Consider the following 72,089-nt stretch of genomic DNA (forward strand, 5'->3'; position numbering starts at 1 on the left):
TAATGCTTACATACAAGGCTCTGAATGGTCTCACTCCAAAGTATTTGGCAGATCTTTTAACAATGTACACGCCACCTCGCAATTTGCGATCGTCTCAGCATGGTCTCTTAGTTGTTCCTAAAACACGGCTGCGATCTAGGGGGGACAGGGCATTCTCAACGTATGCTCCAAAACTGTGGAATGCTCTCCCAGATGACATTATGCTAATTCTTTAGCTGTTTTTAAAACCTCTCTCAAAACATTCTTTTTCAGGAATGCTTTTATTTGATTATTTTTTTTGTTGTATTTTCATTTATGTAAGCTTTATGTACAGCAACTTTTAAAAGCACAATATCAAATACATGTATTATTATTATTATTATTATTTTTATTATTACTTTCTATAGTTAACCACTTAAAATGGGAAACCTCCACATGTGTAAAACGACTAAACCCTGAAACTAACCTTATCAATTTATTCTGAGATCTAACTTATCCAACCAACCACGAGACAAATCAGACATCCAAGTAAACATGATGCAAGTAATTTTATAATCTGTTAATCAAGAAAACGAACATGTCTGGCAAGAAATTTTGTTCTAGCATTAACCTTACCCAGTCTCTTACCTTGCAAAGCTCTATACCTAAATTCACTTGTATCCTACCAGCATCCTTGTCTGAAATTAATAAACCAGAATCACAAATTACAATCACAAACCGCTTATATGTCATTTATGTATAAAAGAAACAAAAGAGGGCCTAAAACACTTCTCTGAGGCACTCCATTTTTAACCAAAGTTTCCTCAGAAAGAACCCCATCGATTTCTACCCTCAGAACTCTCCCGTTTAAATAAGAATTCGACCAGGCTATCACTTTACTTGAAAAACTATGACACTTTTTGAATGATTTACTGTGTCAAACGCTTTCTGGAGATCTAAAAGTACCATACCACACATTTTACTTCATCTATCTGCCTCCTTGTAAAATCTGTTAAATAAAGTAAAGAAGTGTCAAATAAGTTTTCCTAAAACCTGACTGAAAATCATAAAGTAAACTACTCTTACTTAAATACTCATACATCTGTTTATACACAATTCTTTCTAAAATTTTAGGCCACACTAAGAATGGAGATTGGACGATAGTTTCCAGGATCACATCTGTTACCTTTGTGGATTTGTTTGTGGATTGATGTGTGTATGTGTGGAAAATTGGATAATTTTAAAATTATTAGACAACAAATGCACTGTCTTTTTTTTTTTACCATTTTAGTAGTCACTGAAAAAAGTCCTTATTGCGTATTATTATTATTATCCATCCATCCATCCATCCATCCATCCATCCATCCATCCATCTTCTTCCGGAAGTTCTTCAGACTTCCCTCTCCCTAGACACTTCCTCCAGCTCTTCCGGGGGGACAACGAGGCGTTCCCAGGCCAGCCGGGAGACATAGTCTCTCCAGCGTATCCTAGGTCTTCCCCGGGGTCTCCTCCCAGTGGGACGCGCCCGGAACACCTTCCCGGGAAGGCGTCCAGGAGGCATCCGGAACAGATGCCCGAGCCACCTCAGCTGAGCCCTCTCAATGTGAAGGAGCAGCGGCTCTACTCTGAGCTCCTCCCGAGTGACCGAGCTTCTCACCCTATCTCTAAGGGATCGCCCAGCCACCCTGCGGAGAAAGCTCATTTCAGCCGCCTGTATCCGGGATCTTGTCCTTTCGGTCATGACCCAAAGCTCATGACCATAGGTGAGAGTAGGAACGTAGATTGACTGGTAAATCGAGAGCTTCGCCTTGCGGCTCAGCTCTTTCTTCACCACGGCAGACCGGTACATCGACCGCATTACTGCAGAAGATGCACCGATCCGTCTGTCAATCTCCCGTTCCATCCTTCCCTCACTCGTGAACAAAACCCCAAGATACTTAAACTCCTCCACTTGAGACAGGAACTCTCCACCAACCTGAAGTGGGCAAACCACCCTTTTCCGACTGAGGACCATGGCCTCGGATTTGGAGGTGCTGATTCTCATCCCAGCCGCTTCACACTCGGCTGCAAACCAAAAAAAATTATTATTATTATTATTAACCCAAACTAAAATAATATTTTAAACACAATTAACACTATTGTTCACTTTTTTTTAACAGACTATGTTGTTTAGTATTGTAAATAAAAAAAGGTGGAAGGGGAGGTTAATCTTTTTGAGTAAAATGTATGAGGGTTCTGTTTCACACCAGTTCTGTTTCAGTTAATTATGATCATCTGTTTTAGTCACTTCACTGTTTGATTTTGTTTGTTTGTGGTTTATGGCGTGTTGCTTTTGCTGCTACAATCCTGTATTTTCTTGTTGGATTTTTCATTAAAAACTGCATTGTGCGCTTGATAAGCAGCAACATGTAACCAATTGAATCTGGACCGAAAAATAATGCATACCCAATATGTCGCAAGGTGTTCATTATTTTTCTATTATTCATTGGGCCTTTGTCTGTTTCCTAATTAATTGTCAACTGGCTAAAGATGACACAATTAAATCTCAAATACAGAATGTAATACAGTGGGAAAATATGAGCAACAATGGATATTCAACACACATTAGCTTCAAAAATGTTTATTTTGATCAAATGTATGGCACATCTTCAAATATTCCAAAAATATCATGACAAATAATGGCAAAAATAAATACATGTATTTTTTAGTTAAATAAATAAATAAATAATACTAAATCATACATAAACTCATCTGAAATCTCATTTACGTTTAATGGGTAAGAAAAATAAAAACAAGAACATAATGTCACATGAAATGACTAATTAAAAGAGTGTGTAGTTCTCACAGAGATCAGGAGATCAATCCAATGACTATGTTCTCATTTAGCAATTTATGAGACATGGTCATCTGCTCATCTGCTCAGATTGTATGACACAGTAAAGTATTTCACAGTGAATGAAATAATACATTTCTTTCTGAGACCATAAAGAATACAGCCATTTAAGGGAGTTCCTTAATGGCTAAATTAATCAATAATAAATAAAATGCCAAGTGAAATGTAAAATAAATAACCTAATTAATAAATAAATAAAAATACAAAATCTGAAGAAAACAAATACCAGTGCCTCCATGTCCTGACTGACGGTGCAACATGATTACAGCAACAACTAATTTGACTGTTTACCTTGAAACACATATCAACTGTAATTTTATTTATTTATTTTTTTTGCTTGTTGCTGTATCATGTTGCATCTGTTTTTGTGTAAAGCCCAAAGTATACTTTGATTTTAACATGCTAGGGTAAAATGCTGTACGTGCATAGCCCATTTTTTTTTTATCTATGCATACTCTATAGAGCAGTGGTTTTCAATCCTGTTCCTCAGGACCCACTGCTCTGCACATTTTGCATGTCTCCCTTATCTGACACACTCATTTGAGTTCATGGAGCTCTTTCCTAATGAGCTGATGATCTGAATCAGGTGTGTAAATTAGGGAGACATGCAAAATGTACAGAGCTGTGGGTCTCCGGGAACAAGTTTGAAAACCACTGCTATAGAGTACAAGCCAGGTTTATTTTCTCCATAGGGAAGTCGATTTTTCATAACATCTATGGAAGAATAGCACAGACACTGGACAAAGATGGAACTTTGCATGTGCTTCAGTATATTTTGAAAGGCTATGCGTTTGTGTCAAAACTCAGGTATACTTTAGGCTTTATGGTCTAGGCTGCTCATAGACCTGCTGCATTTACGCAGAGATGCATAGCGTTAGGGTTCTCTGCCATGCTGGAGGTCATACTGCGAATACTGAGGATACTGCGGAGGATGTCACAGCTGAAGTCCTGAACCTGTTGCAGGGTGAGGTGGGCTGCCACCTGGGTCTTGTATTCACTTGTCAGATGCTTGGCCAGATTATACTCAAGGGTCTGCGACTGCTCATCTGATGCCTGCTTTGATTGGTCAAATCCTGCCTGGTTCTGCAGCTGTGAAAATACATGAATACATAAATACATGAGGTCAAACATGCAAAAAAAAAAAAAAAAAAAAAAAAATATATATATATATATAATATAATACAGTACAGTTCAGTCAAAAAAGTTACACCTTCCCAGCACACTCTTGTCGTGAGTAAGACTTTATAGTTTTTTTTCTATCACAGTGACGGTAAGGTTTACATTTTTGCCATTTTGTATGAATTATTACAACTTCTCATGCGATAAGGCTGACCTTCTCTATTTATATTATTACGGTTTAAACGCATTACTTGACTGCTATCCAAATACAGGCACTGTAATATGATGCCAGACATAATTTAAATTTAGCAGTACATGAAAGTGAGTTTCTAAATCGAGGCATAACTAAACAGGCTAACATTCATTGAATTCAGGAATTGACACTACATTTATTTAATAGTTTTGAATGACTGTTTTGTAATCTACCCATTAACAAAAGAGCAGTCCCCAAGTCAAATACCATACCTCTTCGATTAGGAGCAGAAGTTCTTGAATTTCAGCTTGAAAGTCTTTGACTTGATCTGTCTGAGCCAGTTTGTTTGCTTTGTTGATCTCTTTCAAGAGATTCAGATGCAGTTGTAATCCCTTCGTTATGTTTGCAAGGCAGGTTTCCTGTGACAGTAACAGAGAATTCTCACAGTTTATTTGCCGAACTTTCAAATATAACAAAGATATATTTCTGACGTTTTATTCCACAAGTAATAATTCTTCTCCAGCTATTATAATACTAGATTTTTAAGTAACAGTCATTATTGACTAAGCAAAAGCCAGTACAAAAAAAAAAAAAAAAAGAATCAAGCTTACCATGCTGGTGATTTCGGAAATGTTCTGAAGAACTGGGGCATAGGGTATATACATATCTTTCTTCAAGAACTCCAGCTCCAGCCTAGTCTTGCTGTCGCCCAAAGTCAGACTCTGAGAAAAAAAAAGCATTTGACTTGTTTAAACACGACAGGGCAGAGTTTCTTTTTCTTGTGTCAGTACTCCTCACATACATCATGGCCCCCAAAAGTATTTGACATGTTGTGGTTGTCAAACACTGTGTACACAGTTAATTTGAACTAAACCAATTGTTGCTCTGCAACCTGTGTGAACTTCATCAAAACTTCATACATTCAATGAAATAACTTCACACAAGTTAAAAGTAAAAAGTACTATTCTGAGAAAAGTTTTAGAATCATTTATTTATTTTGTATCTAATGCAATAATATTCCCAAGTGTGACTGGAGACTTGGTCCACTTGTAAATTTATACATAGTGAGAACTATAAAAGTGTAGTTAAAGAAAACTTTGTATTAAAATTTGCAGTCAAGTTTGTTGTTCCAGGGTAAAATGGTGATACATTCAAATATCAACCCAACATCTCATCAAATCTTTGGCCACTTGACTATCATAACCACAAGCCAATGCACATATGTAAAACTACATATGAAAGATTAAACTGCAAGCATTTAACCAAATATTGAAGATTAGAGGGACCAAATGTACAATTTTAAGAATCAGTCACTGAAAACTCCATACTGATTGACTGCTCTTCTGAATACAGGGGAGAGTACGTCCCTCAGTGTCTGTGGTGGTTACAGTCCTGAAATATGCTTACCTCGCTATTTATCCAGGCTGCATGAGTTGTAGGAATGTCTTGTAGAATTTTGTTGATTAAACTGTGTGCCTGTTCAATAGTATCCTTGTTCATAATGTCCAGTTTGTCAGAGATTGGGGCAGATGCCACGATTCCCACAAGTGTGACTAATAGAGCCGCTGGAGGAGAGAGAGTGAGAGACAGAAGTGATCAGAAGTGCGTAACATTGTAACGCAGATCTCACAGGCATGGCTTAAACACTCACATGCTTTAGCCATGGCTGGAAAAACTGATTTCACATAAATGCACCTGATTTCAGTTTGTGCTGTAAAAGTTACCAAAGCTTTTTTTTTTTTTTTTTTAAATAACCTTATATAATACATGAATCTAAACCTTAACCATCTAAATGAAAAATGGTGTAAATAGTATAGCATAATTTAAAATATTATTGAAAAAAGCATAATAAACAAAACTATATAGAGTAAAACATATGATTAAAAACTCAAATTAAAACTTACCCTGGACGTTCATTATAACAACAGCAATCAAAAAGAAAATGCACAAAGTCACCAAAGTGCTGCAGTAGCAAAGTCCCATCATGTTCATGATTTATATATCCTGCTGGGGAAATTCCTCTTTCTGACGTCGTTTTGAGTAGATATTGAGATCAGTACATCTAAATGAACTGGTAAGTATGTGATTAAATTACTATACAACAAATTTATACAACATATTTTGTTGCTAAATGCTGATGAATTTAAGATATTATTTTTATTTTACTAGACACTTCTCAATGCCCTTAACACTGTTCAAAAAGAAAATATAACGAAAAAATAGAAAATCAATGCAAAATGTTTTGTTAAAGTTGATGTCAGTATTGTTCTCTTTCATTCCTTTGTGTTTCACAATAGTGTGTATTTTTGAGACCGCTACATTTTTAGCTTTCGCTCCCAAGTAGAAACAAAGCTATAAATAGAAACAATGATGAGACCGATACACTCAAATGTATCTGTGCTTTGTGGTCTATATAAGCAAGTGGTAAATGAATGCTCCCCTGAAATTCCATGTTGCACTATCCTCAACCTCTGCTGCCAACAGAAGTTATGTAATAAGGGCTTGACGTAAAGTGGGATTTTTCACTAAAGATCTGATAACTGTGAGTGAATTGCTATGTATGAGTAATTTCCTAGTGCACAATGAATCATAATATTTAAGTAAAAAATACATTCCAATTATTAATTTAAAAACAGTCTTCAGCCAAGACTGGATTCAGAAAGTTTACTTGGAGATTGGATAGATAGATAGATAGATAGATAGATAGATAGACAGACAGACAGACAGACAGACAGACAGACAGACAGATAGATAGATAGATAGATAGATAGATAGATAGATAGATAGATAGATAGATAGATAGATAGATAGATAGATAGATAGATAGATAGATAGATAGATAGATAGATAGATAGATAGACAGATAGACAGATAGACAGAGAGGGATTTGATAAGTTGAGTCAAAAAAATCACTCATTTTTTCCTACTCTGTCATCATCACACCAAAACCATTGGTTGTGTAAGCAGAGTTTCCTTCAAAGGAAGAAGCGGGGCAGAGATAGTGTCAAACAGATGAGGGGAAAGGGGAAGAAGTGTTTCTATGGAAACAAGCAGTATCAATTGAAAGACATAACTGAATAAAATCACATCATGTACATGCGTGTGTGAAGTGTGAAGACTCTGATTTTACCAAATAGAAGATTAATATGTTTTCATTGTGAGAGTGGGAGAGAAACAGAAACAGACAGACAGCTCCACAGACAGAGAAAGGGGAAGAATGGTGTTGCTAAATTCAGTGTGTTCCCACAAGACTCTCCATTAGCATGAACTCACTCATTCTTAGATGGAACGCATACTCATTCTTAATTGAAAGTGCTTCTAAAATTGCACATCATGATGGCACTGCAGTCAGAAAATGAATCCTAGATATTTTCAGATTTTTTTTAACAATTGTTTTTAATTTGATCTCAAAACAATTGCAAAAATCCAGCTCTGAATTTTATCCTAAATTGTGCCATTTAATCTGATTTATAACCAATTCAAGAATAATCTTTGCATATGTAGATCATTCAGAGGATGACTGTGACACGCAGGAAAATTTAGAAGTGAATAAATCTAAACAGGATGTAATCATGGCGTCACTGATATAGACAAAATGGGTCCTTTCCGTTCCATTAGCTTAAAGCATTTGACCATTCACCTCTATGACAAAACTCCTAATGCTTTCATTTTTTGGTTTTATGTTTTCATTTAAGTACATTTTTTACTGTTGATTGATTTCAATAGACTGAATAAGTTCATTAATTAATAAATGGAAAAGAAAACAAAAAAAATATATTTAGGTTAAAATTAAATTGTTAAAAAATATACCTTTCATGCAATATACAATATAGAAGAAGGAGACAAACAGCAATAATATGTCATTGTTAATAATATGTCCGTTAATTAAGCAGTTTAAAATTGTATATGTTTTAAGAAAAAGAAAATAGGAGCTGGCAAAGAAAAATGCTTAAGCTTTACGTCTGTACATCCTTAAAATTCATAACCAACGTTTCATTCTCTAGGACCTCAGGAGTACTTTGAAGTTTTTAATTGCCTGACTCAAGCTGTGTGTATTTTTTCTGAGCATTTATAGAACAGAGTTCTATCCCAATAATGAGAAACCTGAGCTTGTTTTGTGCTCCCTGAGCTCCCTGTGGCTCTGCTTGGCCTTGATTATGGTCAGCATTCTTAAAGGAAAAAAAAAAAGGTTTTTGCAGCAGTGAAGAACCACAAGAACTACACAAAATAATAAAGTGTCAAATGATTAGGATTTATTAATAGATTTGGTGAAAATGTAAAAACAGAATTTATTATCCTGCTAAAAATAAATATTTCAACTGTCTACATGAAAAAAAACCACTTGGAAAACACATGGGAAAATGGGGAAACAACTTATATTGTAATCAACTGCCATTGAGAAGACTAAGCACACTAAAGGGTAGCTCTCTTCAGGTATAAACCACCTTGGTCGGTGTCCTGAACCCACAATATAAGCTCTTATCCATCATGTTCCCATTCTTAATCACACAAGAATATAGAAGCCATTGTACAGCAGACATGTCTAGAAGTGTGTGCTTCCACAATATTCAACACCACAACTAGGTAATATAGGGAATATTTATTTATTAAAGTGTTTTACCACCGCTTGTCTTTAATGCAGTTTACAACCTTCTTAGAATAGATTTATATGACTTCTGAATAGTCTTCAGTGGAATATCATCTATCAGAATATCTGTCATTTGCCTCAGTGATACTGAAACAGGAAATTCACTTCTCACTCTCTTTAAAACTTGGATAATATTCAATCAGATGATTTGCCAGGGCAGATGTTGATGTTCCATCTTGATGCTCCAACTGTCCGGCTTTATAACCATGAGAACTTTTTTTTTTTTTTTGTCTTTTTTTTCTTTTTGCGTTTTACCACTGGTGTCTGTGATTAAACTAGTTATCGCAACTTTTTCATGGATTTTGGCTTTGTGAAGTTCTCTGTGGCCAGTTTTTGTAGTTTGTTGTTTGGACACAATCCTTCTTAAAACACCAAAAATCAGGATGTTAAGGTTACAGATGCTGCCAACAAGTCTGACAAGTCACCCATTTCACCCACAGTTTATGCTAAAAAATGCTGAAAACTTGCACTACACTGATATAAAATCTAGAGAATATAAACAAAGTTTGTTGTTGTTGTTGTTTGGCTCACTGTAGCTTAAATTATATTAACCTCTATAATAATGGGTGTTTACATTAACACTTAGTACTTACCTGTAGAGGGCAATGTTGTTTATTGAATCAAAGAGACTGAAAGAAGCAGTTCGAGAAAGGGAGAGAGATATGAAAATATTAAGTAACCTAAAGTATCACGTAAATGTCATATATATGAAGAAATATTAAGAATGTTTATATCAACTGATGACGTGCATGGCACAGTCACTGTAAATTTTTGTAAGGGTCCACATATCAGGCCCCATGAAGCACAAGCAGAACAATTTCAATCATACATAAGAAGTATTTATAAATTATTTACATAGAAATTTGTTCTGCATGAGTTTTTAATCCAGAGTCATTATAAAGCAGAAGCATGCACACACACACACACACACACACACACATACACAAAGACACACACGAGTGCAAAGTGAGCTAGTCTGAAATGTAAATGAACCTGAGGCAACAGGTGTGTGTTTGGTAGAGGACTGTAACATTACCTGTTAAACCAATCCCCTTCTACACACACACACACACACACACACACACACACACACACACACACACACACACACACACACACACACACACACACACTCACACACACACACACACACACACACACACACACACACACACACACACACACACACAGTCTCACCTGCTGGACCTCTTAATTTACTCTTCTATTGAAATGTCAGGGACAAATGTTTCTTGGCTACAACTACATACAGTACAATGTCTATGATGATTTGTGTGAGTGAAAGTGAGATGTGAGCAAGTGAAAGTCTTACCATCTATATTTTAGTAGTACTGATACTTTATGGAAATTGAAGGTTTCAGGAGAAGAATATTTCTCCCGAAAATGAATATTCTGCCTTCATATGCTCATTATTAGTTAAGTAATTATTTAAAAATATGTATGGCTTTCTTTGTTGTTAGGAAGACAAGATCAGATGTGTTTATGAATGTCTTTTCCAAACAATGAGGTTGTTGAGCTTTGAAAAAAAAACCATCATAGTTATAATAATTTATGTAGCAAAGTCTTTTGAAGCCACACAACAGCTTTGCACAGCAGCATTTTAATCTCATTCAGTTGCACATATTCAAACTTTCTGCCTCAAGGCATGTGACAGATTTGACCTCAATGACACACTTAAAAACATTTAGGCCTAAATTTAAGATTTTTTTTATACATTTGGATTACACAGTTTTAACATAAACTAATAAGTGTAATACGATGTATATTTGTCAGTCGTATACACGAAACAGGTACCAAACAGTTAAGATTTCTGCATTCAATAAAATTATGTCATACTTTATTATTAACTGTTTGCATGTATTTGATTTTATTCAAATAATTTAGGCCTAATTATTTTTTAAGTTCACCAACCACCATTGGTTTTTCCTGATCTGACAACACTGATCCGATAATCATCAATCACTGTAGATCAACATGAACCATTATCACATAATTCAATAAATGAGACTAGTTATTTGCCACCTTCAAATTCATGAGGTTATGAAAATCTGTTTTCATATGTTCACACTTTAAGAAGTGTTTGAAATGCCTGCTGATTGTTTTACTCACCGAATACGCTGTAACCACTAGATTCTGGAAATGCAATCTTGATTGCTTACACCTGCTCATCATTTTTCGTTGTTGTGTATTTATAGTCACATTCACTCTCGGCACATTTTTGGTCAAGTCTTGCATGTAATTGCTGCTGCAGTTTTCTGTAATCATAGTCCTGTCTGCCATGGTTCATCTGACTCCTGTCTGGTTATCTTGTACCTGTGCTTTTATACTGTGTGATTTGCATTTGTTTACTCTTCATCATACCTGACTGCATATTTTGACCCTTTGGAAATTCGCTTGTGATTCTGTACAGTGTTGCTCATTAAAATCTCTGCACATGACTCGGAAACAGAAAATACACAGACCTGTTGGGATCCACCGCACAATATCTTTAGTGATTTCAAAATGTTTAAAGATTGCAATGGGATTCAATATTTTTCATGAAGCACAAATAATTAAACTGTCTTGTAAATTGCTTATATTGTTGTAGGATTTGACAGTGACAATATATTAATCACATTGCTTTGGTTTAGATATAACAATGTTATATTTCACATTCTATATTCTGGGATTGCTATGTCAACAGATTAAAGAAGGGAAATAATTAATTTAATGAATAATTGGTGTGCGATGTAATTTATTCCATTTGTCATTTGTCCATGAATGATACATCAGATTGATAAACTACAAAAAATAATATATAAATAAATAAAGGATTTCTAGGAATCATAGACACTTACAGGTGTGCTCTTTTTCAAAATCATTACAAAATTATTACAGCCTCACACTGTTCACCTGTTCATGTGGTATGTATCATATGAAAATGATAGCAAATAGTGTTAGTGGGTTATGGAATGTAAATAAGGTAAACTGGAATCACGACTAGATGTGCAAAACAAATTAAGCATGTGTGACGAAGCAGAACAAAACAAAAGACACAGTAAACATCATGTCTTGAAAAGACACATTAAATGCATTCTTCCTTGAGTACCTCAAGACTCAGTACTAGGGCCCTTACTTTTCACACTTTGCATGTTACCCTTGGGAGATATTATGAGGAAACATGGTGTTAGCTTTCACTGTTATGCTGATGATACTCAGCTCTAAATTTCTTCGCGACCCGATGAAACATACCAATTTGCAGAAATAACGGAATGTATAGTTGTGTCACGGTTTGGTTTCTGTTTAGTTCCTGTTTGTCCTTATTTGGTCGGTTTCCTGTCATTAGTTAATCATCTTTTATTCCTTTCACCTGTCTTGTATTAATCATCTTATTTCCTCATTAGTTTGTGTTCTTTATAAGCCTTGAGTTCAGTAATAGTCTTCGTCGTGTCTTAAAGTTATGTTCATGCTGTTTATCCTGTTGTTAATTTACTTCATTAAAGTACCTTATTATTTTGAATCCCTCGTCTTCCTGCTTTCATACTCCAGCAACGCGCAAGTTCATATAAAAAAAAATGGATGACTAGCAACTTCTTACTGCTAAATTCTGAAAAAAACAGGTGTTAATTATTGGACCACAAACTTTTGCGTGTAATAATCTAGATCACTGTCTAATACTTGATGGCTGCTCTGTAAATTTTTCGTCATCAGTTAGGAACCTAGGTGTACTTTTTGATACAATGTTTTTCAGTCTTTCCTTTGAAAACATGTTTTTAGCATTTGTAAAACTGCATTTTTCCATCTTAAAAACATCTAAATTATGACCTATGCTCTCAATGTCAAATGCAGAAACATTAATTCATGTGTTCATGACCTCAAGGCTAGATTATTGCAATGCTTTATTGGGCGGTTGTTCTGCGCATTTAATAATCAAACTCCAGCTGGTTCAAAATGCAGCAGTTAGAGTTCTTACTAGAACCAGGAAGTAGCCCGGTTCTGTCCACACTGCACTGACTCCCTATTAAACATCGTATACATTAAGATCTTGCTAATTACCTATAAGTCCCTGAATGGTTTGGCACCTCAGTATTTGAGTGAGCTCTTATCACACTATAGTCCTTCACGTCCGCTGCAATCTCAAAAATCTGTATCCAGATCAGATGGTCACTGCAGCCACCCGGATCCAGTCCGTATCCAGATCAGATGGTCACTGCAGTCACCCAGATCCAGTCCGTATCCAGATCAGATGGTGGATCAGCACCTAGAGATGACCCCTACAGCCCTGAACGTCAGCGAAGACCAGGACAACTAGATGAGCCCCAGAGACTGTTCCCCAGTGAATACCCTGTCTCCTAGACGCCCATCGGGACAAGACCACAGGAACCAGAGTCCTTTGCACAATCTGACTCTGCTGCAGCCTAGGTTTAAACTGCTGATTTTGTCTGGCCAGAGGAGAATGACACTATTTCGACACACTATTTCCCCGTCTAAATACTGTGATAATATTTTAATACAATATAAAAACAAAAATAAAATTTAATTGAAAATGGAGAATAACGTAAAGATGACAAACTAGTTTAAAAACATCAGTACTGCAGTAATATTGTCTAATTGCAAGAAGCAGTTCATGTTGACCTTAAGATCCCCTCCTATTATCTTCTATGTTGAACCAATATCTAACTGCTCTAATTGTGGCAAAAATGCTTAAGTCTTTCATTCTTCTACCAGTATATAATGCTGGTGGGACTCACACTATTTCAGGCTCTGTAACTAGACTAGGTCATGTTTTTCTTCTCCCGTGTTCGACTTTTTGGTCCCCATAGGAATACCCTTACAGAAGATCCTTAGTTGATGGGACGATTCCTTAAGGTTCTCTGGGCAACAGTCCAGGGCAGGGAAATCTGCCTCACAGTAACCCAGTAAGGTAAACACATCAAGAAGGAGGGCCGTCACCTCTGAGGCATCTTAATTGATTGGCATGTCAGAATATTTCATGCATGATAAATGGCATTGATTGCACCTCTAAAATGGTGTTTGGGGAGTAATTCCAGAGGTTATTTCAAAAGTCAATCAAGGTTCTTCTGACAGGACCTGCAATCTCAAGCAGATGTCAAATGTAGCATACCCATTTTCTCTACAGTAACCAAATATCAGTTGAGTTTGCAATTTCTAAATAGGAGCTGTAATCAGATTTGTACACGTATATTAAAAGCATCAAATGCAGTTTAACTTTAACTTTTTTGTATCGTGTATCTTGTCAGTGTGTGCACTTGCTTGGCCATTTGTAGTTGATAAACAGGAAAGTGGGTTCAAGCGCCAGCAGAAGGCAGTGTAATGGAAGTGGTCTTTAAGAGAAGCAGTCTATCAGCGGAAGTTTAAAATCAGCTCGTAAGCGTATTTACTTGTCTCAGTGTTTAGCGCATTTGCCGTTGCTAGGAAACGCTTATTTTGTTTACTAGGATGAGAGTTGCTGAAATCGCGTTTGGTCTCGTACTGTATCGTGTATCTTGTCAGTGTGTGCACTTGCTTGGCCATTTGTAGTTGATAAACAGGAAAGTGGGTCCAGCTGAATTGAAATGATCATTTGTTAGATTGGTATAATAAAGGTTATTATACCGCGGCAGCGGTCGCGGCAGTCGTCGTGTGAAGCCCTCTTAGTGTGAAGACCAAAGAGTGTAAAGACCATCGACTCTACCGTGCGACTCCACCGGGCAGGGACACCGGCAAGGGATAGTAGTAGCTTTTTATTTAATTTTTTCATTGATATGTTTATTGAAATGTTGTTATATGCATGTGTCAATTTTATTTAATTTCTTTATTTTCTTAAATATGTGGGTAGATAGTATTTATAGAGTTGTAACTTTTTAGTTTTAGTTACTTTTTCTTATTTGTAAGTCGCTTTGGACAAAAGCGTCTGCTAAATGACAAAAGTAAAGTAAAGGGTCATGCATCTATGGGGCATAGAATGCTTTGATCACCCTCCATGACTGCTTGTATTTGTTTTTATGTATTTTATATTTCCATGTACATTATCAACTGGGAGATTATTTTTTTTGGTTACACTTTATTTTGATAGTCCAGTTTAGACATTCTACTAACTATAAGTAACTTTGTAACTACATGTCAACTAATTCTCATTAATTTGCATCTACATGTCTACTAACTCTCAGTAGGGTAGGTTTAGGGTTAGTAGAATAAGTTGGCATATACTTGCAAAGTTCCTCATATTCAGTATGTTGAATTTTGTGGACCCATCAAAATAAAGTGTTACAAGATATTAAGCTGACAGTCTACTAATACTTTAATGACTGCTAGTTGACATGTAGTTGCATAGTGGGGCAGTCGTGGCCTAATGGATGGAGAGTTGGACCCGAAGGTTGTGGGTTCGAGTCTCAGATCCAGCAGGGATTGTGGGTGGGTGGAGTGAATAACCAACACTCTCTCCACCCTCAATACCACGACTGAGGTGAGACCCTTGAGCAAGGCACCAAAACCCCCAACTGCTCCCCAGGCGCTGCAGCATTGGCTGCCCACTGCTCCGGGTGTATGTTCACTACTGTGTGTACACTTTGATGGGTTAAATGCAGAGCACAAATTCCGAGTATGCGTCACCATACTTGGCCACACACCACGTTCTTTTCCCATAGTTATACTTACTGTTAGTAGAATGTCTAAAGTGGACTATCGAAATAAAGTTTTACCTATTTTTTATATTTGGAAGACATTTCTATCCAAAGCAACTCTCACTGTCATCAAAGTATAACAGTTTATATATATATATTCACTGCAAATCTAAGCCATAATCTGGTTGTTGATCATGCCCTATCATTACACTCTTAAAAATAAAGGTGCTTCAAAAGGTTCTTCACAGCGATGCCATAGAGAAACCATTTTTGGTTCCACAAAGAACCATTCAGTCAGGTTTTTTTAAAGAACCATCTCTTTCTTACATTTTTATAATCTGAAGAACCTTCTTTCACCACAAAGAACCTGTTGTGAAGCAAAAAGGTTCTTCAGATGTTACAGGTTCTATATGGAACCATTTAGACAAAAAGATTCTTCTATGGCATCGTGGACAGGGACTGACTGGGAGTAAAACTCTGCCCTGGATTTTCTCCCAAATAGGCCCACCACAACTACAAACAGCCACTACTATCTCACGATATTACAGCAATCAATGTATTGCATTTATGGCAAATAACATCACAAAATCCATGGTGACCCTGATGAAAAAAACAATAGAACCCATTCCAACCAATCAAGTAATTGTAATTCTAATTATAACCTTGGTCATTTGCATCGGTGGGTTAGCCTACTACTTGAGCAAAAAACTTAGGTTTTTGGTTTGATTCAGGCCTAAAGTTTGACAAACAGATAAATGGTGTAAAGTCAAGTCGTGTTTTTTCCATCTTTGTCGCTTGGCTAAAGTGAACAGTTGGTCCAAAATGCAGCAGCCAGGCTCCTGACTGGAACTCGTAAACATCAGCATATTTTGATCTCATTGCAGTGGTTGCCGATAAAATTGAGAGTTGAATTTAAAATACTAATCCTGTTTTTTAAATCACTAAATAGTCTTGCACTGGTTTATCTCACGGAGTTGTTGCTTTCACACAAACCAGTGAGATCACTAAGGTCAGAGCATTTAAAAATGCTATCCGTTCCTAGGTCCAGACTGAAACATCGTGGTGATCGAGCTTTTGCTGTTGCCGGGCCAACTCTTTGGAACAATTTTCCTGAAGCTATCCGAACAGCTCCTTCTCTATACACTTTTAAATCCATACTTAAATCTTATTTATTTTAAAAATTTATGATAGGTTAAATTTTTTTGTGCTGTGTTTTTTTTTTTTTTGTATATTGTCTATGCTTTGATTGCTGTTTTGTTTCAATTTCCTGTACAGCACTTTGGTCAACATGTTGGTTGTTTTACAATGTGTTTTATAAATAAAGATCACAGAAATTCTAATGGTTTCCATTACAAATGCCATTAAAAACATTACACAAACCATCAGCTTTTAATCATTATTGTGTTTTGGGACATGTTCCATTAGGATTTGATAGTGGTTTTAACAATAATATTTAACAACAATAATAGGCAACCAATTACCAGTAGAGACCAATAGGGTCCATTACAATTTCCATTAAAACCAATACAATTTCCATTATAACGAGTAAAACCATTACAAATTCTATTTTGTTTTTTTGTTTTTCAGCAAGGGGTTGAAATGTATTATTATATGAACTTAAATACTTGAAATCTACATAAAAAGAGCAGAAAGCAAAAATGTATATGACATAATAAATATAAAATCTAGAAACCTGAAACTACATTCTTCAATTTGAGTATTCGTGTGTGTGTGTGTGTGTGTTAATCGGAGCAATCACCTTATAGGCTACTTCATTTACTCTATTTTCTAACTCAATATCTCTCAAGTGTAACCCGTTGTAGAAACGGTGCTGTCTCTTTATGAATGAATGGAATATTCATGCCAGAGAATGTGGAGTGACAAAAAGCAGTGGACGCTCGGACTAGGGTTGTCCTGGGATTTTACTATAGTTCTATAGGCTATGCTGTGTATAGTGAGATGTAACTGTTCACATTTTTTCCTTTTTTCTTCTCCCAACTGCCTTTATCTTCACGTTTTTTGCTTGCCCACTCTCCTTTTTATACGACTTTATACGTTTATTATAAGCAAAAATAGTTTGCATTAGCGCCCCCTTTTGTCGGCCGTCAACGTCACTTAAAGGGGTCATAAGATGCGATTTTCAAGTTTTCCTTTCTCTTTGGAGTGTTACAAGCTCTTTGTGCATATAAGATCTGTAAAGTTGCAAAGATTAAAGTCTCAAACCCAAAGAGATATTCTTTATAAAAGTTAAGACTCTGCCACGCCTTCCTAAAACACCTTATTTAAACACGCCCCCACACGTCTAAGTCACAGTGTGGGAAGATTTGCATAACACCGCCCAAACGTATACGCAAGTCAAGTCAAGTCAAGTCTGCTTTATTGTCAATTCTTCCACATGTACAGCACATACATACAGAGAATTGAAATTGCGTTACCCTCAGACCCTTGGTGTAAACAGTTAACATTAAACACGTTCAAATACAGATAATACGGTTTAAACATATGTACATACAACTCTATAGCTATACAAGTAAGGACATTGTAGAAAAAAAATAAAGAAATGGATAAAGTGGCATAAGGCGCATGGCAGATAGTGCAAACCAGTTAAATAAAAACAAAACTGTGCAGATATATTTGTAGTGCAAAGAAAGAAGGCGTAACTTTTATTCTCGCTGTAGTATTATTGTTGCCACCGCCATGTCGTGGAGATGCTGTGTGTTTCGCTGTGAAAGCAATAGTACTTTGTTTGGCCTTCCAAATGAGTACACAACTAAAAATCAGTGGTTAAGTTATATTTACAACACTGTTCCAGAACAGTACAATGCAAATATTTGAGTGTGTGCAGTGCTTTTTACGGAGGACTGTTTCCTGAACCTAGGAGAGAGTAGCCTACAATGTGAACACTATGAATGGCTGTGAACACTATAAAGTGGGGCAATTCTAACGTATACTATAAAGTGGGGCAATTCTCCCGAGTCCCCTGACCCGCCATGGCATCCCGAGTCCCCTGTCCGGCCATGGCCTCCGGAGTTCCTGGATCCGCCATGGCCTCCCGAGTCCCCTGACCCACCATGGCCTCCCGAGTCCCCTGACCCGCCATGGCCTCCCGAGTCCCCTGACCCGCCATGGCCTCCTGTGTCTCCCGTTCCGCCATGGCTCCCGGAACGGGCCCCGCTCTGGAGGCAGGTAGCCCTGCCACTTGATCCCTGGAGGCCTCCAGAGCGCCCACCCCCCCTCCCCATTAGATGGAATAGGGCTTGAGGACACACCTTCCGGAGGGGGGTGTTATGTCAGTCCTGTGTCTTGTTTTCCCCTCTCGTGTCTCTATTTGACCTTCCTCGTTCCTGTGATCATTAGTTAATTAGTCCCGAGCCCCGTTTGATTAGTCCTCACCTGTTCCTCTTTGATTTCCCCATGTTTATAAGCCCTGTGTTTCCCTGCCTCTGTGTCCGGTCTGAACGTCATCTATGTTCGTCTCTCCCCAAGCTCCGTGTTCCTCGATGTGGATTTCATTAAAGGATATTATTTTGGAATCTCCTTGTCTCCTCGTTCCTCATGCCCCAAGAGGGTTCTGACAGTTATATTGCAATATTACAAATTTTAGTTATGGTTCAGTATAGACATTCTGAGATACCCATCATAAATAATCGGTTGTTAGGTATATTTTAGCGGGTTATTTTGTACCAAGGTGATTTTCACAGCTACTTGCACAGATACAGGCCATTATGTTTGTGTGTGAATGCATGTTTGTGAACATGGCCAGGGGTGTTTTGACACCTTGCAAATAACTCGGCAATCCACTGAGCTTTTAGGATTCAATTTAGACAATGCAGAATTTAAGCCATTTATATTTATTAAAAATGTAAAATAATATATGAGATGTAGGAACAAATTTTTATTGTCTCATTTATTGTGATTGATGTCACAATGATGTCGCAATGTCGCACCGTCCCTGTGGATATTTATTCCAGCTTCAAAGCCCAACTTCTCCATCTCGACTGGAACGGTCCTGTCTGCTTAGGGGTGATCTACCATCCTCCACATTCGGTTAAGGACTTTCTACAGCAATTCACTGACTTCATTGGTAATATTGTTATTAAATTTGATCGTTTTTTATTGGTGGGCGATTTTAACATTCATGTCTGCTGTAAGTCAAACCCTCTGGCAAGGGAATTTATTAATATAATTGATGCTTTTAATCTGATACAGTGGGTTAAAGATCCCACTCATATCGACGGTCATACTCTGGATCTTGTTCTTTCTTACGGGGTCAATATTTCTGTTTATTATGCTTGTTGGGGACTGCCCCACTGATGCCGGTTTTTAAGGGTGTTAACCACGTCAGTACTCTGATCAGGGAGTCTGAGTCATCAAATTTCTTTCCACCATTTATTTAGGTGCAGGGTTTCACCATATACACTCTGATGCATTGAAGGTAGTTTCTGCAATAAACAATAAATCAGAAATAAATAACTAAATGTTGAACAAATATAAATGTCACACATAAACACTGTTACAGGAAACAGCGCACTTTCTCACAGTAAGCAATATTAGCAACTTGTAGTTAGTGGACGAATAATTACTGGGTACTAGAATATAAAGATGCATATGAACAACTTAAGGTACATTATACAATGTCCTCATCACAATATGAAAGCATTACAAGTATAGAATATATCACACAAATCAGCAACATGTGTAAACAAGATACTAATAACATTAGCAAGATAAGCCGCGATGCTAGCTCATTTTCACGTGTATTTCACATGGTGAACTAATTATCATAAAGATCGCGAAGACCAACAATATCACCAAGACTTGACAACGCGAACAGATTCAGCAGTATAAACATCCAGTATTATGTACATAAAGTCATGGAATAAACTTACTTTGTCAATAACTTTGCCCTGCACTTGACGGTGCTGCACAGGTGGAAAACTGCGTCACATTCTGTTAGCTCTGTATGCGTAAATAGCGCAACACTTACTCCGAACACGTATCATAATAAAAGTTGTATCTTGCATATTTACATAATACAGGCTCTTACCTAATATAAAAGTATAAGAGACAAATGAAGGTAAAGAATTCACAACAATGCTCTCTGATTATATGCTCTCTGATTATATGCTCTCTAGTCTTCCTCATGTCTCTACCAAAATGTCATCTATGTCCAGGGTTTACTCTCTTCAGTTCAGTGAAAGTTTTAGTCAGTGTTTTATTAAATCCTGTTCTCATCTACTCCTGGACTCTCCGTTAGCGGACCTGGATGCGGATGAACATCTGAGTTTGTTAAATAGCATCTGGCTTGATGTATTGAATGAGACTGTTCCTCTAAAGCCTCTTAAGCACAAAGATAAATCTGAACTATGGCATACCGCTGAGACTCAGCTGCTAAGGCAAGCTTGTAGAAAGGCTGAGTGTAAATGGAAGAAGGACAATCTATACATTTCACTACAGTTGTTCAAAGACAGTTTATTGGCTTATCAGAGAGCCGCCAAATCGGCTAAGGCAACCTATTTTTCAAATTTAATATTACATAATAAGTCTAGACCTAAAGTCTTGTTTTCCATTATCAATTCTGTTGTTAATCCCCCAGTCAATACTATGTCTGTTGCCTCTGTTGCTCTTTCTGAAAGCTTCTCGAGGTTTTTTAAGGATAAAGTAGTTAAACTAGGATTGGTAACTCATACTCCCCCTATTGAGCTGCCTCTCCCCCCACAGTTGTCTGTATCCTGGGATGTCTTTGAACCTGTCTCCCTTCAGTCACTCAGTGACACTATTGCCAAGTTGAAACCTTCCTTTTCTTCATATGATGTTATCCACCCTAGATATTTAAAACAAATTGTTGACTTGGTTGGACCGGGTCTAATGTCCTTTTTAAATAAGTGTCTTTTAACTGGGGTGGTTCCTGCTTATCTGAAAGGGGCAACTGTCACACCTCTCCTCAAGAAGCCTTCACTCGATTTGTCAGTTTTAAAAAATGATCGCCCTATCTCTGTTTTACCATTTATTTCCAAGGTTTTGGAAAGGATTGTGTTTCTTCAACTTCAATCTTTCCTTGCTGTAAATACTCTGTTTGAGCACTTTCAATCTGGTTTTAAGGCTGCCCACAGCACTGAATCTGCCCTTCTGAGAGTGTTAAACGACATTCATTTAGCAACTGATACGAGTGACTTTGTGGTCCTCGTTCTCTTAGATCTATCAGCTGCTTTCGACACCACTAACCATTCTGTATTAATTAATAGACTGAAATCTTGGGTGGGTCACTCTGGCACAGTTCTAAAGTGGTTCCAGTCATTTTTATCTGACAGGAAATTTGTGGTTAAGTTAGGAGAATTTTTATCTTCCACTGCTTCTCTCCCCTGTGGCCTTCCGCAAGGCTCGATTTTGGCCCCCTCTCTATTTTCATTATATATGCTACCTCTGGGATCTATCTTTAGAAAACATGGGGTGTCGTTTCACTTTTATGCCGATGATACTCAAATTTATTTACCTTTTAGAAAAAATGATCCACTGGCCATGACTGCTCTTTAATCCTGTTTAGATGAGGTTAAATCTCAATTTTTTATCCCTAAATAAGGAGAAAACTGAAGTAATTGTTTTTGGCCCTTCAGAACATATGAAAGCATTTAATTTTGACTTGGTATCCCTATCGGTTTTTAGGTCCCCACAGGTACGGAATCTGGGCGTCATCTTGGATGACTCATTAAAATTTGATAAACAAATTTCTACAGTAATTGGGTCCAGTTTTCGTCAGCTCCGTATACTTGCAAAAATTAAATATTTCCTTACTGATAAGACTTTGGAGATGGCGGTGCATGCTTTCATCACATCACGTCTTGATTATTGTAATTCTTTATACTGTGGCATTTCTAAAGACCAAATTGCCCGTCTTCAGGTGATCCAAAATGCTGCCACAAGATTTCTTTTGAAAAAGAAAAAAAGGGATCACGCTACTCCACTTTTAAAGGCCCTTCATTGGTTGCCAGTTCAATTTAGAATACATTTTAAAATTGTACTATTTGTTTTTAAATCTTTGCACAATCAAGCACCCGGTTACCTATCTGAACTGTTGCATCAGTATATCCCCTCAAGAAGCTTAAGATCTGGTGACCAGAATCTTCTTTTAATTCCACATTCCAGACTTAAACGTAGAGGTGACCGTGACTTCTCGGTAATTGGTCCTCATCTCTGGAATGACCTGCCAGTGGAAATTCGAATGGCCCTGAGTTTGACCATTTTTAAGTCTCTTTTAAAAACCCATCTGTTTTCTTTGGCTTATTAGGTTTATATTTCTGCTTATTATAATTTTTCTGGTAGTGTTTTATTCGGGTTCTTTGTTTTAATCTGTTTGCTTGTTTATTACTTTTATGATGCTGTATCTTTTGTGAAGCACTTTGGTCAGTCTTGTGGCTGTTTTAAATGTGCTATATAAATAAAGTAAACTTGAAACTTGATGTTATTTCTTTATTTTTTATTAATTACTTTATTTGGTAAACCAGGCAATGAACAGGCTAAAGAGCACAATCCATATGGAAAGTAAAAAACAAATGAGCATTACAGATGAAAATAAGGTTTACCTTTCATTTTCAGCATGACATTTAATCTTGAATTATGCTAGGATCAATGGGTTGAATACATCCTGTGATCACGGAGACCTAAAAAAGCAATGCCATGTTGGCACTCTAATGCAGATAACACTTTCAAACAAACAACATAATGCATACATTTTCTGTTGTTAACACTGAAACAGAAGATCCAACATATGCGTTATCACAAATAATTTATTTCACTAACATTTTACAATAAGGTTGTACAGATTAAGGTTAGCTTCCACAAAAGTTGAAAGCATGAAAAAACACTGAACAAAACAGTGCTTTTAGAGCATTTTAATTTCCACATAGACTAATAGATTTGAACTGTACATGGTTTACTTTTTTAATTAAATGTAACATTATATATTTATAAATTAACACTAGTATAAAAATAAATAAATGCTGTAAAAAATGATTGTTCACTGTTTGTTCATGATATATAATGCATTAACTAATGTTAATGTTTAGAACCTTATTGTAAAGTGTTTTCTTTCTTTCTTTCCTTCTTAATATAAAAGCTTAGTGCTTATGAACCAATTTACAACCACTTCTGGACTAAAGTTATTACCTATTGAGCTGCCTTGTTATCATAGCCAGATGCAAGCAATATTATGCCTGCCTATCATTTGGAACAGCTTTCCTGTCAGCAGCGCCTATGATATGTTAAAATGTCTTGCTAGGCAGCTCATTAGGTTTTGGAACAGAGTGCACCTTTCTAATGAACTCCACGACATCCTTCACTGCCTTTTGTAAAAAATTAACAAAATGCTATTTTCTTAATTTACAGATTTGTAAAGCTTTGTAGATGTTAAATCACACAGGCAGAACATTCAGGTGGATTTCAACTTAAGATTTATCTTGGCAGACATTCTGAATTATCCCTGCTGGCACTCAACATAAGAAACAATCACACAGTATTGGATGTGACATACCAAGGATCTGCTCTAACAGTGCAAACACACTATGTGGTGGTCAACATCATCTCATTATCTTTAAACATGAAGGTTTTGAAACATTTTAAATAATTTTTTTAAAGTGTCTCAGGGGTTGCCCTAGAAACGATAACAGTGATTTATCTTACAGTAACTGATCACAAAAAATAACAAGCTAACCTGTTTATTTCTTTTAAATCACAGCTTCAGTAATACTGCAGGATTCATTAAGAAATTAATTGACTATTTTCAGTGCTCCCCTAAAAATCTAACCACTGAGTATTAAAGCAAGCTACAGTGCTTTTTACTTTTGCACAGTTTCTGTACTATGTTTACCGAGACAGCTGAAAAATGATAGATGCATGCAAGAATGTGTTGCTCTGTAAAATTTTGATGTTGCCTGCAGGGACAACAACAGTACTTTTTGTAAATACCCAGTAGGATGAGTGCTTTACGCTCCGTGTGTTGCCTAACAAATGGGGATCTGACTGAAAAAAGAACCACTGGATAAAAAAAAAAACAGACAACGCCTCATTTAAAAGCATGCAGAGCAGACAAACCTCTTAGTCAAGATGAGCCTCAAGCTCGGCCATTTCTGAATCAATTATTCATCTGAATTGGATTAGATGGCCCCTGTGATTTCCCTCCTTCTGTCTCCAGTCATCTCTATCCATGTGTATGTATGTGGAAGGTTTTAGCATGATATGTTTCACGTTTCCCTGTTGTGAACATGTTCTGACACAAAGCATCCTATGTCAGAAGTTCTTCCTGGTTCTTAGGGAGGGTACTGATCAATCCTGAGTGGTACCTTGAAGTGAGTGGTCTGTGATTCAAGGGATACAAAGCCATTATTCTTCATTTTTCTACAGGTTTAAACAATTTTAAACTTTAGAGACATGTAGCCCATTATCCAGTGTAATATTTCCTTTTGACAGCCTGAGAAGATTCCTCCACATGTCATGAGCACTTGGCCTGGCACTATACCACAGTGCTGATGGTGGAAGACTCCTCAGACTTGCCCTGCCTGCTGGGCAGAGACTTGAGATACTCCAGGTGGCGTCTGGCATCTTCCTGATTGTGTCTCACATAGTAGACCAGGTAGGAGATGACCATGGTGAACCATCCAAACATGGTCACCAACATGGCCACGTCCGTGGTCTTTTTGAGCACCACACACAGGTCCAGGTCTTTGGCCAGCAGGAAAGGCACGCCTTGGGCTCCAGAGTCTGAGGGTTCAGATGTCTGACAGATAATGCCAGTCAAAGACACAGGCTCTAGGTCTACGCGTGGAAGGGCTGTCTGCAGCCTGCAATCACAGTGCCAGGGGTTTCCAGTGAGGTTGGATCTTGCTCTAACACCTTCAAAGGCATCTGGGTCCAGTGTTGTGAGCTGGTTGGATGAAAGATCCAAAAATTGTAGAGAGACTGCCAAGCCTCTAAAGGCTCCAGGTTCAAGCAAAGCTAGTTCGTTATGGGAAAGATCCAGTTCAGCTAGCAGTGGAAGATCATTAAAGGCATTGGCAGGGATGCTGGCCAGGAGGTTGTAGTCCAGGTAGAGCCGTTGTGTGTCATTGGGAATGTCCTGAGGGATCTCAGTAAGATACAGATTGCTGCAGCGCATAGTCTTACCACCAAATGAGCCCTCGCTGTCTGAACAGTAGCAGCGTTTGGAGCAGGAAGTTGCAGCATGGTGGAAACACAGTGTCATCAGCACTAAGCTGTGAAACAGCAACCACATGACCACAGAGTGCCGAAGCAGCCAACTTGAGGGTAGCAGCATTGTAGGACCGCGGGCATAATCCCTTTAGAGTACAACCTGTGCTGAGAGCATCCAGGGGGCCCAACAGCTTGCAAGCCTAGAAGATTGAAGAATACAACCAGTTAATGGAATATATATATTTCTTTAATGTTTCAGATTTCTGAATATGTAAATAAATATCCTAATGTGTTTCTTTTTAATGCTGCTGTGCTCCCTGTGTGTGATAATTTTGAAGTATGAGCATTAAGAATGAGAGTTAAAGAGCCCCTCTTATGCTATTTTAAAGGTTCTACATTTTGGTCTCCTATAATAGGTTTACATGGATCTAAGGTCTAAAAACACTGACATTTTTTTTTTATAATATAGAAATCATATAAAACGATTTGTTTGTTGAATGCAAGCCTACACTGCTCTGATTGGTCAGATGGCGCAGTCTTTTGCGATTGGTTTTACACTTAAATCGTGTTTCGGAAACAAAATGCCCATTACCACACTGAAAAAAATGATTCTGACCCCTTGTAAATGTTACATGTTTTTATCTGGTTAATTTCACTGATTTTAATGTGTTATTTAATCCTACATATTTTTTATTATTAATTTTCAAATTCACTGCCCTTGTTTAAAACAAGTTAATTTCATTCAATTAAAAGTAATTAGAAAAAAATACGTTTCATTTAATTTCCATATACTGTCCGGTCTGCGCATGTGCAGACTCATTTTTTTTCTGAAGGCGCCAAAGTGGGGGGATTGAACGTTATGCACTCGTTTGAATGCTGCATCCAGCTCTGCATTTTCGGTAAGTAAGCAATATATAATCATTGGTGTGTTATATTTGTTATTTAAACAGGGTTCTGTTTACACTTTTAAACGTTTTATAGAAAAAAAATGTGTTTAGCTAATGCAAAGTTTGTGTGTTTTTATATAAATTACATTAGCTAAGGTTTCAGCGACTAGCTTAACCACGTGAGTTGTGTAGCTAAGGTTAGTAAGTTAACTTTTAAGTTAATGCTTGGTGAATTCAGTGTTTGTCTTGACTTATTTATTAGTTTGTGGAAGCCGAAAAAAAGCAAAACAGTTTTACGAATATTAACGTTAATTGTACCAGCACCTTCCTTGCTGTCTAGGCTTGTATGTTACGTTAGACTGGCCAAGCCTAACATTACATTAACGTTATTCCTGACTGGCTGTAAGCATGTTTTCTAATCTTGTCAATTAACATTAGGACAAAATACACATGTGAAATCATGTTGGTAAAATGTGGTTAATGTGCACTGACGGCAAGAATTTATGTTTCTACATAATCATAATGGCAGGCCTAGGTAACGTTGGGTGCCTGAATTGACCGTTTCTTTAAAACTTTGTATTCTTTTGACACCCGTAGACCCGCCCCTACTCTGCAGCTGACTGGCTCCGACCGACCGTGACATTTTAAAGGCCTGTCACTCCACTTGCGCAAACCTACCCAACGAATGCAACGAACACTAGCCAATCAGAGGCAGGTATTCGCGGAATGAAGATGTCAAAAACATTCTCCTATAGAAGAAAAGAGGTAGTGCAGGACAATCCAGCTGCCGGAGAGTTTAAAGCCAGGTGGCCTGCACTTTTTCACATTGATGAGGTAAGCACATGCTTGCTCCCTGGGTTTTTACATTGCACTTTGTCCCCTTGTATATAAAAAAATATTATTAAGGTTTAAATAAGGATGCAGGATGCTGGTCCAGTTTTGATTTCTTGCCATTACCCTTGATTGATAGCAATACATCTGGCTAGAACACACTGTACACCTAATATAAGAAAATTTGAATATATCTATTTAATAGCTACAAAATATCATTACACCAATGGCTGATCTCAGTGCTCTTTGTCTTCTGTTGTTGTTTTTTTGTGTGTGTAATAGATAAATGCTGAATTCCAGCGCATAACAACCGTCCCACTTGAAACAACCTTCATGGCTCAGTTGGACAGCCATTTTCCCCAGCTGACATCTATTTTCAACAAAAAGGGAGGTGTTTCTGGCCAAAAACTAGCCAAACATCTGGCGATCTTGCAAGAGGTAAACATGTTTTTACATTTTAGTAGAAAATATCTTATACACTGTGGAGAAACCTGAAATATACCCGTCTAGTGCCAGCCTTGATTATTTGTAAGGGGCAAGGTTCCTAACGCTACATCCACACTACTACATTTTTGTTTTAAAACGGAGACCTTTTGGTACATTTGCACCTACCATGCAGACTGAACTGTCACCCTATCGCCCTACACATTCAGACCTGATATTTAATGAAAATGAAGTCACAATACACTAACATTCTTTAGCTAAAGAAGGCAGTCCATTTACAAAATGTATAATGAAGTCATTGTGTATATATTTTTGAGGCTACCACAGGTTTGAATTATTCTACAGTTTCAAGACATTTTTTATTTATTGTATTTTAATAGTTTTAGTCCTTTTACACAGGCTAGAAGTGACATCAATCTTAAAAGGGCAGCAGTCCTCAAGGCACTTTGCATCTACCTTGGTGAGGATGATGGACATCTCATTCGGGAGTATAAGGCAAGTCATTGTAATTGCATTTATCAGTCTGATGTACTGTCTTGTATTATAAAATTTAAGATCCTAATGTCACTAACCCACTAGTTAGAAGAAAATGAATTTAAAGGGGCACTCAACAAAACAAACCCGATGCATAACAAAATCAGTGTGTTGACACCAAAACTATGGCAGCTGTAGTCCTATCACAGTCTACATGCTGTCGTGTTTTGGGGTCTAGAGCTATTATAGTGTGGAAGCCTGCTGTTTATTTAAATCAACTAATGCAAAAAACTAAAAATGCTCTAGCCACTAAAGCATGTCACTACATAGGCTCATACTGGTGTTTTTATGTTTTAGCCCATTGATGACGAATGCATTAAAGGAGAACTCCGGTCAATTTTAACATTGAGCTCATTTTTTTGTAAATTTGGAGTGCTGTCAGTACAGAGAACCTGTTTTTTGGTCCACAGTAGTCGATTGTCGAGTTCAAGCGCATAGGTTTAGTTACCTATGATCACGCGCGTGATCTCGACAATCGACTACTGTGGACTTCGACCGAAAACAGGAAATAAATACAGGTATGTGCGCTGGCTGCATTAACATCACTTTTATTCATATCTTTCACATCTGCTGCAGTCAGATTCACCCGTGTTCACTCGAAAGGAATCACTCACATGGCTGGGCATTTGTAATGACACATCAAGGATGTTAAGAGGCTAAAAGCAGGTTTAAAACTTGCCCCATTGAAGTCAACAGGGTGCCAATTTTAAAAAGAGGATAACACTATGTAGGCAACCGATTTCTGTCGTTTTTCTCTGTACTGACAGCACTCCAAATTTACAAAAAAATGAGCTCAATGTTAAAATTGACCAGAGTTCTCCTTTAACATTACCACTGACCATTTTCCAAAGCATCAATTTTAACCATATAAGTAGCCATAAGATTCAGAATATTTGTATAAAAATCAACAATTTGCTGCACAGTTTTCAAAGCAGGTACCATTTTCTAAACACACCCTGGTGCATTCAAGAACTCTGACATACGATAATTATTAACAGACTCTTACAAACTTTATGTTGAGGAAATTAAATCCTGCAGAGTAAAACAACATGGATGTTGTCACAGGATGATGTACATTTGTCTGTGTCTGGACTGGAGATGTTCAGTAATTGGCCAAAACATTTTAAACCATCAGTTTGGTTCTTGAAACAATAAGGCAGGCTTTATTCATTATTTTTCTTATTGTTCAATTAAAAGACCAAAACCAACAATGTGTTAGTCCATCTCTCAATCCATTCTGACTTCTGTGTCTCTGCTCCATTTGCAGAAAAGTTTTGATATTTTTCACAATGCCATAAAAACAAAAATCTGTGGTTTGTTAATTTACATGAACCTTTATTTTACTGACCAGTGTAATTATATATTGTAAATATAAAGAAATTTAGAATTTTCAGGTCATTAAAATCTATTACATAAATTCATGTTTTTCTTATATTCTACAAATATACAGGACATTGAAGGAGATGACATCCAGAGAGACCTGCAGAATTCCACCATGGGCGTATATGTCATCAACAAGGAGGGTGGAGAAATTGGAGCACATGATGACATTGGCATTTATGTTGAAGGAGAAATCATTCTGGACAACATTGGATCTGTAGCCCAAGCATGTGCAATGATGCTGGGAGTCATCTATGTATTGAACATGGCTTACCCCAAAGAGCTGAAATACTCCTATGAATTCTTTCAAAAAGTGCTCTTGAAAATGGATGGAGAAAGGCTTTCCCCCAAAGTCCTTGGACTAAAGAACAAAATCATTGCTGGACTGTAGGATTTCTTCAGCCGCTCATGTGAATGCCGCTAAGCTGCATTTTTAAATCTGGTTTGGGAGGCGATAGAAAACATTTAGTATGATGTAAAATGCAGCCCTAGAAGATGCAAAGTGAGTGGTGGACTGTAATACATAGCCACTGGTGTGAACATTTAAAGTTGTCATTTAAAATTGAGGCATTGCATAAGAAGAGGACGCAATGAGATGACATCATTAAAAGAGCTCCAGTCAAAGTTCAAACGATGGAGAACCATGTGTAAAACATGGAATTATGACATTTCTTGTTAGTTTCATGTAAGAATGTTACAGCCTCCTCATTGCTCCACACAAATGTTATGTTTCATTTGCACCTATTTTTATTATTCTCAGAGGAACTTAAGCTTCAGTGGACATTTAAGTCACGTTTCATTTTATTCAGTAAGTCTTTAATTTTTTTTCCTATTACAGTATTTTTTGAATGTAACTGTTTGCAGTTTTTTTGTAATTTCAGCATCAGGTCCTCAGTGTGCACTGTGTTGCAGCTGTGGACAGTTCTTGTACTATAGTATTTTATGTTCTGTATAGTAATGGTGTATTTTGTTATTTGTATATGTTGTGCTCTTGCAAAGTCTTCCAGCTAATCTGGTTCATTTGTTTTGTTTTTGTTAAGAATGGTTCAATGTATTTTATGTTAATTGGTGATACTACTGCAGAAAGCAATTTGAGAAATGGTGACTATTGAGATACATTACTGAGACTCTTGTTTGGGAGATTACTGAGTTACAGTACTGCCATTCTTGTTTGAGTGAGCAAAAATATCTCTTGGATCACAAATAAAGTTACAGTTGAAAATATTGGGTTTGCTTTATTTGTCTGAATATTAATGAATGATACAATAGATTAAAAAAATATTGGATTAAAATTAATTTTAATATGTAGAAATTAAACGATTAAATTGATCTGGTTGCACAATTAATTTGAGTAAATTCTACTCAAAATAGTTTAGCTAAAATTATGAATTATAATTAATCTGAAATTACTGAATGGATTAATAAACTCAATGTATAAAATATAAGTACAACCAATTTATAAAATATAAGTAAACTCAACTTATAAAATATAAATTCACTCAACTTAAAAAATATATCTGAATTTAGATAAATTTATTTCGTGCAACCCCTTGACGTAATAAAATTAAGTAAATTCAACATAACATTTTTTTCAGTGCATTATCTGTATCAGCTCTGAAGGATTCATTCCTGTATAATTCCTCTACATCAGCATTAACGTGTATGTCCTTGAACAAACTGAAGTGCTTATTTCTATGACAATGCATTAATTGACACAATTCTAGGTAATAGTGGGCCCACAGCTGATAAGCAGATGAAGCAGAAGCAGATGTCAGTAAATTGACATGTACACAACAATAGGCTCGAGTTATACTGCTGTGCTATCATTATAAAAATGTACTTTTTACCACTTACTCTTTGCATTCTTATATTTTGGAAGTGTAAACAAGGAACATTGTTTACAACAAATTGTTGTAAACAAACAATTTTGCACCACAGAAAACAGTGTCTTCTTGAAATATTTACAACACGAACCAAATAAATTGTGGTGTCAGGGGAGGTCAAAATACATTGTTTGCAGGCAGCCAATGAAAACCACAGACTGACATTATGCAAATTTCTAATGGACCTATGTAGATAAGTTACAAAAGTTTAACTGAAACTGCTGATGTCTCATTTCAAGATTTTTTTTACTTGTTTTTAGTTATAATAATAAATAAATAATGCCTAGTATTTTAATACTATATAATACCACTGTGACATTAAGAATACCAATTAATTAAGCCATGCCATTGTTTAACTGCATGTATCTCTTACTAAATCTAATTTTCATTTTCTTGCCATCTCTTGTAGCTATGACTCACCAGTCTCTTGTGATTTAAGGATTTGTACATACATTGTACATATTTTGATTGTCCCTAATTAACTTGCAATAAATTACATCCCTTATAGCCTACACTCTAAAAAATGCTGGGTATTTTTTAATTTGTTTTTGCTGGGTTCAGCCTCTTGGGTCATTTTATTGGGTTGTTTTTAATATTTTTACCCAGGTGGTGGGTAGTTTTTCTGCCCTCCAAAATCATGCTGTTTTTTGTTTTTGTTTTGTTTTTTACTCAAATGCTTGGTTCAGTTGTTGGGCCATTCTATTGGGTTTTTTTTTTTTTTTTAATTACCCAGGTGCTGGGTAATTTTTTCTCTAACCAAGCTGCTGCATCATTTTTAATGCTGGGTTATTTTTTTCTACCCAACCAGTGGGTTGAGCGAAACAACCCAGCTGCTGAGTTACAGTCATATAGTGGACTTTTTGCGTCCTTTACAGGAAAGAGCAGTTCTCATTTATAAAGTCTTTACTGTGCTCTAAATTATATTATTTTATGCAACGCAACATACAAGGAAGAGATGTCAGTCAGCTGCGTTAGCAGCTGTCGTTTTGCATGATGGTAACACCTTTTGCCTTGCAGAACATAAACTGATTTTATACTAAATTTAATTTAATTTGATGTTTAAATATGTTCTCTAATCTCAGTACTGTTTGTTTATGCTCAGGTTATGGAGTCAGTCAAGGCATCTTTCTGCTATGAGTGAAACGCAAGGCGGCGGTCTGAGGTTCGCAGTTTCCCTGGTGAACAGCAGTCCATCACCGGCTCAGATTTTCAGCAACAGGCAAACCCAAAAATTTATTTGGGTTGCCAAATAGCCCAAGTTGGGTTGTTTTTAACCCAGCATTTTTTAGAATGTATCTTCCATTGTCTATGTGTAGTACACACAGACAAACGTACAAAGAACCATACATATGCAAGTATCACAAACACATAAAGCACAGGAATTCAAATTAATAAGTTGACTGCTGCCTTAAACTTTCTATTTTAATTTAGTAATGAAAACGATGCACTCGATGCTTAAAGCAGTAGGGGTTTGGCTATTATTATTTTCCTGCTGGCTTCATACCCTTTTTGCCAGACACACTAAGCAATGCTTTCACAAAAAAAACAAAAAACAAAGAATATCTATTCACAATGATAACATAAAAAGTGGCACTTCCTCAAAAGTGTTGGTTGATCCCTGCTATGATGGCCTAATTCACAACTCTGCCACAGGCATTAATGAAAACCAGGACTAACAAAAGATGATGAACAAGATGTTTCTTCAAGGAAAAATCTTTAATAGGCAGAATGTATTGCTGAACTTCCCTATGCTCACATAAAACATAAGTTACCTATAGTTTAAATACCTCTTATGAACTGTTGTCTTATAAATGAACTATGCTATATATTATATTCAAATTAGACAACTTATAAGTTATAAGAGTCTAATGTACATGATACAGTGCATGTTGTCATAAAAGCAATGAACTATGAGAGTGGACTGCCATGATTTCGCAATAGGTACTTTTTTTTCTTCTCCTGGGGTTCACTTGAGAAATATTCATGAAATTTCTTATTAAAAACCTAATAAAATCAAGCAGAAACATAAAAGGATTTGCTTAAATCAATGCCTCCATCCCTTCAATCACTCAACCTCTATCAAAAACCCCACCCTACAAAGACATATCAGCAAACCCAAATGTGCTAGGTGACAGCTGGAAAGACACTTAAAAATTTACGGTAACACTTTATTTTACGGTCTCTTAACTAGTTGCTTATTAGCATGCATATTACTAGAGTATTGGCCATTTAATAGTAATAATTAAGCACATATTAATGCCTTATTCTACATACCTAATCCTACCCAATACCTAAACTTAAGAAGTACTTTACTAACTATTAATAAGCAGCAAATTAGGAATTTATTGAGGGACAAGTTGACGTTAATAGTGAATAAGTGTTCCCTATTCTAAAGTGTTACCAAATTTTCATATTCGTTTGGGACAGGTTCATTGTTTTTTTTTTTTTTTTTTTTCCCAGATTGACACTTGCACATATCAGACTTGCAAAGTGCAACATATGCTCTTTTATTCTTAATCTACATCTGTGTTTGATAAACTGCCCAAATAAATGAATGGAAGAGATGGAAAAGATAGTAGCCCAAATGATGTACACTACAAGAGAGGGCAGGTAAGGAACACTGCCTGCTATTCGAACTGTGGTTGCCATTTTGGATATTTAATCCCACCAATGTTGTGGTCAGTAATCCATAATAATAGTTTCACTTAAGACGCAGCTCGTTCTGTCTAAAGAACAAGTATAAACAACAACTTGTTTTGCAATTTACATTTTTTTATTTATTTTGTCCAGCCTTCTAAAAATAGCTTCCCACCTTGGCTCATTAATATATCAGAAGCATATAAGAAGAAAAAACTACAAGACTGATTTCAACCAATATAAAAATCACTGGTTCTCTAATTATGTATTGCATCACCCCTTATTACCTATAATTTAGAATTTTTCAATACCAAAAGTAACTGGGTTTGTTGACAAATGGCAGCGGACCCGCCACTGATCACTTACGCAGATTAAAAATGAAATCGATCTCTAAGTACCTCTTAGTATCACATAACGAGTGGGAGTCTCCTAAAGGAGGGACTGTTTGTTGAAGGGAGGGGGGAATAAGACGTTCTAGACTACAAAAGCAGCTGAAATGCCAGACAAATAGATCCTTGACTGAAGGCTGAAGAAGGGAGAGCGAAAGAGAGGGAGAGAGAAAAGAAAACATTAGCTCAGCTTTCATGCTTCAGTGACCAAAGTCTTTCCCTGCAAAAAAAACAAACCAAGATGGTTATTTACATGGGTTTAAAAGAAAAGTGATTTTAGCCTTGCTGTACCATAAAGTTGTCTTTATTAAAGTGTGGAAGGGTGACCTAAGGACGAGCAAAGCGATGGAAGATAAGTTAGATAAAAGTCACAACCCCCTGGATAAGCTGTACCGCTCATGAATACACAACAGGGTTCTGTAATGACATTTTCGCAAGTGATAGTGTGGGCCGGACACATAAGGAGAGACAGACAGACAGTGAGAGATGAGGACAACAAAAACCTAAAACACAGATCTGCAGAGAAATACAGCTGTGAGAGAAAGGGAAAAAAATCAATGATAGCTCAATGGCAGCTCAATGGACAGAGATGGACAAAATAAATGTTGAAACAAGACATGAGAGGGAAGCATGTAGGGGGTGAAACCACACAGGATGTTTACATGATTCAACAGAGAGAACAAGAGAGGAAACAAGAGAATCTGAGGAGCAAGTCTTACATCACAGAAGAGAAGAAAGAAGAGAAGGATGAAAAATGAGGTTAAAAGGTTGAGGACAGAACATTTTTGGGGAGAAAACTAATGTGACCCTGCCCCTGCAATGAAAGGCCAATGAACCCAATTAGACTGGAAAAGGAAAATAAAACAATGAGTCAGTGACGTAAATGCTGTTATTAATAAACATAATGGATGAGAGTCACAAATTACAGACACATACTTGATGTGATTGATATGATATGACAATTTGTACTTCAACTTGATAGAAGAGTCATCAAGACTTTTGTTTTGGATTCTTGCTGACAGCATGGCATGCTTGTGTGCTAGTTTACCCACCACACTTCTTAGCTAATTAATGTATACCATTATTCCTGTTGACCATCAAACCACTAAACCAGCACTAATCACCACAAATGTGAGTTGTAATCAGCTATGGACACATAGATATTTTTGTGTTCAGCAACTCCTGACTTGTACAACTATGACTTTTCAGTGAACTGCCATACGATTTGTGTCCAGACTCTCAAACAAGAATACAAATTACGGTGAAGAGAATGAAAAATACATTAGAGTGGGAATGGGAAAGGAGGAAAGAAGCTTTGTGAGAGCTGAACTGGACTGTATTGAATCATGTGTCATTTGATAGAACTTGACTGAGATGATAATTGGCCTGATATTGCCACTTTGTCGTTTTATAAAACTGTTATTCTTGTTGCTCATGCTGAATGTAAGCATTATAGGACGAGACATCCTGGTTGATGCCTGACTATGGAAAGCTCTAACATTAAGAGCTGCAGTTAGATGAAAGTTAAAGGATATGTTTTATTGACATCTTTGGCTATACTGGGCTAATGGATTGTTCAAAAGAACCATGTTTCACTGTTTAAAATCCTGTTGACTCTCCGAGTAGCCTTCTTTAAGTTTACTTTAAGTAGGAGACAGTAAAACCTTTTTATTATTATTATTATTATTGTATTATTTCACAAAAGTGGTAATATTCAAATGTCTAACTTTATTCAACAGAACTGAATGACATGTGTTACGCTAAAATGTATAGTAATTTCCATGGTCACATCAAGTTGAAATAGCTCTTTAGGGTAACTGCACATTTTCAGTTTTACAGTGTTTAGTACACAGTAGTGTGGGTGTTGAGAGAACAGAGAATGGTGGTTAAAAAACAACTAGGTTATAATAGCTGTTTGATGTACACAAAATATGTTTGAGGCAGCTCATCATTTGGTTTAGTCTGTGTCTTTTGAAACCATCACAAGCTTTAATCTTGAGAAAGAGTTCTTAGTATACAAACTGTTGTGCATCCTCATCTCTAGTCTTGTTTAATAATTAATTTCAAACAATGTCTGAGTGCTCCTGACTGCTGGCAGTGTGTGATAATTTACACTGAGACCCTGCTGTCAACCTGTACTGTTCAATTATCTGAGTTTTTTTTTAATCAATAAACTACAGAAACCTATCAATGACCAATAATCATAAATCACACAACATCACGCACATACTCTTTCATATTACCTTAAAGGTAAAACGTGAACAGACAAATAAAGTGATGTATAAATTAATGACCTTGGTGTCTCCACATATATCACTGAACTGTTTGACACAAAGCTATGTATAATTAAATACAGTACTTAGTGTCCACACTAACAACTGCACTGTAAGAAATGTTTTGTTTTTCTTCATTCACTACAGGCATGACTCCTGAAAGAAAGTTACATTACAAATAAAAGCAAGAGTTTACACTGTAATTACAAACCTTCATCAAACACCTATAGACTGAAAAATCTTACTCTAAAAGCTTACTGCAGAGCTGTTAAGTGTGTATTTTCTTATTTAAACGCGTTGGAATGTACCTTGCGTTCAATGCACTTTTCTTTCAAATACTAGACTGACTCACATGTCTCCTCTCTGTCTTCTGAGATCTCCTCTGCTCTTCTCGGCATTCGCCTTCGCGGGTTTAGAGAAGGGAGTCCAGTGACATTTGCACAAATATTCCTTCAGGTTTAGTGCTGGAGATCCGCACGCAGCGCGAGCCACGGACGCGTTTGGACGCGGAGAGAGAGAGAGAGAGAGAGAGAGAGAGAGAGAGAGAGAGAGAGAGAGAGAGAGAGAGAGAGAGAGAGAGAGAGAGAGAGAGAGAGAGAGAGAGAGAGAGAGAGAGAGAGAGAGAGAGAGAGAGAGAGAGAGAGAGATCACTGATCAGTTTTTTTTTCTGATCAGTTATTTTATTACTATTATAAAATTTTTACAATATTCAGGACAGTTAGCAAGTGTATTCTAAAATTATTTTTGCCCTATAATAAAATAACACATTATAGATTTTAAAGTGTAAGTATAGCTAGAATAAAAATTAATAGAGTGTAAATGCATGTACTATTTATAACAGCTTGTGATTGTTTAATATTAACAAATTAATTGAGCATTGTCTCTAAACCCAAGGCTATTTATTTCAACTGCTGTTTCTGTAATTTTGTTTAGACAACAGAAAAAAAAAAAAACAGTCTTTGGACTGATGAAAGTAATCTTTCATTTATTTCAGCCACCTTTGTTCTTTCTCTTTCTCTGTCTCACACACTGAAACTAAATCAGACAGCTACTTAAAATGATGACCTACGTGTGGGTGGGCTGCTGTTAATTCAGATTGATCTGTGGCCTGCTGGAGCACTTATGGACTTAATGTAACAAGATGTTTGTGTGTGTGTGTGTGTGTGTGTGTGTGTTTGTGGCACTCTAAATGATTGTCTAAAATGATAATCTGTTATACTTTCATATTATCCTGTGATATTGTAACAAAGAGGAACAAGATGTATGTTGAAGCTGCACCGTATTATATTAGAAATCAAAATAAGGGGGTTTTGTTACAGAATTAATCTTCAACGCTCTCAGCCACACCAGTATTTCACCCTTGAAATGTGAGTCAATCATACTGGAGCTGCTTAATCTATAGAACATTGTTTTGCGCTCACTGCAAGATCTTGCATGCTCTGTGATAAGCCCAAAACTTCAGGAGAGAATTTACACACCTGAAAACATATTCTGTGCCCAAAATATGACAGGTTTTGGATATACATTAGTATACATACTTTTCAAAAGAGTACTTTCAGACACACAGTATAATGGCATGTTAATTAAATGAAAATGTATTTTAATTTAAATCCTTTAAATTTAAAAATCAAATTGTGCTTTTTCCCCTTAAGTAGTTATCCAGTTCATCTTTACATGTATTTGCTATTATTGTCTTTAAAATGTGCACTGCCAAATGTACTGATTTTTGGTATGTAATTATAGATTTGTAATGAAACTGCAATACATTTCAAATACATAGTTTTAAATGTAACACTATATAAACAGTACAGTTGAAATTATAATCAAGTGCATATTACCTGCAAGTACAGATGTTTAACAGTAAACTACAGTCGTGGTCAGAATTATTGGCACCCTTGGTAAATATGATCAAAGAAGGCTTTGATCCAGTCAGAATAAACCTGCATTATTAATCCTTTTGATCTTTTATTTTTTTTAAATCACAAAAATCTAACCTTTCATTGAATTCTCATTATGAAATAAATGTTTTTCTCAAATACACGTTGGACACAATTATCGGTACCCCTAGAAACTCTTATGAGTTAAATATCTCTGAAGTATATTCCCATTCATATTCACAATTTTGAGCACTCCAGGATGATTATGCCCATGAAATTATCCAGCCATGGCTTCCTGTTTCACAGAAATATAAATAGGAGCCCAAATTCCCTTAATGAGTGAGTGAAGTGACATACTGCCAAGTATGGTGACCCATACTCGGAATTCGTGCTCTGCATTTAACCCATCCAAAGTGCACACACACAGCAGTGAACACACACACCCCGTGAACACACACCCGGAGCAGTGTAACCCAGAGTAATCATCCATCACAATGAGAAAAACCAAATAATATATTTCTGATGTGCAGCAAAAGATAATTGAGCTTCACAAATTAGTGAAGTGGCTTTGAGAAAAGAGCTTAAATACTTAAGAATTTCCAATCAACATAAAATGTTAAGAAACTGCCTGGAAGAGGATGTGTGTCTATATCGTCCTAATGCACGATGAGAAGCAGAGTTTTAGTGGCTAAAGGCTCTCCAAGGACCACAGCTGGAGATTTGCAGAAAATAGTTAAGTCTCGGGGTCAGAAAACCTTTAAAAAAATTGTCAAACAGCACCTACATCACATGTTGTTTGGGAGGGTTTCAAGAAAAATTCTCCTAGCTCATAAAAAAAAAAAAAAAAAAAAAAAAAAAAAAAAAACTCCAGCATATTCAGTTATAAGACAGGACTGGAACTTCAAATGTGAGTGGCTTCTATGGTCAGATGAAACAAAAAAATTAGCTTTTTAGCAGCAAATACTCAAGATGGGTTTGGTGAACACAGGGATAAAAAGTACCTCATGTATACAATAAAATGTACTGCTGTATTTTTTATGTTGTAGGCCTATATTTCTGCTGGAGGTCCTGGATATCTTGTTTAGACACATGACATCATGGATTCTACCAAATACCAACAGATTAAAAATAAACAAGTGACCAACTCTGTTAGAAATCGTATAATGGGCCATGTTTGGATCTTCCAACCAGACAATAATCCAAACACAAACCTCAAAATCAACACAAAAATGGGTCATTGAGCACAAAACCAAGCTTCTGCTATGGCCATTCCAGTCCTCTGACCTGAACCCTGTAGAAAATGAGTGAAGAGAAGATGCACTATCATGGAGCTGTGAATCTGAAGGATCTGGAGAGATTCTGGATGAAGGAATTGTCTCTGATCTCTTGTCAGGTATTCTCTAACCTCACATTATAGGAGAAAATTTACAGCTGTTAAACTGGCAAATGGAGGTTTCAAAAAGTATAGGGTGCCGTTAACTGTGGCCAATGTGTATTAGAGAAAAACATTTATTTCATAATGCTTTTTCCTCCCATTTTAAATTCTTATTATCCAATGAAAGGTTAGATTTTTTTTAAATAAAAGATCAAAAGGATTAACAATGCAGATTAATTTTCACAGCCTTCTTTCATATTTATGGGTGCCAATAATTCTGACCATGACTGTACAAGTGCACATTGAATACATTTAAGCACACTACTTTTTCACAAGGGTAGTGAGAACTTCAGATAGTGTAATAAAATCATGTTGAACTCAGCATTAGTGTTACGCCCCGTGTCTGGGGGTAATAAAGATTGTCTCTAAACAGGGCATAACAAAGCTGTGTTGTGGTTATGGAATCCCCAAGCACGATACACTCCGTTCGATAATCAAACAAATACACGATGCTGGAAAAATTATTACATTTATTTAATACAAACAAGTGGACTCAGGAGCATCTCTTCAAGGTGTCCCGAAGGCCAAAATAACAAACAAAACAAATCTAGAAAAGAAATAAGATATATAAGTAACCTAATCGAACATCAAAAGTAAAAATAAATTTTTACTTCCCTAACTACCTAACACAAAACATAACCCAAACCAAATAGCAAAAACAAAACGGCAGGACACCCCTTTGCTCCACGTTCTTAGAATACAACGCTGAAATTAATTAACGTGATCTACAGTAAGAAACAAGTTTGATCATCGGCCGGAGGAGGGATCCAGGAGCTCTCAACTCAAACGTGTCCAAACCAACGAGCTCCGCGACGAATGCCAGCGGCGTCCTTTTAAAGACCACGCCTCGTCCAACCCACCAATGGCAATCGTACACCCCAATCAGTGGACATCCTATCAGAGATCAGACAGAGCAAAAGAGGGAAAGGGAGAAAACACACACACACACAGCAACTACAAAAAAACTCAGGTCGTAACAATTAGGCAGACGATATTCCATCGCTATTGATAAGAAGAGAAGAATGCCAATATGCAAATGACTACAAGCAAACAGACAAACATTTCTACAAAATATCGTCAGTCACACTGAATTTTACCTCACATGGTTAAGTTTTCTTCATTAGTGCTGCAAGCATCACTGTGAGTCTACTATTAAACATAGCTACACTGTAAAAAGATTACTGTAAATTTTACAGTAACTTACTGGCAGCTGGATGCCAGTAAAATACTGTAAAAAGGTTTACAGTATTATTACTGTAATTGCATTTACAGTATAATAATGGCTTTACTGTATTTTCATTTACAGTATTATTACTGTATCTTCATTTACAGTATTATTACCGTATTTACATTTACAGTATTATCACTGTATTTTAATTTACAGTATCATTACCGTATTTTCATTTACAGTATTATTACCGTATTTTCATTTACAGTATCAGTGCTGTAGTGTTTATTTTCATGTAGTTTAAACATTTTTTACCAGTAAAAAAACAATCAAATTGTGGTACAGCACTGTAATACATGATTTTTACCACTCCATAAAAATCACAATAACTCATGAGCATTAGTTCTGATAATACTCGTTTGGCTCTCAGCGAAGGCGGTCGCATTTTTTCTCTCTCTCCCTTCCCTATCCTTCCCTGCTTGCCTCTTCGTCTCGTGTCGTCTCACCTGAGAGACTCTTTCTGCACTGCACTCCAAACTGAAAAATATGGATTTGATCAACTGGTCTCAACGAAATTGACACCATCTTCTCGCAGCTGGCTACACGATGGACGCAGGTCGTGTGTCTGGCAGCTCTTTCCGTGGAGGACATTGAAGACATCTACCTATTCGGAACCACGATAACAGGTTTTCTGCTGATTGGATTAGGCTTTGCTCTGTTATTTTTAGAATTCAGGAGACGGAACAGCTGTCCAAAGCCTCAAGGCTGCCCGTCATGAAGTAGTGGGCAGAGCGGTCAGCACTGTCTGAGACTATTAACTGCAATATGGATACCATCACGGAGAAGCTCACGGTTAAAGGAAAATTGATGATTTGGAGACCAGAAATGGACTAAGAAAGTAGCTGTGAAATTGGAATGTGGCTACTCGCCCCAAGACCAAACAAACAATCTTATCTTCTTTGGCTCTCCTAACCAGCGCAACCTCGGACAAGGTCGAAGCTGGAAAATTTCCCCGGGAAGAGTACTGCAGTTAGACTCTCTTGCGTTCCTCCCCCCTTCCAGACACCTGCTGTTGTTGACTCGGTTGGGGTCCTGATCAAGGCTGTCTCCATGGCAACCTGCTGTGTCGCTTTCACAATCTGCGGACTGAGGCAACTTGATTCGAATGCCAGCGTGCCAACTTCCCAGGCCACACATTCATACACACACACATACAGATACGCACTCACCTCCCAAACCCCCATCCAACGCCTTCGCCGCTTTGTACCGCCATTCTGATAGGCGGGTCTGACCGGCGCCGGAAATGGCTGCAGGACCGGATGGCTGCTTGTCGGAACTGGATTACATTTATTATTATTATTATTATCATCATCATAAATATTTAAAACCGTTGAGTACATTTTTCAGGATTCTTTGATGAATAGAAAGATCCAAAGATCCAACATTTATCTGAAATAAAAAGATTCTGTAACATTATACACTATACCATTCAAAAGCTTGGATTACATTTTTTGGGGGGTGGGGTATAGAAGTTACTACTTTTAGTTAACAAGGATACTTTAAATTGAAGATAAAGACATTAATTACAAAAGATTTCTATTTCAGATAAATGCTGTTCTTCTGAACTTTCTATTCATCAAGTAAACCTGAAAAAATTAGACTCGGCTGTTTTCAACATAATAATAATAATAATAGTTTTTTTGAGCAGCAAATCATAATATTAGAATGATTTCTAAAGGATCATGTGACACTGACGACTGGAGTAATGATGTTAAAAATTCAGCTTTTATGACTGGAATAAATTACATTTTAAAATATATTAAAATAGAAAACATTTATTATAAATAGTAAAAATATTTAAAAATTTTACTGTTTTGCTGTACTTTGGATCAAATAAATGCAGGCGTGGTGAGCAGAAGAGACTTCTTTAAAAACATTAAAAACCTTACTGTTCAAAACCTTTTGACTGGTAGTGTTAATACAATGAAATAATACAGTAAAAATGAGTTTGTGTTGTTGTGTTAAATTTTAGTCATTTTGACCGTCAAAGTTGACAAGCTCTCCGATGAGAAACAGCAGGATGGGATTCAGGCAGATCCTTTTTTTTTTGCACCCTCTTTCCAGAATTCCAGCTGATCTGTGACTTTCAAAGAATTTGGTGCCACAAAGATTTACTGTCTGAATGAAACTGCAAGCACAAGAAAAAAAAAAGCATTATTTTTTTTAAAGCAGTGTTTATAGAATTTGCCTCAACTGTCAAACTTGGTGCTGTATGCACTTTAATGTTAATAAAAACGTTATATACTACATCTGAACGCACCTACAAGGGAAAAATACATAATTAGTTGATAATCCATCACATTCAAATTATTAAAGCTCCATTGCCACTGTCTTAATGACTGAGCCATTTATTCAATCAGTTCATTAAAAACTACTGATTCATTCAGGAACGAAGAAACTGTTTTTATAAATGGATCAACGAATCACTGATTCAAGGCATTCAAAAAAAGATCAATTCTTTCAGTAATGAAACACTGTTGTGTGAAGAGATGCACAACATGGCTTTGTTTAGAACCGTTTTTGCGAAAAAAGATTGAAAAAGACAATATTTTCTTCACGATTTAAATCACTTAATATTAACTTCTTGTTTATTGTATTTTGTTGCCCTGACACTTAGTAAAGTCTGCCACAGACCATATTAAATGCTAACCAATCTGTTCATATTTTCTAGTCATTCTAAATGTGTGTGTGTCCTAGAAAATCAGTGCTTATAATACCATGATTAAAAACATATTTGTTGCTATACGGTAACAGTAATCTAATTTTGTCAGATGGGGATATCGGTATTATGAATTTATAGGCTACAGTAAGTTAAAGATACCTAAAGCAGCTGCATTTTGCTGTTCAAGTGCTGGTTTAATAGAAATAATTTTAATGCGCATGAAAACTCAATCTTTATGCGCACAAGGCATGGTAATAAAAACATTCAGGGCTTCAGCCCCTTTAGCCCACCCCTAGTGCCGCCCCTGTTCCCAGGGAATGAATAACTTCATAAAATGTGTAGGGGAGCGCAGGGCACAAACTTACATTGGTTAGTTGTAACACACATGATTTAAATATTTCCACACATGCTAGCATAACCAAATTTACAGTATTTACTAGCTGCCATATAAAGTAAAAAGTAAAGTCGTGGCGTATTGTCAAGTATGGTGACCCATACTCGAAATTGGTGCTCTGCGTTTAACCCATCCAAGTGCACACACACAACAGTGAGTAGTGAACAAATGCACACACACACACCGTGAACACACACCCGGAGCACTGGGCAGCCATTTATGCTGCGGCGCCCGGGGAGCAGTTGGGGATTCGGTGTCTTGCTCAAGGGCACCTCAGTCGTGGTATTGAGGGTGGAGAGAGCGCTGGACATTCACTCCCCCCACCTACAATCCCTGCCGGCCGGGGACTCGAACCCGCAACCTTTCGATTACGAGTCCAATTCTCTAACCATTAGGCCACGACTTCCCCCTATCAACACTATAAAGAGAATAATGTGCACCAAAATTAAAAAATCTTTTGAAGATGTCGCTGAATATTTATTCTACCAAAGTAGAAGTAAATTTCTGGCTAAAGTAAATTGTCATCTCAGTTTTTAGTATTCATTTAAAATTAGACAAATCTGCTATTATTTTAATCTCCAATCTGTTATTTATCAGTTTAGACAGTTTTGTAATGCTTCGCTAACTAGCAGAAGACACTAACCAGTTTTAAATTCCAGTTGCACAGATGGGGAACGTTATAACACTGCGTTACTATGTGCCCTGCTATTGTTAAACTATGCTATTCTATGATTTTAGCCATGCAATTTACACCATTTACTTTTATGAGTTTTAATGAGAAGCCACAAGAAGAAGGTGACATTTGTTAACATTAGTTAATGTATTAACCAACATGAACAAACAATGAACAATGCATTTATTACACTATTTATTAATCTTGGTTAATGTTAATGAAAATACAGTTGTTGTTTAGTCATGTTAGTTCACAGTGCATTAACTAATGTTAACAAACACAACTTGTGATTTTAATAATGCATTAGTAAATGCTGAAATTAACATTAACTAAGATATAAATTCTGTAGAAGTATTGTTCATTCTTAGTTCATGTTTACTAATGTTTTTAACTAACGTTAATGTTAACTAATGAACCTTATTGTAAAGTGTTACCACATGTCAGTTACCCTGGCGCTCCTCCTGACGACCGGACATCGACTGCTACATCGGAGGGTGAGCCGGAGATTTCTGGGCAAGAAGATTCGGCTGTGCTGCTGCTCCGGCAGTAGCAGTGCCTGAGTCGGATCCAGAAATCACGGCTATGCTTTCCCGGGCCACTGAGAGGGTAGGGCTCGAGTGGAGATCCCACCGTGTCCCGAGCCCTCGAGGTTGGACGACTGGTTTCTCGGGGTAGCTTGCGCTGGTTCTCAGCGCCCTGCCCCAGTGCCTCTCTTCCCGGAGGTGCATGGGGAGCTTACCAGGTCGTGGACGGCACCTTTTACTGCCAGAAACCGCCCTGTTAACTCCTCCCCCTCACCACCCTCGGTGGTGGCGCAGCTAGGGGGTATACGGGGGTCCCAGCGGTCCACCCAGCAGGGCAAACCGTGCCTCCTCTTCCGGGCCTGTAGGTACTCGTCTGGCCTGTCCGGCGGTGCTTATGTGGCCTGTGGAGAAGCTGCCTCCACCTTACGCTACGGCGTTACTGCAGGTTCTTCAGGCTAAAAAGCACTGAGGGACATGCACGGGGGTGGTTACAATCCGGAAGCTCTGAGAGCTTGGTACCACTTCTGGCCTCGTGCTACAAGCGACGAAGGTGGCGCGGTCTCTGGGTCGTGCGATGTCCACACTGGTGGTCCAGGACATTCAACCCTGGCTGTGTCTGGTCGACATGGGGACACCGACAAAATATCGGTTCCTCAAGGGCCCTGTGTCCCAGACTGGCCTCTTCGGCGACGCAGTCAAGAACATGGCCCAGCAGTTCTCGGCTGCTCACGAGCAGGCTGAGGCAATCCGACACGTCCTGCCCCGGCGGGCAGCGGCTGCCTCCACCCGTCCGCCGGCTGCAGCGCCCCAGCCTGCTTGTCGCCGAGGGCGGCCCCTGTGTCCGTCCCTGCTCCCGCACCGCATCCGCAGCAGCCTCCAGAAGCGGTGCCGTTGAGCTGGGCGTAGGCAGGCCGCCCCGCCCGTCCTGGCCCCCGTCAAACCTGGCGGTGAGCGGAAGAGCAAGAGGCCCGGGACGGGCGACCCAGTGAGAGAGAGAGGACTGCTTCGGGAGGTGGTGGATGCGCCTCCCCCTCCCCCGGAGGAGGGCCGGGTGGAGATTCTCCTGTTTCTAAAATCTCGACAAGAAGCGGTTGTCTCTGTCTCTGGGTCCCAAGAGGGCATGGAGAGTCACGGACGGACCAACTCCGGACCGCACTCATCCTCCTCTTTCGCCAGCTGGCAGCAGTGGGCAGTTCGAGAGCGTCATCAAAGGCCCTACTCACGCACCCTCTGCCAAACCTCGGAACCAGGTAAGCGTGCACCGCACACTCAGACCCCTTTGGGCCGCCACGGGCCGTGTTCCTGTGTTCCACCTCGCTGCCCCAACGCGGGTACTTTGGTGGTCCCGCTGGTCCGCTTGTACGGTGTCTGGGTGCCTGCGCTACCCAGCCCGTCTTGCTGGCTCCGGTGGACCATCTGACTCGGCTATGCGGTTCAGTTCCCTCCCAAGTTCAGGGGCATCCACCTCACAGCAGTGAAGGCAGCTGATGCTCATGTCTCGTGTGTAGAGATCGCTGTCCTACTGGCGAAGGACACGATGGAGCCAGTCCCTCCAGCCGATATGAAGACAGGGCTTGCAACCCTTACTTCATTGTGCCCAAGAAAGCGGTGGGTTACGACCAATCTTGGATCTGCGCATCTTGTACCGAGCCCTTCACAGGCTTTCGTTCAAGATGCTCACGCAGAAACGCATCTTCGGGTGCGTCCGTCCCCGAGATTGGTTTGCAGCGATCGACCTGAAGGACGCGTACTTCCATGTGTCGATCCTTCTGCACCACAGGCCATACCTGCGGTTTGCATTCGAAGGACGGGCATATCAGTACAAGGTCCTGCCCTTCCGGCTGTCCCTGTCGCCCCGTGTCTTCACGAAAGTTGCGGAGGCAGCCCTAGTTCCCATGAGAGAACAGGGCGTTCGTATTCTCAACTACCTCGACGACTGGCTCGGTCTCAGAACCAGTTGTGCGAACACAGGGATTTGGTGCTCTCACACCTCAGCCAGTTGGGCCTTCGGGTCAACTGGGAAAAGAGCAAACTCTCCCAGAAGCAGAGGATCTCTTTTCTCGGTATGGAGTTGGATTCGGTCAGTCAGACAGCACGCCTCACGCAGGAACGTGCTCAGTCGGTGTTGAACTGCTTGAATACGTTCAAGAGCAGGACAGCGGTCCCACTGAAACTATTTCAGAGGCTCATGGGGCATATGGCAGCTGCAGCGGCAGTCACGCCGCTGGGGCTGCTTCAAAGGAGACCGCTTCAACACTGGCTCTATGGCCGAGTCCCGAGGTGGGCGTGGCAGTGCGGCACTCACCGGGTCCAAGTCACACCGGACTGCCGCCGAACCCTCACCCCGTGGTCAGACCTTTCGTTTCTGCGGGCAGGAGTGCCCCTGGAACAGGTCTCCAGGCATGCTGTGGTTTTCACGGATGCCTCCACCACCGGCTGGGGCGCCACGTTCAATGGGCTTGCAGTGTCAGGGGTTTGGACGGGTCCCCAACTGCACTGGCACGTCAATTGCCTAGAGTTGCTAGCGGTACGTCTGGCCTTGATCCGTCTCAGAAGGCGCTTACGAGGCAAGCATGTAATGGTCCGCACGGACAACACTGCGACCGTTGCGTACATCAACCGACAATGTGGTCTGCGCTCCCGTCGCATGTCGCAACTCGCCCGCTACCTCCTCCTCTGGAGTCAGAAGCATCTGAGGTCGCTTCGTTCCATTCATATTCCGGGCTTGCTCAACCGGGCAGCCGACGAGCTATCACGAGCTGCGCTCCCCGGAGAGTGGAGACTCCATCCCCAGACGGTCCAGCTGATTTGGAGACGTTTCGGACCCGCTCAGGTAGACCTGTTTACGTCTCTAGAAACCTCTCATTGCCAGTTGTTTTACTCCCTGACCGAGGGAACACTCGGTACGGATGCACTGGCACACAGCTGGCCGCGGGGCCTTCGCAAGTATGCGTTTCCCCCAGTGAGCCTTCTCGCACAGACACTGTGCAAGATCAGGGAGGGGCTGTCGGGAGGACCTCCCTGGCAGATTCCTCTGAGGAAGGATCTACTGACTCAGAGACGGGGCACCTTATGGCACCCGCGTCCAGACCTCCATGTCTGGTCCCTGGACTGGACGCGGAGGTTCTAGGTGACCTACCCCAAGGGGTAGTTGACACCATCACTTCGGCTAGAGCGCCGTCCACGAGGCAGGCCTACGCCTTGAAATGGAACCTGTTCTTCGAGTGGTGCTCTTCTCACTGAGAAGACCCCTGGAAGTGCCGGATCAGAGTCGTGCTTTCCTTTTTGCAGTAGGGGTTGGAGCGAAGGCTGTCTCCCTCCACCCTTAAAGTCTATGTGGCTGCGATTGCTGCCAACCACGACACCGTGGAAGGGAAGTCGGTGGGTAAGCATGACTTGGTCATCAGGTTCCTTAGGGGGTCAAGAAGGTTAAGTCCTCCACGGCCCCCCTCTATACCCTCTTGGGACCTGTCTCTAGTGCTCGAAGCACTACAGCAGGCGCCATTCGAGCCTTTGCAGTCAGTTGAGCTGCAGTTTCTTTCAATGAAGACTCTGCTCCTGCTTGCATTGTCCTCCATTAAGAGGGTAGGGGACCTGCACGCATTTTCGGTCGACGATTCGTGCCTAGAGTTTGGGCCGGCTGACTCCCAGGTAATCCTGAGGCCCCGGCCTGACTATGTGCCCAAGGTTCCCACTACTCCCTTCAGGGACCAGGTGGTGAGCCTGCAAGTGCTGCCCTCGGAGGAGGCAGACCCAGCCCTAGCTTTGCTTTGTCCCGTCCGGGCCTTGAGATTCTACGTTGACAGGACACAAAGCTTCAGGACCTCAGACCAGCTCTTTGTTTGTTATGGAGGCCGGCAGAAGGGGAAGGCCGTCTCCAAGCAGAGGATGGCCCACTGGGTAGTGGACGCCATCACCCTGGCTTATCAAGTACAGGGTGTGCCCTGTCCGTTCAGGTTGAGAGTTCACTCTACTAGAGCGGTTGCATACTCCTGGGCGTTGGCTCGTGGCGCCTCGCTGGCAAATATTTGTAGAGCTGCGGGCTGGGCGACCCCTAACACGTTCGCTAGGTTCTATAGCCTTCGTGTGGAACCGGTTTCCTCCTGTGTTCTCACCTCAAACGGGTAGAAGCACTCAGAGGCCCTGGTTTTGGGTCAGCTTGCTAAAACTGCTCCAGAGAGTCCGTACTGTAGACCCTGTTGAGTTCCTCCGTCCCCTCGGCAGTCAGACGTGGCGGAGCGTCTGACGCCAGGCCCTCACTCGTTGAATCCATGAGAACTGGTAGAGGGCTGGGTTCCATATGAAAGGCCTAGTTGGATCCCATATGTGTATAGTCCACGGTATAGCCTGAGAGCCCGTGTTTTCCCGGCAGGTCTTCTGCCAATCTCCATGAGGTACAATTTCCTCTAATTTTCCATATGCACCTAAGGTTGATCATATGCGTAATTGCTCCGAACCTCCTGCAGGAAGGGCGAGCTTCCGTAACGTCCGGTTCCAACTAGAACGGATACGTTTTTCCCAGTGTTATCCAGTCTTACTGAGTGCGTAGTGCCATGGCAACAGTAGTTGGTCTTCTGTGGTAGCCCTGACCTGCGCCAAAAAATAGGGGCTCAGGAGGCTTCCACAGGACACTGGAAGGGGCAGTACCCGTGGCCCTTTGGTAGAGGATCCCAATTCGTCGGTCACCGACATGACTCGGAGTGACCGACTGATAGGGAACGTCTCGGTTACGTATGTAACCCTCGTTCCCTGAAGAAGGGAACGGAGACGTCACGTCGCGTCGCCACGGCTGCTGTACCACCGCTGAGCGGCCGGGTCACCGGCTCGGCTCCTCAGCGAAAACCTGAATATGTGCTGCACCCGCTGCCTACTTATACTCACACTGTGATTAGCGGCAGCTGGATGCAATAATCGCATGCCAATATCCATTGGCTTGTTTACATACTCTCGTAAGGGATTGGTCTCTCTAAGCGAGATCCCAATTCGTCGGTCACCGACGTGACGTCTCCGTTCCCTTCTTCAGGGAACGAGGGTTACATACGTAACCGAGACGTTAAGTTGATGAAAGCTCACCTGTTGTTGCGACGGCAATCACAGGAAAAGACTCCAGTACTCCTCTGATGCAGATGACAAGACCACAAACTTGAAAATAAAATACAAAAGATGTACTTTACAGTGGTAGTTCTTAACTCAGTTTTCCTCAGTATTTCATGTTAGCTCGCGGTTTTATTTTACGTCTCTCACTGAATTTAGGGACCGTCTCTAAAGTTACAACATTGGTACACACGTTTCTAACTTAAATAGCATTTGAACAGAATTGCACTTGCGATAAAGAGGCAGTGTACAAAAGATATTATGCTTCTCTGTGTTCGTTAACTTCGGCTAACTGACATTATTAACTTACCAGTTGATGTTATCATCGATGGCATTCACAAGAAGAGGCTCCAAAATACACCTCCTACGTTGCAGACGAAATCTAGACTAGAAACTTGAAAAGAACAAACAAAAGTACTTGAAAATACTGTTTAAAATCTTGACTGAAACGGTGTTGTTGCCTACGCACTTTACCTCAGTAACGTTATTTCACATTAGTACGTGTTAAGGTTAAGTAATAGGCGGCTGCATATATGAAAAAAAAACAAAAAATTCTAACAAAAGATTTCTCAGCTGTTTTTTTGTAGTATCAGGTGTCCTTAATAACATAGTAAAAGTTTACCAAAGTTTGACCACTAGAAAGGTGTCATTTTCAAGATGGTGTCCAAGATGGAACCCCTTAAAATATCCTAACTCCTTCATTATTTGACCTAGCCAAGTAATCTTGGTGTCTAACCCCATGTTTTCTGGGTCTATGAATCCATTGGACTCGTCTTAATTGCACTGACATGATTACATACTTATGGAATACATGATTTTGTGAGATTACTGTAAGGATTTATCATTGTTTGGGGTGAACCAGAGATGTAAACGATTTAGCCTATGTCATGTAACTTCTACTCAGTATGTGTTTTTTGACACATACCCTTTTTTTGCTAAAACACAGACTTGACATTCAATGTAAAAGTTATTGCACCCAAAAGTAACTTAAATTGGAGTGGTATAACTAATCATAAACAACTCTGAATTAGCCCGATCAGAGGCCTGTGTGTGAACCCTCTAAAATGGTCACTCATTTCAATTTGAATAAGGTAATACATATGTAATGCATCCTCTATAGATGTTTTTAAATATAAAGGTGGCATTACACTAAACCCAACAAAACTAAATTCACAATTTTCAGCAATTCAGAAGAAGGTGGAAGAGAATACTGACTTGATACTGATTTGATTTTGCATTCCTCATTGAAATGTTGTTGGCAGCACAGTGTATACCATTTTGCTCAAACAAAATTAATCCTTGACCACCCCCCACCAACAAATTTGCCAAAAATTACTAATTAGGCGGATTTAATTAATAATTGAATTAATTATTACTAATTAATTCAACAAATGACATTGTTGAATTAGCTTGAGGAAAAAGTAAACTCCAAATGCAATTTTGGCCATGAGTCATGTTGTTGTAAACCAAGAGACTTGTCCCATTTGCTGTAAAAACTTAAGAGATGGCTCTGATGTGGTTGAGGTTCATCAGAAGGGAGCTGATGGAATCAACAATGCAAGTGTACAAAGAGGCGATGACGTACACATTTCCGCTGGTGAAATAGTACATAAATAAAAAAGACATTAAAATCTAACAAGAGAATAAAGCTGAGCCACCAAAAAGTGCCAGAGTAGCAACTGGTCCTTTCGACAGCCAAACCGATTGTCTTTTCTGTGGGACTACGATAACACATGGAAGTAAAGACACAAGTAGTGTTAAGACTGATACGCTCGCAGAGTCCATTCTTGAGTGTTGTGACAATCGTGCAGATCAATGGGCTTTCACTGTAAAAGGCAGGATTGAGTATTATGGCCGTGATCTACATGCTGCAGACTGTGTTTACCACCACTTATGCAGTAGTAGTTTTCGTAACGGATATAACATACCGATACAGTTCCAGAAAGACCCAAAGGCAAAGCGCAGAAAGTCTGGCCGGCCCAAAAATGAAGATCAGGAGCAAGCATTCATGAAAGTTTGCTCTTACCTCAAGAGTAATGATGAGGAACAGTTGACAATTACACATCTTCGAGACAAAATGAAGGAATCTCTGACAAACCCAGATTCTGAACCATATGGAAATCAATACCTCAAGAGAAAATTGAGAGAACAGTACCAGGACACTGTACATTTCACTGAAGGGAAAGGCCTCCATGACATAGTGACAATGAGAGAGAAGACATCACTAATACTACGATCTTATTTCAGCGAACAAGAAAAGGATGAAGAATCCCAGAAACAATGTACCATCCGTGCTTGTGGACCATGTCAAGTTGGGAATTGTGAGAATCACTATAATCAACTTCTATGGGAGGAAGTGTGTGACGACTAATGGTAAATCTAGTGAAGGTCACAGTGCAAAAAAGTATAAAAAATAAACCAGAATAAGAGGAAACAACTGAAGAAAATAGAAAAAGATATGTATAAATAAGAAAAGTATTTAAAAATATATATAAAAAAAAAAAAAAGGCAAAAAAAAAAAAAAGCATTATAAAAAAAAATATACAAAAATGTATAAAAAAATAAAACAAAAAAATAAAAGGGGTTAGCGGTACTGAACATTCAAGTAGCAGCCCTGTTTTGACTAATTTTACAGTACCACACAGTTCTAATGAATTTATTCTTTATTGGAATCAAAAGAATGGTTATGAACCACAGAAACTGCCAACACTAGGAAAAACTATGAGAAAGAAGAAATATGCAATTACTTATTTTTCGCATAAATATGCTTGTAACCAATTGCTTTAATATATAATTGCACTTGTAATCATTTGTCTATCACACAAATATGCTAATTAGAATATTACATGGCCAAAACATGTATCAGGCACCAGTATTCCTGGTCTAGGAGGAATACAGAGGAGTAATGGTCATTTTAAGGACCTCACGGCCGCCATTTTGAAAATGGGGCCTTTCTTGGAGTCAAATTTTGGTAAACTTTTAGTATGTTTTTAAGTACTTCTGATACTACTGTAAACCACTGAGAAACCTTTTGTTAGAAGTTTTTTGGGGTCAAGCCATATTTGCAGCTGACTATAAGGATTTGCCAGATTAACTAACTTGCATTAAAGGGGTAGCATAACCTACAAACGTGTTTCTCGGTTTAACTAAGGTTTATTTCGACTAATATAGGTGACCTTAGTTTACTCACCAGTCTATGTTATCGCCGTTATGGCGGCATTAATCCGGCCGTCAGTCAGAAAAAAAGGCCCCAACTCCCGATATGAAAAAGGACACAATGAATAATGTTAGTTTGTTGTTAACAAGTTAAAACATCTTAAAATATCTCAGTTTTGTATAAAACAGAAATAATATACTTACCTTTTTGTCCGGTTAACAGTGTAACCTTTCTCTTTTGTCCTTTTACTGCTGCTTCCGCCAAAGAGTAAATAAAAGAAATCTCCCTTGCCATTGGTCAGTTTTTCACAGGCAAGTTCACTACTGTAAATTTACAGTAGTTTACTGTAAAATACACATATTTCCCACAATCCTTTGCAGTTTACAGTAAAATACTGTATATACATTTTACAATATCTTACTGTACATATTACAGTAAAATACTGTTCAAATTACAGAAATCGGTTACAGTGTAAGGTTAGTAATTTAAAAAAACCTTTAGCCCTGAGCTTTAAACTTTGGCACGTAACTCGTTTGTGCTATGGACATGAATGAAACTGAATCATGCGGCTTGTTGAGAAGAGTTGTGCTATTATATTTCTGTTACTGGACCTAAAATTCTTGCCTAGGAGTAAGGCAGAGGAAAAAATGAGAAAAAAATACCCATAAATGTACAATAATTGAAGGAGAGACCTGAGGCTGAGCCCGAACCTTTCATCCAACAAACCACATTTAGACTATAGGCTGAAAGTAGATCAAAGCACTTTAGACTGATCTGGAAGTGGATTAAAGTAGAGACTCTTTCTCATCATTCAAATTCAATCATCTCACGCAAAAAGGAAACACAATCTAGTCCAGTCTTATTCAGTGATAGCAGACTTGACTTGGTGACCCAACTTGGTGACACTGATGCTCAGGTGCTATAGAAGTGTTTTCTATTCTATTTAAATGTTCCAGGTTCAGTTATGCTATCAGTTACCACAGATAATAATTTAAATTTCTTTCTTTCTTTTTTATACAAACAAAAATTCTGTTTACATTGTCAGAAAACATGCACACATTTATTTTTACCTTTAGGGTCACCACAGCTTGTCACTTTTATATACATCTCTTTCTTACACTTATGATGAAAGTCTACTGGTCAAGACACTGCAGCAGTATAAATGTTAAAATATACAGTTTCATTAAATCCTTTTTTTTTTTTTTTCATTTTCATATGGTGATCAGCTCACTTGTTCTGTAGAGTGACGAATCATCCTACTTTGCTTGGAAGTCCAAGGAGTAAGTCTGGATTTGGTAGATGCCAGGAGAACTTTACCCGCCTGACTGCATTTTGCCAACTTAACAGTAAATTCTTTTAAAATGCAATAATAATTTGTTCTGCCTTTTAAAAATGACCATTACCCAAAAAAGCTCTCTCATAATATTCTTTAAAATTTATATCTCACTTCTACAACCATAATTCCACTGTACAAACAATCTGCTGTAATGTAAAAAGGAGTAAACGCTATTTTGTCCTGCTGCCCTTTCAGCATAAGGGTAACACTTTCACATGATGGTTTCAGAAAGGCAAACAAAGAAATTGGCAGGGTGGGGCACAGGTTCCTAAAGGTTACTGAGATGCCCCATGCATGTTTTGAAAATATTTTGGTGATTACTAATAGGTGATTAAGGACTAATGGCATTCGATGATTTATATAAATATATCAACATGTATTAAGGGGCAATGCTGTAATGGAAACGAGTTACATTTTCTCTTCACTAGCATCGCTGACATCCAGCCTTAAAATGCTGTTTAACCACTTCAAGTGGGCATTTTTTAACTAAAGTTATAATTTGATGTCAATATTTTTCAACATCCACACAACCATAAATCCACATATGTAACAACAAGCTTGGGGCTCCCTCTCTTGGTCATAAACAATGCTTACAGTAACACAAAAACAGTTTGTGGAGTGCAGCCAAGGAAAGCTTTTTGCTCTGCCATTGCAGTCATAAGAGTTTTCCAAAAGGCTGTCCTGGCAGCGGTAGGATTCAAAACCACAATCCCAAAGAGACTGAAGACCAACGAAGGCTGCCGCAATTCGAAATTTACTTAAATGTGAAATGTGAAGTACTGAAAATTGACGTATTCACCTTGGCTGCATTTGTCTAGTGTACAGTCATGTATAGCTATGGCATATGAAAAATCAAATTACATTTAGCTTGTTTCACTAAAAAATATAATTAATTATTGGTCAGCATTTATCATTATTATTGTTCATAAGTGTTGGGCAACCAATGCATTCTGAAGGAATCTTAAATTCTAAGTAGTAATACTTACATTTTTCGAGTAAAATCAACAAAACTCTCCAAAGGTAAGATCTTTGAGCAGCTGATTGACACCTCCTTTGTGCAGAAATTACAAACATGGAGGAAAACATACTAGGTAGGGTTGTGGATTTATTGATCCTTTGAGATGTTTGTGCGCCTGTCGCTCTTATTTTATTTTTATTATTATTTATTACTGCAGAATATACAAGCTCAGGGAAAGATGATAGCTTTAACAATGAACAATCATAATGACAAAAAAAGAGAAAGAAAACAACTAGAATTGGTTTGCGTACATCATAGTATGAGATTATATACACAGGGACAAAAATAATAAATATCTTTGAATAATCATAAAATTAATATAATCATAATGCATTAAAATTGCATTTTTGTTATTTATAAGCCTCAGGGATGAAACGAGAGGGACATTCAACAAGAAAAAAAGGAAAACAAAGGAGATTTAAGCCAGTTTTGCATGTGGATGAACTTTTTTTCATAAAAAATAATTAAAGTGTTAAAAGATATAAAAAATTAAATCAACCCAAAATTTGTTGGTTATACTACAATCATAAGGGCAGCTGTTTCTTAAACAAGACCAAAAAATGAGCACATTTCATCAGCATCAAAATATTTACAGATAGATGAATTAAACCTGTCGCTCATATCTTTTGTTTTTGCGCTTGTTATAACGTCATAGATCACATGATAACGATGGCGGATCTCATTAGGTGCGTTCGACTTGAAGCACGGCTACAGACGGTGGTCAGCGAGAGTAGCCGCTTGCAGTCAGGGGCGGAGTTGAAAACGGAGTCGTCAAGTCGGACACTTCGGGGCTCTCGTAGTTTGCTGCATCTACCTCAGTCATGGCAGATCACGTGGCGTTTGCTTGCTTTATTGCAGACGAACTGGAAGCTATAGAAATGCTGTTATTGTTGTATGAAATTGAGCACAATGGGCAACGAAAGTGAGTAAAGGTTCAATGTAATAAGTATTGTTTTTATATATCCAAAGTGACATGGGATCATACACCAGTGTGACTCGTTATTTCTAATACTAACCAATCAATGCAATTACACTTAACAATTTTCATTAGAAGGGATTCTTTTTTTATTACTATGTTGGTTTATGTTTTAATAAAATGTATGTAATATTTTGAAAGGGTGTCATCACGACAGAAACAAGTTTTAAGTAAATAAACACAACATATTGAAAATTTGACTTGTGCAGTATGATTCATTATGTGTGTTTTTGCTACTGCAACTTAATAAAAATAATCTATGAAGATAATAATTGTATGTACTAAATGTGGTTTTCATTACAGATAAAAGAATTAGGATGTTACATATTTGTTTACTTATTTGACTATTTCTCCAGTTAGGTAAGCACATTTCAGTAAGACAAAACACCATGAACATTCATACGTGAACACCATGAACAGGCCTACGGATAAGCCCAATTTATTTGCCTTTCTATTATGATTTATACCAGCTTATAAAAGTGATCTGAATGTTGCATTAATTTGACATCCAGCCAGAGTTGTTGGCAGTAATCACATGCAAGTGAAGATGGATGAACCCAGCAACTAGACAATTAGTATCAATCAGAATCCATGATGACCACACTATATTAAAAGTCTGTAAGATTGACATTTGATTTATTCCATAAAAAAAATGATCTAAATAGGTTATATATGCAGCTACTGTAAAGGGTCTGTATGAAAAAGGTCCAAAATAAACCTATGCACAAAACCTATATAAACAAATTAACAAAAAAGTGATTGCAGTAAAAATAATTGTAATCTTTTAATAAACATGATTTACGAGATGAAGATGACATGAAAAGTTCATTTATTTTGATTTAGATTTTTTTGAAAGTCCATATATGAGCATTAGTGGGACTGAAGTTGTCAGAATAAACCCGAAATACACGTCGTTGTTGTCATGTGGTGAATTTGGCCAATCGTGAAACAGCTGTGTCGTCATCAGCGCTCCCGCAGTCGCTCTGGAGAAATTGCGCCGGCTGAGTCAACCGGCTGCTCTCGAAAACGCCATCGCGGTACTTTGATGCCACACGTGACAGTGACGTGTGGTCGGCGCCGGTTCAAGTCGGACTAAATTTCTAACCGGCATGCACTGCTTCAAGTCAGCCGCCGATCGGTCTGCTAAGTGCTGCATGAAGTCGAACGCACCTATTCATACTCAACGAGATTTGGCTGTAGAGTACGTAACTTACTGTTTTAGCGCTCGTTAAGTAAGTACTTCTTGAAAATAAGTACCACTCGTTGAGTAGGCGGTTTCGGATGCAGCCATTGATTTTAAATTTGTTTAATTTTGTTTAAAACAAAGTATATTCGTTATTGGACTGTTGAGATACAGTTAACTTACAACTAGTGGTGGGCAGAGCGAGGCTTCGTGAAACACTGAAGCAGTTGAAGCAAATGTGTCGAGGCTTCGAAACGTTTCGATACCTGTCTCTACAGTGACACCTAGTGGGCATTTTTAAATATTGCTCTGAAATAGCGTCGACAAAGAAACAATTGAGCGAATTGACGAATTGTAATGTATGTTGTGTCAATGGAGCCACCAGGTGATATGGTGGAGTGGTTAGTGTGCTCGATTGTAATGTTGGCTCCGTGGGTTCGAATTCTGGGTGAAGCAGTCACTTTTACAAAATTATATTAAACAATTAAAATGTGTGTTTTTATTGTTCTCTTCTTGAAAAGTTTTGAAACATTGGTCTGACATCTGCATGAACACTTTGTGAATAAGTGTTACTTAGGTAATCACAAATAGACAATAAAATACATCAGCACGATGTCTTCCTTTTTTAGATTTCTATTTAAAAATATTAATTGTTCTGCGGTTGATGAACTTAGCCTACTTTTTTTACATAGAATTTCTCCAGCCTTTGAAAAAATCCTCTCACAAGGGACACTCTGCACCCCCCAAAAGGGCAGGATGAGTGCTCCTCAAATGGCGCATCATGGTTGACGTATTATTACAGTAGGCTAGCTGCCTATCACAATACATACATCTCACTTTATTTTGTGTTTCCAAATGGAAATGCTCCCACACCATCTCTTGTGTGGAGCTTCCATTATTATGTAATTTCAATATGAAATAATCTATCTATCTATCAACTAGCCTATGATATCCTATCTGTAACTTGATGTGTTTGTCACTATTATATGAATGTATAGGTATGCCTATATGAATGTATCAGAATGTATCTATCCTAATTATCTGTCAATGTCTATAGCCTATCTATCAATATCTTAATAACTTTTAATGTAGCCTAAATATAATTAACCAAATTACACTATATCGCTAAATCTCTCTCCTCTCACAAAAACCCACGAAGTGAAGATGCGTTAACTCTACTTTTATACTTTGTGGGATTACCTGCCATAAAGGATTACCCTGCCATAGTGAGGCCTCTGACGGAATTTACCAAAGGTTACCCACCAACATCTGGACGAACTAAGAAACCTGTTGATGGCCAGCACTACTACAAATAATCTGACCCTTATGGAGAGCGCTGGGATGACACATGTACCATAGCTTTCAACAAAATCATCCACTGCCTCACACATGCTCGCTTTCGCTGACCCCACCAAGCCTCATGTCCTACACGTGGACGCCAACATGAATGGGCTAGGCGCGGTACTGAATCAAGAACATTCTGAAGCGTTGAGGCCAGTAGCCTATGCAAGCAGGAAGCTGAGTGGCTCTGAGAGACGATACCCAGTTCATTAGCTAGAGTTCTTGAAAAAGTATATCAAAAGTATATCAAGTAAAAGTACCATTACCTTAATGAAATTTTACTTAAGTACAAGTAAAAGTACCAGTCTAAAAATCTACTCAAGTAAAAGTAAAAAAAGTAGCTCATTTAAAATTTACTCAGAGTAAAAATTACTTAGTTACCTTTTAACAGTGGGAGGGACGCAAAAATGGGATAAGCCAAGGGTGTCAAACTTGCCACAGCCCTACACAGTATAGATATCAGCTGGATCAGCTGTGTTTAATTAGGGTTATATCTATACTAATCTAATCATTTAGGCTTATTTGAAAACAACATGGTATGTGTGTTGGATCAGGGTTGGAACTAAACTTAAACTATTTGGAATAAGACATTTGGGCTGTTACCAGGCAAATTAAATCAATATCTACATACCTACATTTTAAATGTGAAATTAAAACCGCCAGTAGGTGTAACCAAGTCACTGTTAATAAGTGCGTCATTGCGACTGAACCAAATCATTTAATAAATGCTTCATTCATTCAAGAACGAAAACACCCTCATGCTGCTCAGAGACGCAAAACAGTGCAGTGGCTGTGTTTGGGATTAATTTTGTTGTCGAAATAGAGCAACAGGCAATATGGTGTCTAAAAGGAAAGTCTCGTAATTAACTCCTTGTTTATTGAACTGTTGTTTAAAAAAAAAAAATAATAATAATAATATATAATTATTTTTTTTTTTTTAAAGAACAGTTCAATAAACAAGGAGTTAATCACGAGACTTGCCTTTTAGATTTGACATTATCAGTATTTAGCCAAAAACCAAACAAAACACTCCTACAGAATACTGTGAAGTCTAGATAAGACTAGTGCGCGCGCATTTAAAGTGTGTAAAATCAGCATGATTGCGCGCGCATATATATATAATGTTTTTTTTTGAGAAAAACAGCACTCTTCCTGTGATATTGATTTACTATATGAAATTATATAAATATACATTTTCTGCCCCTATATCTTCAATTTTGTGATCATTTTGATAGCATTTTAACAGACTGAATCATGAAAGAACACACTTTAAATGCGCGCACACACTAGTCTTATCTAGACTTCACAGCATTCTGTAGGAGTGTTTTGTTTGGTTTTTGGCTAAATACTGATAATGTCAAATCGCATATCGTTAAAACAACAATTACAACATTATCGCAGACGATATATAATCGCACACCCCGCACCACTGTCTTTTTGGCTAATTTGTGTAAAACCTTTTGCTAAATTGCCAAAGCTTCATTTTAACCACCAATGTAATGATGCAAGTATTTAGCTTACCTCTACATGCTTGCGAAGGGGTGATGTCAAGATTTTATAAGCTGCTAGTTTGGTCTACAAACTAGTACAATACTTCAAACAAAATGTACTTAAGTAAAAGTAAAATTACATATTTTAAAAATTACTTTACAAAGTAGTACACAAAAAAGCTATTCAATTACAGTAACGCGGGTAAATGTAATTCGTTACTTTCCACCTCTGGCGCCTACCCTATATTATTGTCACGAATTCAGCCTCTGTGGAGATCTTGAAGGAGGTGGTTGAACTGCGGGTGTTTGTAGATGAAGATCCTGCAAGGCCTTTAGCATCTCTTCAGTTAGCGAGGTAAGGCGATTGAGTTGTTGTTGATGGGTGGCCAAGATTGAAGCTTGAACAGTTACCTCGGTGGTGAAATGATAGAACGCCGCTGGATCAATATTAGGCAAAGTCTTCTGTAACGCGGAGGCTGAGTCATTAAGATCCATGTGCAGCTTTATTAAATCACCAAACAGATCAAACAGGCACAAATCACACTCCAGTGTCAGGGTCAACGTAGATAAGGCAGAATCATCAACAGTATTCAGGCTAGTAGTCGGGGCAGGCGGCAGACAGATAACAAAACAGATTAACAAGGCTGGCAGGGTCAGATTGGGCAGGCAGAGTTCGTTCAGTAACGGATAAACAGTCCAGGTCGGCAACATGAAATCAAACACGGCATAAACGCTCGAAATTTTCTGCATGGCAAGAACAAGACTTCGCACAGAGGTGAGTGGGAGAGCATGTTAAATAGGCCAGAGTCAATGAGCGACACCTGTGCAGGTAATCAGTTCTCAGGTACGGGGTGCATGGGAAATGGAGTCTGAATGATAGTTAGAACTCAGGTGAGGGTTCCCTCTGGTGGTGATCGGAGGGAGCCACAGAGGCTGAATTCGTGACAATTATGGAAGCCCGTTTCCGTCAATAAATAAAAAATAAAACAAGGTAATTGCAACTTTTTATCTCACAATTCAGACTTTTTTTCTCACAATTCTGAGATATAAACTCACAATTCTGAGATTCTGACTTTTTTTCTCGCAATTATGACTTTTTTTCTCGCAATTATGACTTTTTTTCTCGCAATTATGACTTTTTTCTCACAATTGCGAGTTTATATCTCACAACTCTGACTTTCTCGCACCATAGCAAACCACTCTCCGTGTAAGGCTTTGCAGTGCTTTGTTTAATTTGCTATAGATTAACTATATATTGAACTAGATGAATGTTGCGTCCGAATATGATTTTTGAACAAACATAAAAATTACTCATTATTCTTAATTTCTGTGTTTTGCGCTCGCAGTTGGACAGTACCATTACCGCCGGGAGGGGTGAGGGCGCGCACAGCTTTCAGACACAACATTCTTCATTTCTTTATTGTTCTGAGTTTGAGGCAGCTTCTATCGTGTTATTTTAATAATGGCTGTCACAATATTTTCAGACTTTTCTTGAGTACACGCAGGGCCTCCCGGCCTTGGATAAAACCACTGTTGGCAGCGGTGGGATTCGAACCCACGCCTCCGGAGAGACTGGAGCCTTAATCCAGCGCCTTAGACCGCTCCTTGTCATGCTTCGCCACTAGCTAACGCCTTGAAATTCTCCATGGTAGAGGCCTCCTTTTTGCAGGGGTACGCAGTCCTACTCCTGGAGGCCCCCTTCCCTGCGGAGTGCAGGTCTTTCTCTGATCAAACAAACCTGAATGCGCTAATCAAGGCCTTTGGGGCCGTCCTGAAAATGGCAGCCAGCTGTGTGTTAGCTGTGTGTTAGTGTGTTGTAGAGCTTGGTAGACCAGGACACACAGATAATTTGGGACATTCCTGAGCAGGAATCAAAGCACCCACTCCCAGCATTTGACTGGCTGGCAGATTTCCTGCCCTAAATCTCCTTATCTCAGGAGACCTCTAAAAAACAGGAGATATCTGAGAGGAACATCTGGATGTCTTTAAAGAACAGAACCTTCAATGTTTGTGACCGCTTTACTGTGGCTTTCTTACCACTTAAACATAATTCAACCAGAAACAGGGCAAAGACCTTGTCATCTGGAAAGGATCCAGCATAGACCAGTCTTGATAACTCCTGATCCTGTAATGCAGTAATTCAATGATGTGTTTACGACTCACGTCCGAGCTAAGAAAATCTCCAGATGCGTTTCCAACAGAACACTCGTGACCCCAGGACAAACCCTCTCTCTCTCACATTTGAACAATCATGTTCTTCTCAGTAACAGACAAAGAGACTCAAATCTTGCTTAAGGATTGCAAAAAGAACAAATTATAATTGTTGCTGCTATTGAAGCAATATACTCAGAAACAATATATACAATATATTTACAATATATATTAAGGTTGTATTTCATGTCATTTATAAGCTTGCTGTGTTATTGGAATCTATGGTGTTGTTGTAATCTTTCGATGTCTAATGTCTCACAATCACTATTGTTTAGTTTCACATGCTTGGTGTGATTTCTTTAGAATTTAAGATCGTTTAATCGATGTATTAACCCATGTAAGTATATAAAATTAAGGTGTGTTCTTTGTGTATGCCAAATACCTAATGTTTGATGTTGAATGAGAGCTGATTTCGTCAGCAATAATCTGGTGTGGATGAAAGTTGACTTTTCTCATCATAATGTATGATTACAACTGTGGTGGCTTCTGCCAGTGCTATGAGGAATCATACTCAGAGTCTTGGAGTTTTGATGCCAGAATTTAGATTTTATTATCAGAGACAATAAAACCAAGAGACGCTGCAGTGAATCTCTCTAATCTATGTTCGGTCCTCTTAAATACAGTTTTTCTCCTAAGGCATGTTCTATACATTTTCTATAGCGTTATTGTTTCTAAGAAACAGTCTCCATCAGTTTGCTAGAGCAGACAATAGCCCCTCTGTATGTTACGTTAAATGAAGAGGCATGACTTGGTCACAACAGGATGTGCAGCTTTACTTTAAACCATACGTCTGCACATTCCATTCTTCTGCAGGCCTCTACACATGCAGACAGATATAATTTTACAATAGTAGAATAACTTGATACATACATGGCTATATTCACATTGATTACACAAATAAAACTCACGTGGCTATATTCACACTGATTACACAAATAAAACTCTTCGTCATTCCCCCCTTTGAGACTTACTAAGTCTCACCTTTACTTGTTTTTACCCAGAGTGCTGTTTCATAATTCAGTCTCATCAATTATTACTACCTAGTGACCAAATTAAGTCACAGTTTTATCACCAATGACTAGACTATGCAACAGTACTCTGGCGGAGCAGCAGGACCAAACCTCTCCCCCATAATTGACTAGGAAGGAGTAAAAGATCCTGTCTCCCTAATTCCTCATTTAATATAAAACAATGTTATAAGCATGAGCGTGCAATTGGTTCAGCGCTTGCCTGTGGTTGTCACAGTTATGTATACAACAGAAATAAAAATTCAAAACGTAAAAAATAAATAACATCACACAAAAATAGCATAGTTGATCTTCAGCCCAGACACTTTGCGCATCGTAGAGGGCCACCCTTGGGCAGAGGTTAGGCTAGCACATTCACCCAGGGTATGGTTCATCTGTATACCTCTTCTTCGTCCTCAGTTGAGGTACTAGAATCTCCATCATTTGACAATGTTTGTGACTTCCAGTTGGGTGCATAAGCCCAGTACATTTTGATTACACTTTCCAAAGTGTATACAAATTCCATTTTTCATCATCTTGACATCTTAGTATTTCCATTTGCCTAGCTGTGGCTTTGACAACTAGTGACCTCAGTATAGGAAGCACACAACAAAACAGTAATCCTCCTATTAATACTGCAACTCCTAAAAACATTCCTAATTTAGCTAACCATGCTCCCCATGCTCCTAACTTTAGATCAAACCAATCTCACATTTTATTATCTGTCCCAACATTTGCTTTAAGTTTTAACCTTAGGTTTTTTTATTTGATTATTACTTCACTAAAAGCTCCTTTTGGAGCAGTATTATTTGGGATATAAGTACTGCATTGTTCCTCAAACATAACACATACTTTTCCTTTTTCAGTTAACAAATAATATAAAACTATTCTATTTTGCTCTGTCATTCTGCTTGTTGCATCCAATTGCTCTTCTAGAAGTTATAAGGTCTCATCAGCGTAATTATGAAATCTTTGCTGATTGTAATATATGTAATTGATCCATTCTGTATTTTTATTTTGTGTAATCCAAACAAATATTGATTCAAACCCTGATTTGACTTCATCTCTTGCTTTAAACTCACAAGGTATACCTCTTGGTTGACCAATTGAATCTATATAAACTACAGGGTCTTTTTCATAGGCTCTTTTAGATCTGGATTTTTCTCTTCATTTGTTGTTTCCTCTTCTAGAGAGATGTGACTAATTTTATGTGTCACCATAACCCTAGTACATAATCCTGACCATTTTTCTGGTAATGTTGTCAAGAGGCCATATTCTAATCCACACATCCACCATATGTCTGCCAATGCAATATCAATATCATCAAATATAGATGGTGGGCCCTCTTTTATCACTAAATAGTCATCTTTACATCGTGGTATTTTCCATATTTTGCTGCATTTCCCTTCAAATCTTCCTACATCAATATGTCCTTTCTTTTCATAACATTCAAATTCCTGATCTGCCATTAATTGTATTCCTCCCCATGGCTTTTGTACCCTTGTTCTCTGCACCACTGGCCATCTACGGGTACGCATGCACTGCAATCCAGTTGCCCCTCCGCAGTCCATCGCAGACCGCAGAAACTGGCACCAACATGGGCAAAATGCCATCCTTTGGGTACAGCCTCCAACGATATTTATATCTCTGCCTCTCTACAAAACATCCACCTCCCAATCCTACCACATCCAACCCCATCACAGATAGTCCTGGACAGCTCTCAAACCATTCATCATGAAATATTCTACAACTAGAACTGTGAATAGGTATTGGTACAATATATAGGATTGGTCTTGCTTCAAAGCAAACTATGCAGTTTTCCCATTTCTCCTTTTCTGCTGTGTAATTTATCCATTTATACCAATTATTGTCTTCTACCTTTTCCCATAATATATTTGAATTGTTATTTTTTTTTAATTTTATGATTATTATCTACAATGTGTCTATTTTATCTAGATATTTTTTGCTTCTCTTCCAATTCTTATTCATTTTGTATTAAGTAAAAGCCACTGCAAGATTCAGATGAGAGTTGAAAAGTCAATTCTAGGCAAGTCTGGGTGCTGTTGTCTACGGCTTGAGCTGGTAGAATTAGATGCATTAGGCATGTGATGATCATCAGATATCTTTTCTATTTTCTGCTTCTCTGACGAAAGAATGTGAGCTTCTTGCTTATCTCTTTTTGAGTTGTCATGAGTTTGCATTTCATCTTGTGTCACCGGTCTCTTGTCACTTTTTCCTGTGTTGTCTGCTTGTCGTTTCATTTTCTTTCCACTTCTTCTTTTCCATTTGTTGGCCCACATCTGCTCCAAAGTATTTTGATCATCTTATTAGCCATCTCCCATCAATCATTCCATCTTCACCAGGGTGACTCGTTGCAATGGTCTTTCCCTCGTTGGCAAGGGAGGGTCGTTACTAGCACGCCCTTCATCCCTCACATCATGCTGTGTGGGGTTGTTGAAGTGGTTCTTATTGGTGGAGCAAACCATTCCCTGGCCTTGATAGAATTGCTGTAACCTGTAAATGGAAACCTTCACAGTGTTTGTTAGTGATATCAAGCATGCTCATTTGCTCATCTGCTCATCTGGCCAGTTATCTTTTTTGGTGTGACCTGTGGAAACTTCATGTGGGTTGAGGGCTGTCCTGGCCCCTTTTCTGAGCTCTCACAAATCCAGTTCTGTCAATATAATGAGTATAGGGCTAATAACCATTTTCTATAATATAATAAAGAATTTGGTTTTACTCCGTTATCTGCATCCTTATTATTTTTCAAATGATTTCAAATTTATTCTCAACAATTTACTAATTCATTTATCTTTTTGTTTTATAAACTGAGTTCCACTATATCACTAGATAATTTCCTGGGCCTATCTTACTCAGTAGCATAGGCATTTTCACCTGGAAAACACTCAACCCACTTTGTTAACATTCAAAAAGATAATATTTCTCCCTTTTGACACAGAATCAGCTCCATCATGATATGCTGAAAAGTGAAAGTGAAAAGAAAGTTAGATATGGGGTGGACAGAGCAATCTTGTTTGCTTTGCCTTCCCATGTACTGCGCTGCGCTAGTGTGGCACTGTTTTTCTTTCTGCCACAACAATAACCTAGGTACTGACCAGGAAACTTAGCCAAATTCATCCATGGTCATTATGTTACTGGGCATAATTTGCTTTGTGGGCCCACATATTAGAATTTGCATACAGCTGTTTTGGCAAAATAATTGATTTGCCACAGTGTCTCGTCAGACACCTTCATTCAATCCACAACACCATCATTCACACTCTTTCACACCCTTTCACACCCCCCTTATGGCCAAAACTTATATATTTGTTTCTCTGTGAGACCTCAGCAGATTGTGAATTTAATGATTTTAGCTGTGGAATGCCATGTATTCTGAATAGGATAAAACAAACTCTTTTCATTACACTCTACTGAGCGTAGACCTGGTAGCATTCCACATAGTTGCTGGATGTCATATATTGCAACTGGACAACGTCAGTCACCATAAAGTTTAATTTAACACCGCAGTATAAACCTCTCTTTTTGTTTCTAACACAATCTAATAGATTAATTTGTTTAGAATAATTCTCTGCTTTGTGCAATTGAGAGAGCCAATTGTAATTTCTCAAATGTCACTTGTTTGTGTAATTTAAAGTTTAGTCACATACTTTTTGTTATTGCTCATGAGCTACTTTGGGAAGAGGTTTGGAGATCTCTGTACAATCTAGGATCCATGGCCATCAACATTTCTATCTTGTTACCCCCAGTGATGATAGCATTTATGATTTCATGATTTTGGATCTCTGGAGTAAAAACATTTATTGTTAATTATTTATTCAATCTAGCCCTAGTAAATTACCATTAAACAAAATGGAGTGACCAGTATTTTTTATTTTAGAAGCAATATTGTTTTTTTTTTTTATTAGACAGTTTGTCTAGCCTTTTTGATGCTATTTTTAATTTTTTATTAATTTGTAAAGCTCAGCACTGTTTTCAATGATTAAGTTGTACATTTTCCCTTAGTTGGTTAATGAGATAGCCCTCACTATGCCAAATCCAGCTCCATTTTTATCTGATTGGTGAGTCAAGCACCCACTTCTGTCTGTCATAATTCCTTTTTCTTTCAGACATATGGCTGGACTGGTACCTACTGAAAAGCAGATTGAGAATGTTAGTTAAAACACAGAATTCAGAGAACTGCTGAGAGACCAGTGAATAATCAAAATTAATACAGTTAATAAAATAATTAACACAATTTGAAGCAGTCTCTATAGTGAGTGATCATTAAATATGCAGCACCTGTGCCCACAAAGGGAAGGGATGGAAGTGCTTCTGGTTAGAACATCAGTCTGTTGAAGCTGTTTAGCTGTTGCACTGGGTCGTCAGTCAGTGATGGCACTCAAAGGTCTAATGTTGTGGTGTATGGTCTCCGTTGCTTCTCTGCCTCTTCCTCATTCTGCACTGAAAAAAATGTTATGTTGAATTTACTTAATTTTATTACGTCAAGGGGTTGCACGAAATAAATTTATCTAAATTCAGATATATTTTTTAAGTTGAGTGAATTTATATTTTATAAGTTGAGTTTACTTATATTTTATAAATTGGTTGTACTTATATTTTATACATTGAGTTTATTAATCCATTCAGTAATTTCAGATTAATTATAATTCATAATTTTAGCTAAACTATTTTGAGTAGAATTTACTCAAATTAATTGTGCAACCAGATCAATTTAATCGTTTAATTTCTACATATTAAAATTAATTTTAATCCAATATTTTTTTAATCTATTGTATCATTCATTAATATTCAGACAAATAAAGCAAACCCAATATTTTCAACTGTAACTTTATTTGTGATCCAAGAGATATTTTTGCTCACTCAAACAAGAATGGCAGTACTGTAACTCAGTAATCTCCCAAACAAGAGTCTCAGTAATGTATCTCAATAGTCACCATTTCTCAAATTGCTTTCTGCAGTAGTATCACCAATTAACATAAAATACATTGAACCATTCTTAACAAAAACAAAACAAATGAACCAGATTAGCTGGAAGACTTTGCAAGAGCACAACATATACAAATAACAAAATACACCATTACTATACAGAACATAAAATACTATAGTACAAGAACTGTCCACAGCTGCAACACAGTGCACACTGAGGACCTGATGCTGAAATTACAAAAAAACTGCAAACAGTTACATTCAAAAAATACTGTAATAGGAAAAAAAATTAAAGACTTACTGAATAAAATGAAACGTGACTTAAATGTCCACTGAAGCTTAAGTTCCTCTGAGAATAATAAAAATAGGTGCAAATGAAACATAACATTTGTGTGGAGCAATGAGGAGGCTGTAACATTCTTACATGAAACTAACAAGAAATGTCATAATTCCATGTTTTACACATGGTTCTCCATCGTTTGAACTTTGACTGGAGCTCTTTTAATGATGTCATCTCATTGCGTCCTCTTCTTATGCAATGCCTCAATTTTAAATGACAACTTTAAATGTTCACACCAGTGGCTATGTATTACAGTCCACCACTCACTTTGCATCTTCTAGGGCTGCATTTTACATCATACTAAATGTTTTCTATCGCCTCCCAAACCAGATTTAAAAATGCAGCTTAGCGGCATTCACATGAGCGGCTGAAGAAATCCTACAGTCCAGCAATGATTTTGTTCTTTAGTCCAAGGACTTTGGGGGAAAGCCTTTCTCCATCCATTTTCAAGAGCACTTTTTGAAAGAATTCATAGGAGTATTTCAGCTCTTTGGGGTAAGCCATGTTCAATACATAGATGACTCCCAGCATCATTGCACATGCTTGGGCTACAGATCCAATGTTGTCCAGAATGATTTCTCCTTCAACATAAATGCCAATGTCATCATGTGCTCCAATTTCTCCACCCTCCTTGTTGATGACATATACGCCCATGGTGGAATTCTGCAGGTCTCTCTGGATGTCATCTCCTTCAATGTCCTGTATATTTGTAGAATATAAGAAAAACATGAATTTATGTAATAGATTTTAATGACCTGAAAATTCTAAATTTCTTTATATTTACAATATATAATTACACTGGTCAGTAAAATAAAGGTTCATGTAAATTAACAAACCACAGATTTTTGTTTTTATGGCATTGTGAAAAATATCAAAACTTTTCTGCAAATGGAGCAGAGACACAGAAGTCAGAATGGATTGAGAGATGGACTAACACATTGTTGGTTTTGGTCTTTTAATTGAACAATAAGAAAAATAATGAATAAAGCCTGCCTTATTGTTTCAAGAACCAAACTGATGGTTTAAAATGTTTTGGCCAATTACTGAACATCTCCAGTCCAGACACAGACAAATGTACATCATCCTGTGACAACATCCATGTTGTTTTACTCTGCAGGATTTAATTTCCTCAACATAAAGTTTGTAAGAGTCTGTTAATAATTATCGTATGTCAGAGTTCTTGAATGCACCAGGGTGTGTTTAGAAAATGGTACCTGCTTTGAAAACTGTGCAGCAAATTGTTGATTTTTATACAAATATTCTGAATCTTATGGCTACTTATATGGTTAAAATTGATGCTTTGGAAAATGGTCAGTGGTAATGTTAAAGGAGAACTCTGGTCAATTTTAACATTGAGCTCATTTTTTTGTAAATTTGGAGTGCTGTCAGTACAGAGAAAAACGACAGAAATCGGTTGCCTACATAGTGTTATCCTCTTTTTAAAATTGGCACCCTGTTGACTTCAATGGGGCAAGTTTTAAACCTGCTTTTAGCCTCTTAACATCCTTGATGTGTCATTACAAATGCCCAGCCATGTGAGTGATTCCTTTCGAGTGAACACGGGTGAATCTGACTGCAGCAGATGTGAAAGATATGAATAAAAGTGATGTTAATGCAGCCAGCGCACATACCTGTATTTATTTCCTGTTTTCGGTCGAAGTCCACAGTAGTCGATTGTCGAGATCACGCGCGTGATCATAGGTAACTAAACCTATGCGCTTGAACTCGACAATCGACTACTGTGGACCAAAAAACAGGTTCTCTGTACTGACAGCACTCCAAATTTACAAAAAAATGAGCTCAATGTTAAAATTGACCGGAGTTCTCCTTTAATGCATTCGTCATCAATGGGCTAAAACATAAAAACACCAGTATGAGCCTATGTAGTGACATGCTTTAGTGGCTAGAGCATTTTTAGTTTTTTGCATTAGTTGATTTAAATAAACAGCAGGCTTCCACACTATAATAGCTCTAGACCCCAAAACACGACAGCATGTAGACTGTGATAGGACTACAGCTGCCATAGTTTTGGTGTCAACACACTGATTTTGTTATGCATCGGGTTTGTTTTGTTGAGTGCCCCTTTAAATTCATTTTCTTCTAACTAGTGGGTTAGTGACATTAGGATCTTAAATTTTATAATACAAGACAGTACATCAGACTGATAAATGCAATTACAATGACTTGCCTTATACTCCCGAATGAGATGTCCATCATCCTCACCAAGGTAGATGCAAAGTGCCTTGAGGACTGCTGCCCTTTTAAGATTGATGTCACTTCTAGCCTGTGTAAAAGGACTAAAACTATTAAAATACAATAAATAAA

The 72,089-nt window shown here is 38.2% G+C and overlaps 4 protein-coding genes across 4 annotated transcripts in view; 1 reads left to right on the forward strand and 3 right to left on the reverse strand.

The window, feature by feature from the left end:
• Positions 1 to 2,564: 2,564 nt before the first annotated feature.
• On the reverse strand, positions 2,565 to 6,127 carry LOC306852511 (uncharacterized protein). The gene is made up of 5 exons (XM_079389412.1): positions 6,068 to 6,127; positions 5,571 to 5,728; positions 4,775 to 4,885; positions 4,436 to 4,582; positions 2,565 to 3,940 (listed from the first exon to the last, which is right to left on the reverse strand). The coding sequence occupies exons 1-5, from the start codon at positions 6,078 to 6,080 to the stop codon at positions 3,689 to 3,691; spliced, it is 681 nt and encodes a 226-aa protein (XP_079245538.1). The 5' UTR covers positions 6,081 to 6,127; the 3' UTR covers positions 2,565 to 3,688.
• Positions 6,128 to 22,910: 16,783 nt separating this feature from the next.
• Positions 22,911 to 37,357, reverse strand: LOC306852509 (leucine-rich repeat-containing protein 3B-like). The gene is made up of 2 exons (XM_079389411.1): positions 37,224 to 37,357; positions 22,911 to 25,813 (listed from the first exon to the last, which is right to left on the reverse strand). The coding sequence occupies exon 2, from the start codon at positions 25,735 to 25,737 to the stop codon at positions 24,937 to 24,939; it is 801 nt and encodes a 266-aa protein (XP_079245537.1). The 5' UTR covers positions 25,738 to 25,813; positions 37,224 to 37,357; the 3' UTR covers positions 22,911 to 24,936.
• On the forward strand, positions 27,227 to 30,907 carry LOC306852377 (uncharacterized protein; the record flags this gene model as incomplete). The annotated part of the gene is made up of 4 exons (XM_079389137.1): positions 27,227 to 27,334; positions 27,614 to 27,769; positions 28,175 to 28,270; positions 29,760 to 30,907. 4 exons carry the CDS (start codon positions 27,227 to 27,229, stop codon positions 30,078 to 30,080), a joined length of 681 nt encoding a protein of 226 aa, XP_079245263.1. The 3' UTR covers positions 30,081 to 30,907.
• Positions 37,358 to 69,315: 31,958 nt separating the features above from the next.
• LOC306852378 (uncharacterized protein) overlaps positions 69,316 to 72,089 on the reverse strand; it is a gene marked incomplete at its 5' end in the record, with an annotated part of 3,681 nt that continues 907 nt past the window's right edge. Inside the window, 2 exons of the mRNA XM_079389138.1 lie at positions 69,316 to 70,463; positions 71,953 to 72,048. Of these exons, the coding sequence (XP_079245264.1) occupies positions 70,143 to 70,463; positions 71,953 to 72,048 (417 nt within the window). The 3' untranslated portion in view covers positions 69,316 to 70,142. The remainder of the gene's footprint in view (positions 70,464 to 71,952; positions 72,049 to 72,089) is intronic.

This window comes from Barbus barbus (assembly GCF_936440315.1).
Source record: "Barbus barbus genome assembly, chromosome: 32".
Lineage (NCBI taxonomy): Eukaryota > Metazoa > Chordata > Actinopteri > Cypriniformes > Cyprinidae > Barbus > Barbus barbus.

Excerpts from the sequence above, each read along its gene's own strand:
- LOC306852511 (XM_079389412.1), bottom strand. Across the intron at positions 4,583-4,774 it reads TTTCCGAAATCACCAGCATG|GAAACCTGCCTTGCAAACAT; the intron begins GTAAGCTTGATT and ends TTACTGTCACAG. Across the intron at positions 3,941-4,435 it reads TTCTGCTCCTAATCGAAGAG|CTGCAGAACCAGGCAGGATT; the intron begins GTATGGTATTTG and ends GTATTTTCACAG.
- LOC306852509 (XM_079389411.1), bottom strand. The coding sequence starts at position 25,737 with ATGCTGCTACCCTCAAGTTGGCTGCTTCGGCACTCTGTGGTCATGTGG.